The 72,089-nt window shown below is 40.5% G+C and overlaps 3 protein-coding genes across 4 annotated transcripts; 2 read left to right on the top strand and 1 right to left on the bottom strand.

Moving 5' to 3' along the window:
- Nucleotides 1-1,109: 1,109 nt before the first annotated feature.
- On the top strand, nucleotides 1,110-14,759 carry me2 (malic enzyme 2, NAD(+)-dependent, mitochondrial). 2 transcript variants are annotated; one of them, XM_054735465.2, is made up of 15 exons: nucleotides 1,110-1,250; nucleotides 2,923-3,079; nucleotides 5,285-5,418; nucleotides 5,486-5,635; nucleotides 9,064-9,139; nucleotides 9,392-9,553; nucleotides 9,646-9,859; nucleotides 11,096-11,193; nucleotides 11,314-11,427; nucleotides 11,664-11,775; nucleotides 11,896-12,038; nucleotides 12,126-12,228; nucleotides 12,317-12,387; nucleotides 14,103-14,201; nucleotides 14,291-14,759. In XM_054735465.2, the coding sequence occupies exons 1-15, from the start codon at nucleotides 1,237-1,239 to the stop codon at nucleotides 14,450-14,452; spliced, it is 1,809 nt and encodes a 602-aa protein (XP_054591440.1). In that variant the 5' UTR covers nucleotides 1,110-1,236; the 3' UTR covers nucleotides 14,453-14,759. The 2 variants fall into 2 exon arrangements, with proteins under 2 accessions (XP_054591440.1, XP_054591441.1); XM_054735466.2 differs by having other exon boundaries at nucleotides 1,139-1,295.
- Nucleotides 14,760-16,181: 1,422 nt separating this feature from the next.
- elac1 (elaC ribonuclease Z 1) lies at nucleotides 16,182-25,645 on the top strand. Its single transcript, XM_015972821.3, has 5 exons — nucleotides 16,182-16,529; nucleotides 19,386-19,592; nucleotides 19,671-19,729; nucleotides 24,654-24,864; nucleotides 24,941-25,645. The coding sequence occupies exons 1-5, from the start codon at nucleotides 16,373-16,375 to the stop codon at nucleotides 25,411-25,413; spliced, it is 1,107 nt and encodes a 368-aa protein (XP_015828307.1). The 5' UTR covers nucleotides 16,182-16,372; the 3' UTR covers nucleotides 25,414-25,645.
- A 2,223-nt stretch (nucleotides 25,646-27,868) lies between these two features.
- mier3b (mesoderm induction early response 1, family member 3 b) lies at nucleotides 27,869-36,179 on the bottom strand. The gene is made up of 13 exons (XM_015972820.3): nucleotides 36,103-36,179; nucleotides 35,017-35,041; nucleotides 34,696-34,841; nucleotides 34,354-34,476; nucleotides 34,139-34,262; nucleotides 33,353-33,426; nucleotides 31,090-31,162; nucleotides 30,829-30,977; nucleotides 30,593-30,674; nucleotides 29,125-29,219; nucleotides 28,899-29,026; nucleotides 28,649-28,803; nucleotides 27,869-28,560 (listed from the first exon to the last, which is right to left on the bottom strand). The coding sequence occupies exons 1-13, from the start codon at nucleotides 36,109-36,111 to the stop codon at nucleotides 28,088-28,090; spliced, it is 1,656 nt and encodes a 551-aa protein (XP_015828306.2). The 5' UTR covers nucleotides 36,112-36,179; the 3' UTR covers nucleotides 27,869-28,087.
- Between the last annotated feature and the right edge of the window lie 35,910 nt (nucleotides 36,180-72,089).

Below are 72,089 nucleotides of genomic sequence, written 5' to 3' on the forward strand. Positions count from 1 at the left end.
ATGGAAATGACAAAGTTACTGCAAAAGTTCTGTTCTGTTAATTTTCCTTTTATGTCACTGCAACACCACCATCCCTGTTTTCACCGTTTAAAATGTAAAATCCTGCAGTGAAATTGCCATGTTTCCTATGGCATACATGGAAACCCAGAGTTAGGATGCAGAAGTACAACTCTGAGACATATCCAAGCTCACTGCCACTAAATCTGTAAAATAAGAATCTTTTATAATCCTTTAGAATGTTTGGTTGCATATGCATGGTTATTGTACCATCTTACAGTCAAATGATTGTTAAAGACAAAGCCAGGTTATGCATGTGTTTATATTTTTGATGAAGCACAAGCACACTCACAAATGTGGGATTTCTTCCTTTCAGCTGGAACAAGAGTTTCTTCTGCCAACTGTAGACATCTTTGGAATAAACCATAACTGGATTGAACTGGATCATTCACAGAAATTGATGAATATGTCTATTTACAAAAATAGAGGAACGTTGAAGCAATTTGATTTATTAAAACATGAATTTAATTTGTTTTTCATAGTTGACAATTATATTTGCAGTGCAGTTTTCTCTGAAGTAAATCTAATCCAGCAATAACATCATTAACTACTATGGGATAAAAACATAATAAGTGGTCACAGAGCCAACGTAAAATCATCTTAATTCTGTAAAGCAATGTTGAAAAATGTGCCTCAATACACCTCAATGCTTCCAGCTTGCTGAATGTAACAAATGCCCTCTTTTCTGTATGGCTATATATTTTGCTTGAATATTGTCATTATTGATGTATTTCTACGTGAAATTGGCACATTTATGTGGCTCCTCTTTTCACTTGTAGCCTACTCATGCTTTCAATGAGACAGCTTTATATTTGAAAAATAATCTGTGCGCTTTTTGATCTTCAATATTGAATAATTGTATCACTTTTTGGAGTGTTGGCTTTTGCTGGAAAATAATAATAATAATAAAAAAAAAGAAATTTCAAACCAAAATCTTTCTTGACCATTTGTGACACATTTACCGTAATAACAGGATAAAAGCCTTGCGCCCTTCTTTTTGTGTTTACGGTAACCAGTAATGAAATCCCACCCTGTGATTGGATGAGCGGCCAACGTCTTCTGCAGCTCTTCTCTGATCGTCACTGACACTCCGTTGGCTGCATTTGTAGCGGCTGAAGCTGCTGTACCAGGACACTCCAGACCTCAAAAATATTTACACCGTGGACATTTTGAAGAAAAATGCTCACTAAACAGTAAGCTGTCCAACAGAACATCCGCTTTGTCACATTTTAAAGCAGGTAAATCGAGCCGGTATGTTACAAAACAGATCCGAGAAGTTCCTTCTTCTTCTTCTTCTTCTTTTTAGCGAGGTGGGGGATCCGCTTGATAAACAACACGAAGCAAAGCCCTCAGGATAAACTTTAGAGTTGGATTGCTCTTTGTTTATTTGTTACAAACATAGAAATCGCGGTCTTTTATGTTGCTGACACAAGGTGCAGCCTGGAGATGTTCAAATAACACTAGCGAGTTGTTAGCTTGTAGCACCTGTTAGCAACGTTTTTGCTTTAATGGTTGTATCTGTTAAGTTACTTTACTAATTTAACGACTCGGATGTTTAAAAAATGAACATTGTGTGCGCGAATTTCCTTGCTCTTTGCATTAAAAACATTCCCTTTACGCCTTTACTTGCAATTAGTAGGATGAGATGACGGTTAAGAAGCATTGTAGCCAATCATCTTGGTTTTATAAGTAACTAATCAAGCCATCGCGAGAAGATAAAACTTGAGAGAACAAAGGCTTTATGGTTCACGAATATTGGCAGGTTGTTGAATATCCAAGTTTCACAGACAGGTCACCTGGGAGAGACAACACGTGTCCTTAAAAACTAAATTATCAGTACAGTTCAGGTTTGTAGTGTGAAACTGGTAGCATAGTGAACTAGACCAAATTCTTGCTTTGCAAAGTTTATATATTCACACATATCGGATGGCTTGCCAGGCTATGAAACTGGAGCTTGTTGCTTGTCAGGTGCGTAAGATAAATCATTGTTAAAATTGTTTATCTGCCATCAGGGGGTGTTGAACTGAAATTGGCGATGAATGGTAATTTTAAAAAATAGTGAACCATTGCTAGTGCATTAAAAAAATCCATCAAATTCTAAATCTGAGCAAGAAGCACCAAATATCTTGAAGTGAGATTCACCAATTGCTGCTTTCACTTTTTAAAGCAGCAGCTACAGGGAGTGTTTTAAAAGCTGCTTGTGTTGACAAGTTTTGCAACATTGCTTGCAGCAGCATTTCATGGAGAGTGATGGTTGTTTGTGTCCATGAGTGTTTGTCTCTGACAAAGGTCTCACCTGCTTCATAGCCTATGACTTTTGCAACACTTTCGCATTGATCATCTGCTGATAAGATGGCGACTTATCAAGTTGGGTTTTACAATTTAGCTGGAGTTTAGTATTGACTGTCTTCTTTTGTGAAAGTGGGTTTTTGTCTATTTTTGACAGAGAGTCACTTTAACTGGCCTCTTTCTGCATTCAGCACTACATAATGCAATTTGGATTGGCTCACTGGTCACATGCATGACACAACTCTTACAATTATACTTGTCCAGGCAATATAAGTATGAGGTGACTCTTAAGGTTAGTAAGTAGTAGTTGTAATTTAGACATTTATTTATTTAGTTTGGGATCTTTGGTGTTCTTCGTGCATCTGGATTATGAGACTGGTTTTTAGTGTTTTGTTTTTCTTGGAACTATGAACTTGAAAACAGTCAATCTTGAATCTTTTCTGTGTTTTGTGTCTGACATCATAAACATTGTTGCTCTGTGATTCTCAATTAAAATGATGGTTATTCCAAAAGACAAATAATGAAACATTTTAAGCAGCTGATCACATGCCTTCTTTTTCTTCTTTTTTAATGCAGAAATCTTTCATCAGTAGAAGCTCCAGACCAGCAACAATCCACAATGTTATCCAAGTTAAGGACTGCCAGGTCCCTGGCTCCATGTGTGTCTGTTATCAGATTGGCTCACACTAAAGAAAAGGGGAAGCCACTCATGCTTAATCCTCACACTAACAAGGTAGGATGGCTGCTGATGATGCATCCATGTGTTGGTTATTAAAAACGGACATCAGAGTTTTGCTGTGTTGCATGCTTCATGGTTTAGAGTCTAGCCCTGTGATGCTTGAATTATGAAATCTTCAACCATGATTTTTTAAACAATTTTTTCATTCGTCTTTAGGTGTGAATGATACGAATTTCAACAAATATTTTTTGTAAAATTTTATAATTTACAAATAATTTATTACATGTCTACTTCAGTTGGCAGCGTGCATTCTGAACATGAAATATGTTGGCTTGGCTTACTGAAGTCCAAATGGAGGGGCTCAAATGCAATAAAGTCTTCAACAGCTGTGCTTAATAGCAAAAACAAATAAATAACAATTTTGAGTACCTGTCCACTGTAGTGACCATTATGCATCAAAGGGTTAAACTAACACTGATATGGTTTTGACCAGTTTGCAGTTTTTTGCATAACTTTGCAGAAAATGATTGCAAAGTTAAGCAAAAATAAATAAATAAATCAATGTTGTTTGACCACGGTGTTGAAAAGAAGAACTTCTAGTTAGAAACCAGATTAAATCAATAAGTCTGTTTAAAGTTTACCTTTTTTGTATTCAGCGCAGGTTCTTGTGGTGTGACTTTTGAGTTTGGATCTAACTTTAATGTGAACGCAGATTAAACATGTCTGCTTGCACCAGTAAACACCAAACTGTTTGCTAACTATACTCTGATGGAAAGTGTAGTTTTCAAACTGGAAGGAATTTTTACACTCGGTATTTGTAGCTTGAAGCTAAAACTGGTTGAGGTGACATGATCTTTCAACAGGCGTTAAGTTTAACCTATCCATAACTAAACTTGTTGTGGTAAATATAGACTAGACAACATGCATGTGAACTGGTCACGGGCCAGCCGCCAACTGGGTCTGTGTACATGGCAACCATCCGATTTTCCTTTGGTAATAAAAAAAAGGGGAAACGAGCCGTTTTGCCGATCACCAATCAAAAAAACGAAAGAATGTAAACGGAAGTCAACTCGTTTTTTGTTTTTCTATTTTCAACATAAAAAGGAAAACGGAAAACAAACTTTTTTTTGTTTTTCGATAGTGTATTTCAAGATGAAACGTTTAAAATCAGAATTTCTTTTTTTATTTCCAAAGGAAAATCGGTTGGCCGTCATGTACACGGACCCAACTGGTCCCATAGGCTTAACATCACCTATTGGTTTTCCTTGGAGTTTGAATCTGAACCGAGTTACTTGTAGTGGGACCTTTGTGCAGGACTGAGATGCAGCTTGATCACTAAAAACCTGTAAAGGTGATTAAGAGAAAATAGACGAATAAAGCATGAACCACTGTTAACATTTTCCTCCACTAAAGGTTTTGTTCTTAACATGGCATGTCAGTTTGAACCTGCATGAATGGATTTCAGATGTTTGCCCTAATGCTGAAGGGGGCTGAGTTGACTCAAATGCTGAATAAGCATGACTAAGCATTTTTTAGAGGAGCCCCAGCACACATCCCTTTTTTAAACAACATAATCAGCCCCTCCACCAGCCCCTCTCTCAATGGCTTACATATGTTATGCCCTTATTCAGACACGGCACTGTAACTCCTACATTTGTTTACACACACACACACACACACACACACACACACACACACACACACACACACACCCCTCCCCACTTTTAAGACTGTTCCTAAACACTGCTCGTCATTGGCTCCTTAAAACAACTCCTATTTTCAAGTATTTTATTGTTTTCCAACAGAATTCCTTTCATCTGGTTTCTCTCATTTCCCAGCTTTTGCTCAGTACTGTAAAGAATCACTAGGTTAACACTAATAAACCCACTTATACAGCAGCGCCCTCTAGTGACAAAGTGGAATACAAATGTTCAACAGGCATTAAGAATTTTTTTCTTTTTTAGAAAGCTTGAATGTTTTTTTTATATTTAGTTAATAAATCTGCAGCCAACGTGATGCAGAGGAATTAATTAAAACTGAAATATTCTGGTCTATAATCTGTTGGAGTTCAGTATTTTATTAATATTTGATGTAGTTTTTCCCTCTAGCATAGATGCTATTGGATAGATTTTAAAATTCTAGTGTGTGTGTGTGTGTGTGTGTGTGTGTGTGTGTGTGTGTGTGTGTGTGTGTGTGTGTGTGTGTGTGTGTGTGTGTGTGTGTGTGTGTGTGTGTGTGTGCGTGCGCGCTTCTTCATAGGGCATGGCCTTCACACTGCAGGAGCGACAGATTTTGGGCATACATGGTCTCTTGCCTCCTAAGGTAGAAACTCAGGACATTCAGGCCATGCGCTTTCAGAAGAACCTCAAGAAGATGACTGATCCCTTACAGAAGTAAGGATGTATTTCTGTTAAATCACCAGAACATTTGTCTATTGATTCCCGATGTTCGTTGCTACAGGTTCATATATTTGATGGGCATTCAGGAGAGGAATGAAAGACTTTTCTATCGAGTGTTGATGGAAGACATAGAAGAACTGATGCCGATCGTCTACACTCCAACTGTAGGCCTGGCCTGCACACAGTATGGACACATATTTAGGAGACCCAAGTAAGCATTTCAACAAATGATCTCATGATGAGTTATTGTAATTAGGGATGCAAAGATGCCACATTTTCCAAACCAATACGATACCGAAACTTGGATCTGAGTACTCGCCGATACCAGTTACCGATACCGATACTTCTACCACACAAAAAAATGCAATGATTTGGAATACATATTTTATTTTCTTCTCTGCTTTCAACAGGAAAAGACTGTGAGGTAGATAAAAAGTAAAATATATGAATAGAAATCATCACAAAACTAAAATATTAGGTGAACAGAAATGACAAGTTACAGTGAAGCCATTTTCAAGCAACTGCATTGGTATCGGTTAACTTTTACTGATACCAGTATCAGTATCGTATTGGTATCTGCACCTATACCAGTATCGGTATCGGTGCATCCCTAATTGTAATTTAATAATAATCAGTTTCTTGCTTCTCCGTCCTACTGGTTGAAAGTGGAATTACAACTGTTGTAAACAACCCTTCCACAGCCTGCTGTAGGTAGCGCAAACATGAGCCAACTAATACTAAAATAAACCGAGAAGTAAAAAGATCCACACTGTTGGACAACATATTATTACTTACAAGTTCAGTAGCAACAAAACCAATGACTTCATAGCCTCCTTTAGCTCCCTCAAATGAGTGTAGGCTGTGTTCAGTCTGGTGTTAGCTCTTTGCTTCACCTCCAAAGACATAACTCTTCCTTTTACTGTCAGGTTCCGCCATGATACCAACATAAAAGCAAACTTCTTTTTTTTGTGTGTTTTTTATTGATAGTCGGCAAACAGAAAAAGCTAACTGCTAGCCTTTATATTAGCTACCGTCAGAGTAAACAGTTAAGAGCCTTTGAACAAATAAAGAGCACCCCCTGAGACACCTACACACTCCAGAAAACTCTTAAAGAGGGACTGCACACCATCAGAAAACATAACTCCACCCCTAGTCAAGATTTGAAAAATGCCATGAAAGTGAGCGTTGTCAGCAGGCACAGAGTGGTATGGCCAAGTGTGGGGAATTTCCATCCCACAGGCAGAGTCTTGGGGCTAACAAAAGCCAACCCCAGCCCTCCGCCTTACACCCAGAGCAACTCCAGCAAAGGAGAGTGTCCAACCCCTCTCAAGGACTTGGGTTCCAGAGCCAATGCTATGTGTCGAGGTGACTCCGACTAAATCTAGCCGGTACCGCTCAACCTCTGCCACAAGCTCCTGCTCCTTCCCCGCCAGAGAGGTGACGTTCTATGTCCCAAAAACCAATTTTCTTGTCCGGGGATCGGACCGCCAAGGCTCCCGCCTCGGTCTGCCACCCAATCTACACTGCACCGGGCCCTTCATGTTACTCCTGCAGGTGGTGGGTCCACAGTTGGATGAGCCCATGTATCTGGTTAGGGCTGGGCCCGGCCGGGCCCCATGGGCGAAAGCCTGGCCACCAGGCGCTCGCTCACGGGCCCCAACCCCAGGCCTGGCTCCAGGGTGGGTTCCCGGTAACCCTCTGGGCCGGGTACTCCGACTCTTTGAATTTACTTCCATGAAAGATCCTGTGAACCGTTATTTGTCTCACCCTTCACCTAAGACCAATTTTTCATGGGAGACCCTACCAGGGGCACAAAGTGCCCCAGACAACATAGCTCCTAGAACAAGGGTCGGCAACCTGTTCCCATCAAAGAGCCATTATTGCCCGTTTCCCACAGTAAAGAAAACACTGGGAGCCACAACAGCTGCGGCGTTGTGGGCGGGGCCTACCCTCAGACATCTGAGAGCTGCTTTAACCAATCACAACAGGTGACAGCAGCCAGTACCGGTCGCTCGTGTACGTCAAAGTTATCTTTCATAAGACGATAATCAATAAAATGATTTATATAAAATGGATCCAGAAGTTGTAGCCCGTCTCTGCCGACAATATTTTGTTCAGAATACAAATCCAGGCTCTGTCACGTTTGATTGTTGTAATTAAACTTTGTAGGTGGGGAAGGTCAGAAAAGGATCCGATCAATTTGTTTTTCCCTCATTTACAGTGACGGAGATATGGCTCTGGTGTTAATCAAGTTAAATTATATCTCTTTGCAACAATTTACACTAGAAAACAGAACAGTTAAAAGCAGGGCTTGTGTTTTTTGACCGGATAGTTCCCGTATTTGACCGTTTATTTTGACGGAGAAAGAATAGAAAGAATTACCCCGACGCATGCAGACGAACTGACATTTTATTTGTTTCGCAAATCGCATATGTAGCTAAATCACTCAAGAAAACATTCCCATCTGAACATCTGAGCTGGACACTGCTCAGCGCAGCTCACCGTCAGCGCGTACGTACGGTGCACAGCAAGTGGAAGATGTGGAGAGGGGCTTGGAGCGCGTCGAAAAATCAGAACGCATTCAGGAAGATTCCTCCGACTGAAGCGAGACTTGTCACTTAGAAAATGTTCCCTGATGATGAAACTTTGACTGAATAGTGCTTGTTTCTGTCTCCAATGTGGCGTCTGAGGAGAGTCCCAGAATCTCACATCGTCTTCAGCTAATAAAGCGCCTATGATTACCACAAGCGTGACGCGTCAACCCGGTCTCACAGTCAGACCGGGTTGGACCTGTTCAGGTTTACACAGACAATCTTTACATTTAGAATTGGCATACAGATGTAAAATTAATGCAGTAAAATATAAAGCATTTTATTTAAATTTCCAGTCATTATTTTACAAACACAGAGAGCCGCATCAGATGGATGGAAGAGCCGCATGCAGCTCCAGAGCCGCGGGTTGCCGACCCCCGTCCTAGGATCATTAGGGCACTCAAACTCCTCCACCACGATAAGGTGACGGTTCAAGGAGGAGCTGTGCCCCGGCATTCTTCAAATATCCAAAAGATGCCCATACTTCCATCTTTGTCTTCTTTGAGACATAGTAAATGTCCTGAGCGCTGCCGTCTCCTCCTTTGGCCATTATTTCAGCTTTAGCTTCAAGAAAGTTTTGGTTGTAAACAACAAAGTGCGCATGTGCCGCCGGCAACTTTAGCAGATGATACGGTGGCTGGTAAGGGTCACCGCGCCTACACCGCAGCCACGTTAATCCACCGAGATATATTTTTTAAAAAACCAGACGGTTATTATTATTCTCAACTTTTTTTACCGGGGTTTACCGCTACACCGGTTACCATGACAACCCTAATTTGTAAAGACCCATTTATACAGTTTATAAGCAAAAATAAGTTATTTGGGGGTTTACTCCTTCTGGTCATCAGAGAGCTGCACAGTGCTGTCCAAGGTGAAGTCGGTAAAGTTTCTGCCTACACAATCATTGAAACCCACTTTTAAATGAATAGCTTAAAGTGTAAAAATACTGTTTAGTGTTACTTTAGTAAGCATTTTGATCACATTAAAAATATTTGGTGTAAAGGAGAGTCATTAAAACACAAAAATAACAAAAGTTACTTTGTTTCAGAGGATTATTCATCTCCATTCTGGACAGAGGACATATTCGCTCCATCCTGGACAACTGGCCAGAGACTAATGTTGCAGTAAGTTCATCAGAAAACATTATCACAGCAAGAAAGGTATTACATTTAGCAAATAAAATTGTATGAAAGATACAAAGAGAGGATTTAATCTTTTTTAAACTCCAAACAGGAATTTCTATCTATATAGAAAGTAACGTAATTAGAACTATTGCAGGAAGATGTTTTAATTGACTCATTTCCATCGACATTCCCATAGCAACAACAGATTATTGAGTTGATGTACTTCTTTTCTCTCGTTTTGTTTCCATAAAGGCAGTGGTGGTAACTGACGGAGAACGGATCTTAGGCTTAGGGGACCTGGGCTGTTATGGGATGGCGATACCTGTTGGAAAACTTTGCCTGTACACCGCCTGTGCCGGCATTAGGCCTGAGAAATGCCTGCCCGTGATGATAGATGTTGGTACAGACAATGAGGTAAGTCAGATGTGTACATTTGCTCCATTCTCTAAGTGTTCTGGTGAAAGAAGAGTACACAAGTTGACTGTCTGTGCTCTTTCTCCCATCAGACCCTCCTGAAGGACCCATTCTACATGGGCCTGTATCAGAAACGGGACCGCTCTCAGGCGTATGATGATCTGATTGATGAGTTTATGGAAGCTGTGGTCAAGAAGTATGGACAGGACACCCTGATTCAGTTTGAGGACTTTGGGAATCACAATGCTTTCCGCTTCCTTCGGAAGTACAGGGAGAAATACTGCACATTCAATGATGACATTCAAGGTTTTAAACATACCCTACTTTAAACCATTAACACGCTGGACTTCTACTTACCTCCTTCACCATTTACACGTTTTTTTTCCAGCCTTTAAATCACATTTCAGCTTATTCAGTTGCATCTTTTTTTGTAAACAAACCGTCAAAGGAATAATTTTTTAAGCAGACAAATCTTTTGTTTTTACTTTATCACAGCCAATATGAGCGAGGATGATGATATTTACAGGCAGTGCTGCAAGCTATATGTGCAAGCAAACACCATTGCACGGAAGTTCAGCTGTTGTTCCACACCTGTTAAAATTATTTAAAGCATACTGCACACCACTATATACTACACATCTGGTCATTCTATAAAAAGTCTAGCTTGCACAGGTTACAAGTGGCATACAATGATGCAATGAGAATCCTCAAAATTCCCAGGGGAGGCAGTGCTTGTCAAATGTTTGTTTCGGTGACAGTGTGCACATTTAATAGCCTAGTGAACTAGACCAAATTCTTGCTTTGCAAAGTTTGGTCTAGGCATGCTCCATTGGAACCTCAGCAGCTCCTACCAGGACTCTGGCTAGCCAATCACAGCTCTCTAGAGGGGTTTCAAACACATAAAGAGCTGTGATTGGTCCACAATGGTGGGCCAGTCATAGTGCTCTATCTGCTTAGTGAACAAATCACAGAGCTTTATCCGCTTTGTGGGCCAATCAGGGCACTCTATATGCCTGGTGGGTGGGATGATGCAACAGAGTGAAACAAGACTATGTCACATTCATTGTCCAGTGGAATGCGGAGATCATTTGAAAGACAACGGTAGAACCCGCCCCACAACCGAGAGCCGTCAATGGAGCATGGCCAGACTAAATAATACATTTAGGCTACACATTTAAGGCACTTCTAAGAAATTTAATGTTCAAGTTAATGAGACGGCTGGAAGAATCTTCCAATAGTTTTATAGTTGCACTCTCAAATCTCACTGTGAGCTGCTCTCGTTGTATGTCTAGGCTGAGAATGCACTGGTTAAAATGTTTGGGTGGATTTATCTCAACTAGTTTTGTTGTCCCTTACCCCCGCTGCAGTCAAATCCTGTGATTTTATATAGGCTTTTACTGGTGTTAATGTTAGTTGGTATCCTATCTTGTGTTTTTCTTGTATGTTTTTCTTTTATCTGTATGTTTCTTCTAAAATGGACTTTAAGTCTGGCAATGAATGTATCATTATTTTAACCTGATGTTTACCTCAACATGTTTCCAGGCACTGCATCTGTAGCACTTGCTGGTCTGTTAGCGGCTCAAAGAGCCACTGGTAAACCCATCACCGAACATCGTGTGCTTTTCCTGGGAGCTGGAGAGGTAAGCTGACACTTAATCCACTTAAAACTCGAGAGTCCTACTGCCCCCTATTGGCTGGAGCTGGATGAAGAAGTTTCACGTAAACAAAGCAAAAGTTTTTAGATACTCTTGTCTTTTTAGGCAGCTCTTGGAATCGCCAATCTGATTGTGATGGCCATGATGGAGTCTGGGACAACTCAAGCAGCCGCCAGAGAGAAGATCTGGATGTACGACGCCCACGGATTACTTGTAAAGGTGTGTGTGTGTGTGTGTGTGTGTGTGTGTGTGTGTGTGTGTGTGTGTGTGTGTGTGTGTGTGTGTGTGTGTGTGTGTGTGTGTGTGTGTGTGTGTGTGTGTGTGTGTGTGTGTGTGTGTGTGTGTGTGTGTGTGAGTGTGTGAGTGTGTGTGTGTGTGTGTGTGTGTGTCATAGGTACACTGCAAAAACTTATTTGTGCAGACGTTTTATTTACTTCCTTTTTCTGTAACTTTAGGGCAGAAAACAGGAAATGGACACCAACCAGGACGCATTTGTCCATGACAGTCCGGGGGATGTACAAAGCTTCTTAGATGCAGTCAACACCATCAAACCTACAGCTATTATTGGTGATGGAGATATGCATTTTTATATTTTATTCAGTCTTTTTTTATTATTATACATGTCCTAACAGCAATCCCTTACCAAACAGAAGCTGACAATCCAATTTGTTTCTTTTCTTCTTCAAGGTGTGGCTGGAGCTGGACGTCTCTTTACTCATGATGTCATCAAGGCCATGGGAGCTCAAAACGAGCGACCGATTATCTTTGCTCTGAGTAACCCAACAAATAAGGCAGAGTGCACAGCAGAGGACGCCTACACGCTAACTGATGTACACGTGCTTCTTCTGGTTTTTGACTAACTTTAGTTTTTTCTTGTTTTTAAACTCAATTTCAGTCTGTTTTGTCCTGTATGAAAGGGTCGGTGTCTGTTTGCCAGCGGTAGTCCATTTGGTCCTGTTACTCTTGGTGATGGGCGGGTTTTCAAACCAGGACAAGGGAACAATGCCTACGTATTTCCAGGTAAAATAAAAAAGAATAAACTGGAAACATTCCATGAACATACAACCTACATCCTCGCAAATGTGTTTATTATAGTTTTATGTTTCAGGTGTGGCCCTGGCTGTGATTCTGAGTGGAGTGAGACACATCAGTGATACCGTTTTCTTAGAGGCTGCTAAAGTATGATTTAGATCTCTGATGACTACTTCCCATATGCTAAAGCTCTTCTGTAACTCCTACTCATCCCATTTCCCTTTCTTTGCTCACTGCCTTGTGTTCCTATGCTAACCTTTTTTTTAACCTTTTCCTTCTCTGTAGATTCTGGCTTTATAGCTTTTAAATGAAGTCCTTTTAAAAGGCTGATCCATCTGTGCTCTCCCTTCTTTTGCTGAGCTACAGTTAAAGCTACAATGGCAAATCTGCAAAAAAAGCTAGCTTAAAACATATTTTCATGCCTCTTAACGCGTTAACTGCCAATGACGACTAAAGTCATCATTTGCATTTTTGCACTGGACGGACGTCGGACGAGCCCCCGCACCATGAGAACAAACATCTCAGCTCTAAAGTCGATCTTCATCCACGTACGTCACACGTCACGTGATCAGGAAGCAGAAAATCCATGTGTAAGGAGATCGTTTTGGGCCGCTGCTGTAAAATTAGTGAGGCGCGAACCGGAAAAGCCTCTGTCGATAACAATTTGACAACGGTTTTTGAAAGAACAGATGACGCTTGAAACGTGCGGATTCTTCTTGATGTAAGCGGATAGTCTACTCTTTGTTTTGGTAATTTTGGCGTTGACATCATAGAGCACCACGTTCTGTGACTCTTGAAAAAACAGTGAAAACGCTGGCAGCGAAGGGCTTTTCTCATCAGGAAACAGCTGGCAGTGAATAAGTTAACAGTGTTCTAACATATAGATATAGCTATGAATATTTGTGGAGATTTTAAAAAGACATAAAAATATAATTAAGTGGTTCTCTTGCATTTGTCTAAAAATCTCTTCCAATAACGCGGCTCAGTCCGAAACCAATGATTGGACCATTTGGTCGTATGTCTGTCTGAACCACCACACTTTCCTCGGTCCTGCCCTCGTTACACGCTCACGCATTTAGCAACAGAACACCACTGGTGTGAGAGGCTCTCCGCTCGATGATGACCTAACCCATAACAGCCGGCTGCTACCACTTTAACTTTAGGACAAACTACCAGAGTCCCAAAGGGAGAAACACTTTTTGAAGTCGTAGAAAACAAAATATGTTTGAATTTAGAAAATGGTGACTGGTGTTTAGCACTATCTCGCTTGCTGTGGGAATGCGAGTTCCATAATTGGGGGCGTGGCCTAAGGATGACAGCCGGTGGGAGGGGTAAGAGTTCTGTGACTGTGTTTGTGTTTAATAGCTAGCCTGTTTAGTAGATTTGCCGCTTTAAAGCAGCTTTAAAGAGCAAGTCACTCCAAATTAACATTTTTCTGCTGATAAACTATATAAATGAGTGTGTGTGATCGTGCTGTAGACACGTGTCGTCAACAATTCGGCATTTTAGTTCATCTTGGTTAAAATTTAAGTATTCGGCCTAAAACTGTAAGTGATGCACCGTCGTCAGGTAAAAACTCAGCACTGTATTTGAATTTAAATCTGCCATCGCTATTGGCTAAGAGGTACACTATGATGTTAGATGGTACATTATGATGTCACAATGTCGTGAGTGTGTGTATTTGTTAGCTGCTCCACCCTTTTGGTCTGCTGGGCAACAGTATTTTTTGCATTTTTCAAACAGGAAGTGGGAGTTGAGTAAGAATCTGGTCGGGGTGACTTGCTCTTTAACTCTGATCATGTTCAGTATTTAAAACTGCAACTTTATTGTTTTTTTTTTTAACTATTTTATTTTTCTTGCAGTCTCTTGCTGAGCAGCTGACCGATAATGAACTCAAAGAGGGCAGACTCTATCCTCCCCTCTCCAACATCAGAGAGGTCTCTCTTCAGATCGCTGTCAAGGTACGTCTACTACAGTCCTGTACTTTGTAGAAAAAACATTAAGGGTTTGAAACATTTGTCCATGCTGATACATTTCTTCTTCCCTGCAGGTGATGCAGTATGTTTATGCTAAAGGCATGGCGTTCCGCTACCCTGAGCCGATGGACAAGAATGGTTTTGTACGCGCTACTGTGTGGAACACTAACTACGAGTCCTTCCTGCCTGATACCTACGACTGGCCTGGTGTCAGCTTTAAGCCCAAAACCAGCTAAATGTGTCAAAATGGACCTCTGTTTCTTTTTGTTTTTCCACCCTTATTTTGATCACTGTGATCTCGGTGTAATTGTGCACCAAAGCACATTGAAAAGATCTCTGAAAATGAAGGGTGGAATGCAACACTTGAAAGAGAGGACCAGCGTGGTGACAATAGCCATTTTCTCCATGTTACTTTGCTTTTACGTTAGGAATAAGTAACAGATCTTGATTGCCCCATAGTGGTGCAGAAGGGCGATGTGGAAAACTGGTTTTAGTGGTGAGATGAGGTGATTTGGCACATTAAAACTAAAAAGAATACTACTCTATAATGCATTTGCAGTGTTTTATATAAGTACTTGTGTTGCAAGTTGGCATTATGAACACATGCTGTAACTGTTCTTTTCTCAGTGGATTTTACCTGATCTTTGTGTCATTTCATGGGATTTTTTTTTATTACACCCTTGATATCAGAACATATTACACACAAACCACATTTTTACTCCTCCAGCCTACCTAGAAGCTGCTCAACCTGACTAAGGCTTACTTGGATAGCGAAGAAATTTCTACATTGCCCTTTCTCACATCCCAGGGTTCCACTAATCTAACTGGTGTGGAACACAACACAGGGCAAAGTTTAAAAACTCGGTTTTTGTCTGCAAAGTAGAGGAAAATCATTTTGTGACTGATAGAATAAATAAAGCAAGGATCTTAATATGTACCTCATACTGAAAAAGGTTAGATTTGATAAAGGGAAGTGGAATAAAATAAATATTTAAAGAGTTTAAAGATAACTGCAGCTGTAATACTTGAATGTAAACTCCAACATATTTGTCAAATGCTCTTTTTACCTTATATTTATATATTTGAGATTATTTTGAGTCAACACTCCTTTAGTCAATTGAGAAACTAAACCCTTGTCTGTAGTAGTAGAATATATTTACCTTTATGAAAATTATATTTAGCAGAAAACAACTGGATAAATGTTTATTTGGTATTTGTTCACTTGTGTTCTTCCCTAATGTTCACTTTTTGAAATGTGCAGCACAAAAACAAAACTACAAACAAGGTTTTCTTTGTAACACTTTGAAATGCACAAATAAATCTCACAAATCTGCTTTGCAGTTGGTTGGTTAGAAAATTGTATGTCCTGAATGCAAACAGCTGTGCTGTCGAAGGCCAAACACGCTGTGACTTTCTGAATATGGTTTCACGCCAACTTTCCTTAAGTTTTAGGCACTATATAAGTTGTAAACTCACACACTTATATAGGTAATTGCCAGTTGAAAGCTGGAGACCTAGTATTTCATGTGTATACATGTCAGTGGCACCAGCAGCGTTGTGCGTTAGTCTTTAGATATCAGCTATATGTTAAAATTTGGTGTTGATGTCCCTTTATGTAGACCCTCAACATGCTGCCGATTGCTGAGAAATGACTCCGCTTTATGAAGAAAACTTCTTTTAAGTTAGTGTAAATCCAGTATTCACCGTGAACCATTTTTCTGTGATAAAGGCAAACATTTGTACTCGCATTCTCGTGTTTCTGTCTTTATTGTTGACTGTACTGGTCTTGTCTCAGTCTATTGTTTTGGGGACACTTTTCAGGGCAGAGTATATTTGTGCTATGATATTAAATGATGTATTAAAACTATTAAACCTGATATACATTGTTTTTGTTTGGTTTTGTCTTTTTAACAATTAATTTATCTAGACATAGTTATTGTAACCCGTAGTTTCAAAACAGAGTTATCTAACATTTTAACATTTAATTCAACTTTAACCATGGTTTTTAACTAGTTTTATCAAAGACATTTTTAGCTTATTAAAATTTGTTGTGGTTCGCTAAGCCATTCGTCCCTTTGCACCCACCGTAGTTCTTCTTACGTCATCAACATGAGACGTGGCAATGTTTTCACTTGACGTTTTCTTTTTCTGTGAGAATGTCCATGGACATTACGTTTCTCGGCACCGGTTCGGCGTATCCGTCTCCTCACCGCGGAGCCTCGGCTCTGGTTCTGCGGACTGACGGAGACTGCTGGTTGTTTGACTGCGGAGAGGGAACCCAGACCCAGCTGATGAAGAGCCAGCTCCGAGCCGGTGAGACGCCGCAGCTCCCGCACACCGCCCTTAGCAGTGAAGATTTATTTATTTAGTTAGTTTTTTTTTTCCCGTACGACTGAGCTCCATTCTGGGAAGGCACAAATGCTTTTTTTTTTCTTTTATTGCGTTTCCTGACACCACATGGCTTCACGTGCCTTTGTTTACGAGTTTCTTTCAAAATAAAATCACACACCCGGTTTGATTCTCTCTTAAATTGCTCACAAGATTAAAAGAAAGACTTCCTGTTCGCGCTTCATTCAAGAGAGAACGATGTTTATGAAAACAATTGCAAGTTCAAATGTATCTTGTTTAAATTAAAAATAATTAATACGATATCTTCTCCACAGACAATGAATGATACGCAGATAAGTGACTGTGTATGTTTAAATCAAAAGCGTGTTTTACAATACAGACATGACACATTTAGCATATTTTGGTGTTTTTCTAAATTAAAGCCTTACTAACAATCCACAGCAAATTCCCCCAACCCAATTTCCAAATTTCACAACCCAATTTCCCCACAAATGATCATATAGTGTAAAAGAAAATATCTGATTCCACCTCTAATCCCACTTCAGATTAAGGTCTCCTCCACTTAACACACATTTACAACCTGATCTGATGGGGGATTTCAAAATTAAAGTCTTCCAAACATGGTCATTTTAAAGCCACTATATTTAAACAAACAATGTGTAGATTTTAACATTCATTTCTGGAAATTTCCATCAAATTGTTGTTGAAAATTAATTAAATGATGCCCATATAACCATGAAAATCAGGTCTAAAATACATGGCAGCGGGTCTAAGGTCCAATCTCAATACTCGCACTGTGCCCTGCGTATTTCAGCAAAGTGCGCTTGGAGAAAGTGCGCTGTAAGGCTTCGAGTGTGTCGTACACAAATGGGCAAATAATTGCAGAATTGAGACAAGGAGGATTGCGTCATCGATCGCAGCGCATGCCAGGATGCTGGTCGCTGTGTTACTTTTTTCAAAAACCTTTATTAACCATTTTTAAACAAACAGCCAAACAGTTATTTGAAATAAATTTACATTTATTGCTGCTTTGTCTAAAAGTTTTAGAGCATCAACTAATTGTCCTAAAATGAACTAATATCATTAGAAAATACATATTTTCAGCAAGGGAACTTGAGAATTTTCTCCTGCAGCAATGACTTGTGAGTAATTCCCTTGCCTGAGGTCCGCACCGCTGCAGACTTGGGTGAAGTGCAGATTAAGAGTGCAATGGAGGCGTGGTTACCTTCCGCACTTGAGAATCGGGACACCCTACACACTCGCACACCTGGCCGGGAACGTGCAATTGAAGGGTGCAAGTACAAGTATTGGGATTAGGTCTAAGTCTCTGGGCGAAGCCATATTAGACACCATGTTTCCTTCTACGGAAGCCAATGAGGACAAAAAGCATTTACTGATTTGTAATAAACGGTTACAAAACTTTCTCCATTCTTAAATGTTGTTGTTTTACAAATTTACCTTTTCACTTGTTGCCAGTGATGAAATGAATTCTGATGTGCTTGTTATTTTTGCTGAAGTTCGCACTTCCCAGGGCTTTTTGACCCTAATGGGCATCCATTGGTAAGGCCTTACTTCAACACAAAAATACTGCTTGCTTGCAACAGTTTAGGTATCTACTGACCCCTATCGCCAGAAAAAATACACACTGTCACTTTAAGGCCAATGTCTGAATAAAACTCTGATCCTCTCCCAGGGGTGTGTGTGTGCTCTGTCATAGCTGTTGTATTAACTGACTTGTGGTGATAGACCACAACATTCTTTTCAAAAATAATATAAAATAAATATTAATAAGGTAAAACAATAATGCACTTTTGAAACTTTTGATTTGAACACTTATTGTTGCTTTAATGTCTTTAAAGGTGTTTTACTTCCAGGATTTACCATGATGCTAGCAAAAAAAGCAAACTTGTTCTTCAGTTTGTGCTTTTCAGTCTGTGAACTGAAAAAGCTAACTGCTAGCTTTTATATTAGCTACTGACACACTAAAAAAAGCTATTACCATGAAGCAGGTAGAGAGCTCTACTTCGTGCTCCTACCTGTGTGGTTTCTGGTAAGCAGAGGACTACAGAGTGCTGTCCAACGTACACGTGGCCTAGTTTCTGCTTCAACAGTCACTGAAAGCAATAGATTAAAGTGTTAAATAGTGATGAGTCGGTCCCGAACGAACCGGATCTAAGAGCTGGCTCTTTGAAGTGAACGACGGGAGCCGGCTCGTCATTGGGAGCCGTCCCCTCCCCCCTCCCCTCTTGCTTTGGTGAAAGCAACATGTGTAACTGCGTGTCCAGACTGTCCACACACAGAGCAGTAGGGGCGGGGAAGAGGGAGGATCAGACTCAGACACACAGCAGAGCACATGCGGGCGGAGGGAGACGAGAGGCAATGAGGAGGAGGAAAAAGGCGAGAGAGAGAGAGAGAGGAGAGTGCGACGAAGACGGTGAGAAAATGAGCGCCAGCAGTCGGAAAGTGGAGATTTCTTAAAGTGTTCAGTTATTAAATCCATTAAAATGATAAATATTTGATATATTGCATTTTTTTTACATTAGTAAATCGTTTTACATGTAGTTTTGCATTACTTTGGTTATAAATGTACTCTACGCAACAGAAAATCTGAGGAGCCACTTGGGAGCCGAAAGAGCCGGCTCTTTTTGGTGAGCTGAGCCAAAAGAACCGGCTCTCTAAAAAGAGCCAGAATTCCCATCATTAGTGTTAAAAACTCTTTAGTGTTGCTTTAATATGGCCAAAACTCTTTCCCAACCAAATATAAACTTTCCTGAATAATGTCAAATATAAATAATTACTCACATTATCTCCTACACACAGGCCGCATCACCAAGGTTTTCATCTCCCACTTGCATGGAGATCACTTGTTCGGTTTGCCAGGTCTCCTTTGCACTGTGAGTCTCAACACTAACGCGGACCCCCAGCAGAACCAAGCCTGCGTGGACATCTATGGGCCCGTGGGCCTCCGGAAGTTTCTCAGAGTGACACTTGGGCTCACAGGATCACAGCTGCTCTTCCCATATGCAGGTAAGTCATACACTTGACTAACATTGAGCTTTCTGTCTGCTTTTCTGACTTGTCTTGCTGTCCTGTTTGGCGCTGTAGTTCATGAGCTGGAGCCCACATTGGACCAGAGTCCTGAAGAGGGACAGCTCAGCATGGAGGTAGGTGGTTGTTTTAGATGTTTGTAACAGAAGATCCCACCAGACTGCATCAGTTCATCAGCAAATCATGTCATCAGCTTAATCACTGAGCAGACTTTGTGCTTTTCATTCATATATTCTTGATGTCTTTCAATTCAATTTTATTTATGTAGCACCAAATCACGACAAGAGTCGTCTCAAGGCACTTCACATAATAAACATTCCAATTCAGGTCAGTTCATTAAGCCAATCAGAAAAAATGTTTCCTATATAAGGAACCCAGCAAATTGCATCAAGTCACTGACTAGTGTCAGTGACTTTACAGCAATCCTCATACTAAGCAAGCACGCAGCGACAGTGGAGAGGAAAACTCCCTTTTAACAGGAAGAAACCTCCAGAGGATCCTGGCTCAGTATAAGCAGCCATCCTCCACGACTCACTGGGGATCGAGAAGACAGAAAACACACACACACACACACACACACACACACACACACCTTTTTTCCACCCACTACCTCCTTATATACATAAGTACAATATATATACCAAGTAGTGTTTCTATGGTTACATTGTGATTTCTTAGTAAATATTCTATTTGGTGAGAGATAAACTTTATTGTATTTATCCTAGTGAATCTATAATTAAACGGGTAAACTAGTAGTAGCACATCCAACGTCAAGGAAAGCAAAAAGTTATTATCAGGAGAGGGAGAATGTTTAAGTGGTTAGCAGCAGTGTGTTAGACGATAGCCCCCTCCATGAGGCCACCACAGCTCAGCAGAACGTCATTGTAGCTTCTTCTGGGGAGAAAAACAGAGAAAAAATAAAGTTAACAGCTGAAATTGCAGAAAATAATAGTTAAAGAGCAGATTGTAGAAGAAAGTAGTAGAGTGTGAAAAGTGGTCAGTGTATCCTCCAGCAGTCTAAGCCTATAGCAGCATAACTACAGAGATAACTCTGGATAACCTAGCCTTTTTAGATGGAGGCATGTTGGAGGCAGGGCAAGAGAGAGCCGTCTTTACCGACTGTACACTCCACCTCCCTCTACTCCCCCACTTGTCCAGATCTAGGCTAACATCAGATTTTAACCATAAGCCCTATCAAATAAAAATGTTTTAAGCCTAGTCTTGAGGTGTCTGCCTCACGGACTGAGGCTGGGATTTGGTTCAACAGGAGAGGAGCCTGATAACTAAAAGATCTGCCTCCCATCCTAATTTTAGATATTCTGGGAACCACCAGTAAACCAGCAGTCTGAGAGCGAAGTGCTCGGTTAGAAACGTATGGAACAATCAGATCACTGATGTATGATGGAGTTTGATTATTAAGAATTTTATATGTGAGAAGGAGGATCTTAAAATCTATTCTGAATTTAACAGGTAGCCAATGTAGGGAAGCTAAGACAGGAGAGATATGATTTCTCTTTTTAATTGTCATCAGAACTCTAGCTGCAGCATTTTGGACAAGCTGAAGACTTTTAACTACATTCTGTGGACTTCCTGAGAGTAATGAATTACAGTAATTCTAGTCTTGATGTAATAAATGCATGAACTAGTTTTTCAGCATCACTCCTGGAAAGGGTGCTTCTAATCTTATCAATATTCCAAAGGTGGAAAAAGGAAATCCTACAAACCTGTTTAACCTGGGATTGGAATGACATGTCCTGGTCAAAGATAACACCAAGGTTCCTTACTTTGTTCTCGGAGATTAATTTAATGCCATTCAGGTCAGGTGATTGACTAAGCAATTTCCTTTTCTGGATTTCTGGTCCAAAGATGAGAACTTCAGTCTTGTCTTGACTTAAAAGTAAAAAGTTTAGAGTCATCCAATTTTTTATGTCCTCAAGACAAGCCTGTAATCTACCCAACCGATTAGGTTTATCAGGGTTAATGGATAAATATAATTGAGTGTCATCAGCATAACTGTGAAAGTTTATCCCATGCTGTCTAATGATTTTACCAATTGTGAGCATATATATAGTAAAAAGAATTGGTCCAAGCACTGAACCCTGTGGTGCTCTACAAGTAACCCTGGAGTATGAAGATTTGTCATGTACATTTACAAAATGAAATCTATCAGACAGGTAGGATTTAAACCAGCCTAGCGCTGTTCCTTTTATCCCTACAACATGTTCAAGCCTTTCTACAAGAACATTGTGATCAACTGTGTCAAAGGCAGCACTGAGATCTAACAAGACTAGAACAGACACAAGATTCTTATCTGAGGCCATGAGACTATCATTTGTAACTCTCACTAATGCAGTTTCAGTGCTGTGATACTCTCTAAAACCAGACTGAAATTCCTCAAACAGATCATTAGTGTTTAAATACTGACATACTTGGATGGCCACTATTTTCTCCAGGACTTTGGATAAAAATGGAAGGTTAGATATTGGTATATAATTCATTGGGTCATCTGGATCCAGAGAAGGCTTCTTAAGTGAAGGTTTGATTACAGCAACCTTAAAATCTTGTGGTACATACCCATTTACTAAGGATAGATTGATTATATTTAGAATGGGGGCAGTAACCAAAGGAAATGCATCTTTAAATAATTTGGTTGGGATTGGATCTAAAATGCAAGTGGAAGGTTTAGATTAAGCTAATATTTCTGATAACTCTGAAAGCTCAACTGGATCAAAACGGTTCAAACACAGATGAGGTTCTACAGTTACCTCTGATGCTGCCTCACTTACTGAGGATGAAGAAATCACATTAGGGAGGATGCTAAAGATTTTGTTTCTAATAGAATTAATTTTACTTGTGAAAAATCCCATAAAGTCGTTACTGCTGAGGGCTAAGGGAATAGATGGTTCAGAGCTATAATTCTGTAGCCTAGCGAACTAGACCAAATTCTTGCTTTGCAAAGAATGGTCTAGGCATGCTCCATTGGAACCTCAGCAGCTCATAACAAGACTCTGGCTAGCCAATCACAGCTCTCTAGAGGGGTTTCAAACACATAAAGAGCTGTGATTGGTCCAGAATGGTGGGCCAATCTTAGTGCTCTATCTGCTTAGTGAACAAATCACAGAGCTTTATCTGCTTTGTGGGCCAATCAGGGCACTCTATATGCCTGGTGGGTGGGATGATGCAACAGAGTGAAACAAGAGTATGCCACATTCATTGTCCAGTGGAATGCGGAGATCATTTGAAAGACAACGGTAGAACCCGCCCCACAACCGAGAGCCGTCAATGGAGCATGGCCAGACTAAATAATACATTTATTTAGTCTGGCTTGCCAGGCTAATGATTCTGTGTAAGTTTGGCAATTGTACTGAAAAGAAATGTAGGATTATTCTTATTCTCCTCAATTAGCGCTGAGAAATAAACAGTTCTAGTTTGTCGAAGCTTATTTTTATAAAGCACAAGACTATTTTTCCAGGATAGGTAGGCCTCCTCATGGTGCGTAGAGCGCCATGCTCTCTCCAATTTTCTAGAGTTTTGTTTCAAAGCTCGTGAATGAGAATTAAACCAGGGAGCCAACTTCCTGTCCCTAATTACCTTCTTTTTTAAAGGGGCAACATCATCTAATGCCACACGTAAAGAGGAAGTAACATTATGAACTAAGGCATCAATTTGTGAGGGGCTAAAAATGAAAATATTGCCCTCTGCTATGTTCCTCTGAGATGCTGAGGACAGTAAAGATGGAACAGTTGATTTAAAAGATGCAACTGCGTTGTCAGATAGAGACCGACTATAGTGAAATTTACTTTCATGTCTCGAGAACTCAGTTATAAAAAACTCAAAGGTTATCAGAAAGTGGTCCGAGAGGACTGGATTATATGGAAAGATCGTTATTTCCTCACACTCTATGCCATAAGTCAGCACAAGGTCTAATGTATGATGGCAGGAGTGGGTGGAGCTATGTATTCTTTGAGGAAAACCAATTGAGTCTAAGATATTACTAAAGGCTTCACTGAGGCTATCATTTTCAATGTCCACATGAATGTTAAAATCCCCCACTACAATGACCTTATCAGTATTTAGCACCAAATCAGATAAAAAATCAGAGATCTGATCCAAAAACTCAGAGTAGGGGCCTGGTGGATGATCTAAAACTACAAACAAGAATGGTTTTACAGTTTAGCAATCTGGATTAGGAAACCTAAGAATAAGATATTCGAACGAACTGTAGCTATTAATTGGTAAGGGACTGATTAATAAGTCAGAATGAAAAATGGTTGCTTCTCCTCCTCCTCGCCCTGTACTTTGAGCAATATGGTGATTTAAATAATTAAAAGGAGTCGACTCGTTTAAGCTAACATAGTCCTCTTGCTGCAGCCAGGATTCTGTGAGAGAGCAAAGAAATCTGATTATCACAAATCAAGTCATTAACTAACAAAGTCTTAGAAAAAATTGATCTAATGTTCAACAACCCACATTTAATTTTTCTAGTTTTCTGCTCAGTTGAATTTGTTCTAATATTTATGAGATTTCCATGATTTGCTTTATTAAGCCTGATATTTAATCTGTGTGATTTTGGCCGTGGGCAGGACACTGTCTCTATGGGGCAGTGGGTGGGTAACAGTACAGAAGCTGCAGAGGGGTGTGTTAAACTACGACTCTGCTTCCTGGTCTGGACCCTGGGTAGTCATGAAGGACTAATAAAATTGGCCATGTTCCTAGAATGAAGAGCTGCTCCATCCAAAGAGGGATGGATGCAGTCTCTTCGCATCAGACCAGGTTTTCCCCAAAAAGTTTTCCAATTACCTATGTATCCCACGTTGTTTTCAGGACACCACCTAGACAGCCAGCGGTTGAAGGACAGCATGCGGCTAAACATGTCGTCACTGGTCCGATCAGGCAGGGGGCCAGAGAAAATTACGGAGTCCGACATTGTTTTGGCAAACTTACACACCGAAGCAACATTAATTTTAGTGACCTTCGATTGTTAGTTGTGTGTTCACATGCTTTGAATTTACCCACGTTCTAACACATCTGTTTCACCAGATGATAGCCGATGATGGGCCTCTCCATCCTCAGGAGCAGCCAGGCAGGACCATCTGTTTGGACGTTTCCACTGACTCCTATCTGCTTTTTGAAAATAAGAAGGTTGTTGCCAAAGCCTTCAGGTTGTTTCACCGCATCCCTTCCTTTGGATTTTGCATTCAGGAGCACGATCGACCTGGAAGACTGAAAACAGAGCTACTGAAAGAACTTGGTAAAAGCAAGTCAATTTGTTACCATCACCTTTAAGCATCATGTTAATAAAATTAACCTCATTTTTCACACCTCAGGCCTAAAACCTGGACCTCTTTATGGACGTCTCAAAGCTGGCGAGTCTATAATCCTTGAAAGTGGGCGTTTGGTTCATCCTAGTGAGGTGTTGGAAGAGACTATTCCAGGGAGGAAAGTCTGTGTTTTTGGGGACTGCAGCTCAGTGCTTGGAGATGGACCGCTGCGGTTGTGCAGCGGGGCGGATGTTCTGGTTCACGAGGCCACACTGGGGAACGAGCACAGAGAGAAAGCGGTGGATCACGGACACAGCACACCTGAGATGGCGGCAGCCGTGGCTCGGGCTTGCTGTGCACGAAAGCTGGTTCTGTACCACTTTAGTCAGCGGTACAAACCCAGCTCCTCACAGAAGGATGGAGATGACGACAATGTGTTGGAGCTGAAGAGGCAGGCTGAAGACGTTCTGCAGGATAGCAGCGTGGAGGTGATTCTGGCTGAAGATTTCATGAATTTACCCATCCTTCTCAGAAGATAATATTAGTGGATGGTCCGTTGGACTTGTTTTAAAACCTCATGTTATTCATCATCTTGAGATGTAATCAGGCATCAACTCCTTAAAATAGATTCTGGAAATAAACAAAAACTGAAGAAACTCAAAGTAAAAATAGGATTATGAGCTGAAACAGAGTTTGAACTAAAATGTGCTGGACACCGGCTCTCCAGGACCAGGATGGAGAACCACTGTTCCACATAAATAAAAACCCAAAGGAACCATCATGCACTCATCTCAGAACCTTTTCCAGAGTTTTATTTCTGGATCTGTACACAAGGTATTAAAGTACAACAGAAAATACAAAATAATGTTTAACAGAAGAAAAAGAAAACAGCAATGTTTATGTACAATTCATATAAACAATAAAGATAGCTTCTGAAACATTTCTCATAATGAAGTTTGATTGTCTATATTTCTGGATATACATTTAAGTTTTGTAGGTTTTTATTCACAAAGGTGTTTTGTTTTTCAAATGACTCGAGTTTTCTTTTTCAGAACCACGACTGCTATAAGTTTTTAAACTTCTAAACACAATACAAAATATAAAATAAAATTTGTTTAGTGCTTTCCTGCACACACAAGTCTCATACCAGAGATATCAATTAAATATCACATTTGAGTTCACAGGGTGGCGAGAACCTACTTGTACTACTTAATGGCCTTTACATTCTGACAGGGTTTCTTAATCTTTGTACAAACCACAGGTGAAATAAATATCACTGCACTGCTAAAGCTTAGAAGAGCTCAGAGGACCTACTGCATTATGCACATTGCATTAAAAGAGAAACTAGCTCTCCACACACTCAGAGCGGCAGCCTTCCCTTTACCACCAAGACAAATATAGACAACATGTAAAACGAGATTTCTTTTTTTCCCCGAGGAAAGAAAGACGGCCGTCTTTTACAACATGGCGGCAAGCCTCGAATGCAAAAAAAAATAAAATAAAAAGACATTGCAACAGTGAGTTAATAATACGTGTTCAGGTAAAGCGGTTTTCAGTGGCACACTTGAGACGGGCACAGCTGGCATGCGTGGTTTCAGCTCGTGTCACGTGTTTGGGTATCGCAACTAACCGAAAACTAAATGAAACTGAAACATTTGAGTGGAATGGGAAAACGCAAAATCCCCAAGTGTCTGTACATATCTACAAATCATTAACTTTCTGCCAAAGAATCAAATGAAAACCTTTGTATCGACACCAATTCACAAGTGTAAGAGGTCAGGTGATAGACTTTTTAAAGGCTATTTGCTAATTATTTACATGAAATGCAGAAGTTACGTTGCCTCTCTGATGCTGGCCGTGTAAACCCAGATGATGCACACAGGTAAAGGACTACGCCTATGGACACGGCAAACATGACGTACCCCCTGAAACCAATTAAATACTCAAAGCACAATGCATAGATAATTGAAGTAAACACTACTACCGCATCCAATAAACCCACACTGACCTGCTCGACACTTCTCCGTCACCAGAATTCAGTCTTTTCTGCTACTCAAGAAACTGGAGACCAGATTTCTAAAAGGCATCTTCCGTCAGTACAGGCCAAGCAGAGAATTATTCAAAAAAAAAAAACATAAGAGAGGCTTTAAATAAATATACTACTAGGAAGGTTAATAAATGCTTCCTAGTAGTCTTGGAAAAACTAAAAAAGGCTACTTGAGTCAGGAACAGATTTTCACAAGACAAATGAAGTTAATCTGCCTAAGAGCAGCACGAGAGAGAGAACTCAAAAAGATTAAATTGTCTCAAAATAAATAAATACTAAATTTAACCTGTCAGTGTTTCAATGGCTATTAACCCAACCTAAATCTTTGCATTGACTTATTGCGGTTAGTTTGCTCCTAGGAAGATTTTAAAACCGAGAGACCTCGAGTGACGTTGGTTTGTATTCTTCGGCACTTGTTTAACAGCATGATGGTAAAACCAACTAAAACCAGGATTTTTCTTAGAACCAACTAGTTTAGCTAAATTAAACTCAACTCTGAAAGAGCTTCTGTAGGGAAAAATAAATAAACAGCCTACGGGGCTGAAGCCATGACACTTCCTGACCTTTGAACTACTCTCCAAGCTAGTGTTGCTCATAAAACAGTACCCAGATATTTCTAAATATAACCATCAGCACCAATCTGGTAACTCAAAAAGTACCTGTAAACCAAACTTCATTGAAAGAGTATTAAATAAAAAAGTACCACGTCAAACAACAGGCAACTAACCGCTAACGCTAGAGGCAGAAACCAATTTGGCAGCTGAAAAGAATGGCAGGCTAACGAACGATAGCTCTGAAGGTAGGTGTGTGTGTGTGTGTGTGTGTGTGTGTGTGAGGGAGAAAAGATTCCCAACTCTCCTACTGCAGCTTCTGGGCCTGCTGTACATGGATGTTACACTTCTCGAGAACGCAAACAAAAATAAAATAAATGGCTATATAAACTCTTGAAAGAAATCAAGATTTTAGTTCTATATGATAGACATCACTGATGTCATAATACACAAAAATGAAAACAAAGTATATTCATATACATATATATATATCTATATAGATATACATACATATAATAGAATTTAAACAAATCCGATTTTCCAGTGAGATCAGTCTTATGTACAAGCAGGAAAAAGGTTTCAAAAGGGAAGAACGGAGGAAGAGGACAAGGAAGATCACTCGGACTGAAGTGCTGCAGTGTGCTGCGTGTGGTGCCGCGTGTGAGCGCTGAGAAACCCATTGGGCTCGCCGCTGCCAGCTAAGCTCCCAAAGTCTGTGACGGACACGGCCATCTTGGTGCCGGTGATTCTGTGATGCGTCGCTGTTCGCCGTGTTTCGAAGTCCACTCCGAGGTTGGCGACAGAAACATCGTTGATAAAGGAGTCGTGCAGTGTCATCTTAAGTCTCTTGGACGGCCGCTCGCAATCCTTACCGACACACTCTCCCCCAAACTGCCCCAGGTCCGAGTGGTAGAACCCGGCATCGAGCATGTTGAGGCAATCAGAGTTGGTGCCATTTGAAGTGAAGCCAAGGGATTCGTCGTGGTTCAGGGATCCACGGTGGAGACTTTCCAAGGGCGGAAAACTGTAGGAGTCCAAGCAGCTCACCTCAGCAGGTGTGCATACTGTGGCTACAGTGTTGCTCAGAGCTGAAACGAGATAAAACTCTGTTAGAGGGGAAAATGTCAAAAACTTCCAGAAGTGTCATTTGTGAGCAGAGCCGAGTCTCAGGCTGACCTGTGAGGTCGCTGGCAGTGATGGAGTTCAGCAGGCTGAGCTGCTGTTCTGTTGTGGTCTCCATCCTCCCTCCTCCACCTGCTCCTGAACATACAGAGGAGGAGCTGTCCACTGCCAGTCCCTCGGCTTCATCCACCAGCCTGTCCATCAGGTCACTGCAAACAAACATGTACGCGGGTTTGTTTTCATTTAAAACAGAGCAGATCATAATAAAACTAATACACAAGTGTGTGTGTATAATGACACGTACGTTACACCAGGATAGCTGCTGTACTTTTTCTTCCCGAACCGGGTCTGCTGCACAAACACGTCGAAGCGCTCCGACTTCTTCCACATGTAATAAAACGCTACGCATTCTGCTACTGTTCGTGTCGTGACCTGGGAGCACAAATCCGTTGTCGATTAAATGTAAACAATCCACTTCTGTGCAAATTTAAGTGAAAATGCTTTTGCACAGAATCACAATGAAGACTCACTTTGTGTTTCTGGATGAGGTGGAAATTCTTGTCGTACATCTGCAGAGCGTGCTCAAAGCTCTTGCATTCCTCCTCTGACCACGGAGGGGATTTTTCTACAATAAAACACGTGCAATTCAATTTTTATACAACAATGAATGAGTGAGTCATCTGCAAGACAAAGGTAGGCCAACTCAACTGAAAAAAGGTCAATCTATAAATTTCTATTGGCTGTATGCAACTTCAGAATGACAATAACCTTATGATGAACGATAAAATGATAAATACAATGAGATAAACAACTGAAGGCAAATTTGGGTTCAGGTAACCAAATGTAAACACCTACAATTCAATCTGAACGATTTTGCGCACAAGTCAAAATCATTTAGGCTCTTAACCAGATGCGGAGAAGCAAAAACAATCTGAAACACTAGGGACGAGCTGGATACTCGTTTCAGACGAGTATTTTTGACGAGTACGAGCATGAAACGAGTAAAACTCGTAAATATCTGTAATCGTGCTGAAGGAAAATCCTCATTGGGTAACTGACTGTCTTCACGCTCTGTGATTGGCCAATCAAACAGAGCGCCCGCCCCTCCCTACACACAAAATTCTGCAGCCAGGAGCTCACAGCTCAGTCCGCGTCCGGTCCATCCACGCGCGCGCGCGCGCGCGCACACACACACACACACACACACACACACACACACACACACACACACACACACACACACACACACACACACACAGTAACGGATCTCTCTGTGCTTGCTTCACTGTTCACGTTTCTTCAGAACTCCCTGTGTTTTCTTCAGTTTGCTTCTTTTTAAAGTTATTTAAAGTTACTTTTTTCGTAACGTACGTGGTGCCTTTGACAAGACAGAGCTGAAAACGGCTCGTGCTGCGTCAGTCACTGCCTCCGCTACGGTCGGGATATTTTTTTCTCCTCTCTCTCCTCTTCCTCAGGATCCACTCCCTCTTTCCTATTCACTCTCTCTTTCTTTACATTTTTAAATCACAATTGTCAATTTTTTGCTCATTTTAAATATATTTTAATCATTTTCTAAATTCTTTTTTCTATTTTACATGTTTTGTTTTTGTGAAGCGCCCCGTGATTTTTATCTTGAGAGGCGCTATAGAAAAGATCTTTTCTACTCTCTCTCTCTTAATTCATGCACTTAAATATTAATGTTCTGATGTTATTGAAAAACTTGTTCTGTAATAGTTCCTTTACTATTGTGATCAAAAACATTTAATCTCAACTCTGAGGCACCCACTTCCGGTTAAACTCCACCCACATCTGGGTTAGGCCACGCCCACTCAAGAGTACAGACAGATAATTTAGATGGTTGAACAGATACAGATAGTGGTGTACTCGCTCATCCCTATGAAACACCATCAACAAAACAGTTTTAATTGGACCAAATACATATCATAAATAAAATCTAACGAAGGAGTCCCTATCGGGGTGTTAATGCTGCCTGCTTACCTTTAGAGGACTTTACGTTGCTGCAGTATCGTTCTAGTGCTTCACGGGTGTTGTAGTTACATCTAACAAGTTCGTTCAAAGCCTAAAAGTAAAAAATAGACCGTTTACATGTTGGACATATTCTAAGACATCTGATGAAAGAAAATTAAGTGAAACAAATTTAAGTTATATCACCAAAATAAACATCCCATTTAAAACTAAATCACAGCAACAAAGGTTAGTAAAATCTAAATTACCTGCTCGTCGTCTCGAATATGCACCCCCGGTTTGTCGTATCCTTTCCTTCTTTCTGATGTCCGTGACGAGACTTCAGAGAGGAAACTCCTAACCTTGTTTTCTGATAAGACATCTGGGCTCCATAGTAACTCATCTTCATCTTCATAAACTGTTGGACACAATCCATCAATCAAGAGGAGATAAAACTTAAAGTAACAAAGAAAAGCATGAATAAAGAAGAGGATATATATGCTGAGTAGAAACTCAAGTGAAGCAGTCACCTTTCTCTCCATCTTTGTAGTGACAGATGCAAAAAGGAACATCTGCTTGGTACTCTGCTCCAACCATGATTTCCTATTTAGATTAGAGAAAAATACATGTTTACAACAAGAACTGAACAACGTTTGGATTAAATCTCAGTCCTTCCTAAAGTCATTCTGTCCTGCTCTGAACTTGAGACAGTTACCCCCAAATTCCACTACCTCCGCTCCGCTCCGACACGAACGCCGGAGCAAAATCGGTCCCGTTGTAGTCAATCAGAGCAATTCCACTGCTGCGGCCGTGCTCCGGCAGTGCGGCGCCGTGCGCCGGACGCCGGAGCACCTCCACAGTAAATGGCCAGAAATCACAACGGCCCAACAGGAAAAGGAGCAAGCACAATTTCCGTTTTTCACAATAAATCGATCAACAAAAGGCGTTTTTTGTTTCATATGCACAGATTTAACAACTTTTAACAACTATCAATGGCGGCTGAAGTTTAAATGCACAAAAGTAAGCCATAAATACAGTTTCTACTATCAAAGTAGTCACACTTTGTTGATCCAAACACTGCTGATCTCTCAACACAAATGATGGGCAGATTAAACAGTTCATTTCGATGCTTCTCCCACACAACGGGTGTTTGGATCTAACTTCCGCGTTTATTGCCCGGACTGTATCGCAAGATCTCGAAAATCCCGCGCATGCTTGTTTGCCCACCTCAGGTCTCCGCACCGGAGCGGAGCCGTTGTAGAGCGGGTACCAGTAAAAATTGAGTTCGGAAGCGAGCGGCTACGGAAGGCGGGGGCAGACCGGAAAGGAGGTAGTGGAATTTGGGGGTTATTCACGCCTTCATCTCCTCACCCTTAGACTACTGCAACTCACTTTTCACTTGTCGGAGCAAAACCTCCCTGAACCACTTAAACATCACTACTCTCTCCTTATTCTGCTCTTTCTACCAATTCCACCTTTTATGGGATCCACTAATTTTTCTTTCCCTTTCCCTACATTTCTTAGTCACATTCTGTTATTTTTATTAATCTTTCAATTTTTTTTTATTTTTGTTCTTGTGAAGCGCCTTGTGATTTTTATCTTGAGGCGCTTTATTAAAAAATCGTTTTTCTGATTTATATAGGTGGGACTTGAATCAAAAAATGTATCAAATTAATCAGAGATTTTGTAATTAATTAATCTTGATTAATCATATTTTAATTGTTCAAAACAATTTACCCCCAAGCAATTTTAAAATTTAAAAATAATGTTAGTGAGCTATAGGGATGGGATGAATTTGACCATCAACAATGGGCAGAGCAGTTACGATTGTTCTTGCAAGAAGCAATTTGTTTATTTGTTTGTTTGCCCGTGAGTATGTTCGTTACTGAGCATGCAAGTGTGCAGATATTTTACACGTTACGCACAGAGAACATCTCTAAGGTAACAATCGTGAAAACATTTCCATCAGTGCATCTGAGCATTATCTCACACCTTCTCTTCATCTCGCTGCTGAAGCGGTACGCTGAAGACGAGCTCGGAGAACGTCTGTGACACATTCGACATTGTTTACAAGCGCGCAATGTCAAGTGCGTCGGAAATGGAAACCCTTCTATCTTTCACAGTTTAGTAGACTTCTGGTGATTTCATTAGTAGAAATGTTTCCTTATTTTTAAACTTGGGCTGAAGTAGCGCTCATTTTTCAGCAACCGCTTCACATCCAGTATTATACAAATCGCTCATACCCTAGTGAGGCAGATGACATACCCACACTTTAATGAGAATATTTCACAAACCACGAGGAATTACATTTGATTACTTTGGTCTCATTATAATGGTAACCATTATGGGATTTGTTGGGATGTGTAAATATTAGTGTATGTGTTATTGATGAAGCTGTAATAAAGTTCATATGGATAAAGTTACTGCCAGTTTTCTACAAACTACAAAACAAAATGGTAAAAAGGTTGATCCCCCCCCCATTCTTTACTTCATTAAGAGCAATTTGGCCTATATTTGGATACATTATTCATCATGATTCATTTAATTGTAGTTTTAGTTGTGTTTGGAGCACATAAAAAAAAGGTTTGTATGGTCTTGTAGCTCAAGGTCTGCAGTTTTTCTAGAGGTGCAGTTTGATGATATTCATTGATAAACTCTGACTCTAAATTTTCGTCCCCTTATTGGGGGACACGCGGACTTGGGCGAAAATTTTTTTGAAGTTTTTTTTTTTTTCTTCTAACTAATGAGTTAAATTCCTACCCCTCGTAATTTATATGAACAAGTTTAAATTACTTTTCTGGAGTCCTCTGGGCTGGGGCCAAGTTCATCACACTCTGACTCTTTATCACCATCAGAGACAGCATTGGCTGAAAAAGATGAGAAAAAGAGAATACACCTTATTACCATCACATAGCACCTCCATAGTAAAGGAAATAAAGATCAATGTTTAAACATGTTAGTTTTAAAAATAACAGGTTGAATTACTTAATCTAAACAATTGTTTTTAGTGGTGCTGTACATCACTCTTAGATCTAAAACATAAGTCAGTATGAGATAATATTTAGTATTTCCCATACAACTTTTCATATCTGTTCAAATATTAAAAAACTTTAACATTTACATTCTTTGTTTATAAAAATGAAACGCACACTAAGCTGCTTATCTGAAACACCTGAATCTTTGACTGTATTTAAAAAAATGCAGTCATTTCAAATCAGATGTCTAAATATTATTGCAAAGATGAGCAAAATCTGTCACTTTTTTATGATTATATTCATTTAAAATAACTTATGAACGGCTACAGACACATTTAGGCAGTCCTGTCCCCTAAAAACACTGAAACCCTGTTCTTTTTTATTGAAATAAGCTTCTTGTCTCTTTAGGACCTGATGCTATATTTATTTAAATCACCGTCTATAGCTGTTGGTGCAAAAGAAATTATAATGAACACAGTGGCGTTTTTCTAGCATTTTTCCACTTTTTATCCAAAGACATAAAATTTTACGACAAACTCAGCGCAGATGTTTTGTTTTTTGAACGAATAAAAAGCCAACGTGTACTCTTGGATTCTCAACTCACATCGAAGTGTTCTTGGAAAAAAGTCTGTGGCCTCATGGGAGGTAACTGATGGGGTCAGATCATCAGCAGAGGACTGAGTCTCCTCCTCATAATCCCCAGACAACAGGTCTTTAGCAATTTCCTCCTGGAAAAGGATACAATTGTATAAATGTTGTGGCAGATCAATGGTTGTCAACGTGTTTTATATAAAACAACATCTATTTAGCAACACTTACCTTATCTAATGTCATATCTGGCAACTCATCAGTCAGGTCTCCTGAGGAGCTGTCTATGCTGGATCCTGCTGAGGCCTCGTAGCGATAGATAGCCAAAAGTTCCTCCAATGGCATGTTCCCTTCCTAAAAATCATAAAAATAAAAAAAATCAAGTTTTTGTGTAATTCAAATCCCTGGAATGTGTCTGGGACAGGATATCCTAAATATAGATTTTTTTTGTTTTTGTTCATACAAGAGTTAAGACATGCTGAAAAATGTCTTTACAAATGAAAATCTATTGCTTTGATCCCTTTGTAATCAACATAATGTAAATCCAATTGAAAGTATAATGTATAATTTTACCTTCTCCAGATCGGCAAGTTCAGATCTGAAGTTCGTTCCACCATCCAAAGACTCTTCGTCTTCCAGAGTCCTCTCATCATCGTATTCATGAACTAACATTTCTGCAGTTGGATCGAAATCATGATCCTCTGATGATAAAGAGCCAACTGAATGACGAATAAAATATACATCAGTGTTGGTTTTTGTTTATTTGAAAAAAGTGAACACTAGTATTATTTTCTTTCAATATCTACGCTTTAATACAAATGCAAACCAAACATTCTTCATTAATCAAAATACTGATTTTAAAGAGTAGATAAGGACACTGCCAAACATTCTTACCTGGACTTGAACTTCCTAGAGAAGCCTGGAAAATGAATAGAGATATAAAATGTTACAGTAACAAATGAACAAAAGTTAGGAAAGTATTCATTTATCTAGATAAATAAAACAAACACAGCTCAGAGGTATAGAGATGACAAAAGATGCCAAGAGCTTTAACAACTATACTAAAGACACAAGTGAATGTGAACATGTGTAGCACCTAATAATACAGAATCAAACATAGCGTGACATTGCCTAATCAAATGTTAATGGTGTTTTTATACAGGTAACAATATCGTTCAATCGAATATAACACTTCAAATAAAACGTTAAATACATATTATCTATAACGGCAAAAACAACAAGTTATTTGAAAGCAGCGATCAAAGAAACAAAGCTAAAATATTTTCACAAGGTTTTAAAAAATCGTCTACGGATCAGAATCCGGTGTTACCGCTAACCCCTGCTATTTGATGCGCCACGAACCGAGCGAGACCGATGGAATTTGAAGGCTCAAATTGATTTTTTATTTTATTTATTTTTTTAGTTTTCCTCACCCGGCTACATCCAAATATAAAACCAGAATTGAATATGAAAAGGAATAGCAGGATATTTTTCTGCCCCGGCTCCTGGGCCAGCTTGTTAGCCAACTAGCTAACCCAAAAGCCGAACATTTTACCGCTGTGCTTCGGCAAAATGTAAACACCAATTTCGCCCACAACTCGCTGTAACCAATGGAACAAGGATGTTCTTTTGGATTAACACGCCGTATAGTCTGCCCAATTAAGGCAAATAAAATTCAACTCAATATGAATAAGAAATAATCAGTTATTTCCTTAAAGCAGCGAGCTAACGTTAAATTTACGTATCAGTTTACACAGTGAAGCAGCTGAGAGCGCAGAGAGGCCTCGTAGTGAAGGATCAGCCAAGACATTTAGGCACATTATAGCCAAATAGAAACGACATTTGTGGAAGCAAACACGCTACGCACAAGGCAAAAACATTCATTTCTCCAATCGCTAACATAACATAGAAAAATAAAACACACAGACGCAATAAATATCGATTAAAAATCGATAGCTTCTCCCCTGTTTTCCCTCTTACCTCCGCCATATTGGTACCTTTAGCTAATGAGCCCGTTCTCGCGCAGTACCCGGATGAGAGCTCTGAGCCAATCAGGAGTCCAGGTGACGGCTGTAGTCGTGACACCACTCAAACCAACCACTGATCAGACTAGCGGCAATAAATCATAAATATTAAATATACCAACAAAAAATAAATTAACAAATACTTCTTCAGACACGACACAAATCAATGAAACTGATTCTGGTAGCACCTTGGACAGGAAATCCTAAAGAGATTTATTTTTGTTTGTTCTTGAATATTCTTAGAATGTTTTTTGAACACATCAACTGATATCCTACGGATAAAAACTTGTAAATTGTGTCCCATTTTCATTTATCTTTGGCAAGTTTATGTTTTGGCAATTTCTCATCTAAAAAGCCAAATTTACTAAATATAAGAAGGCACAACCAGAAAACGATTAGTAAATTTAGGTGATTTTCTTATAATTTCACAACTACAAGCAATAATTTGACATATTTACATGTAGGCCTAAATGTCTATTAATTTGCGTTGTTTCAATAAATACAATAGAGTAAAACTAATCAAATGTTATGAAACAGTCTTCCATGACACACGCAGCATTAATAGTAATTGTTTTATGCTGATTACTATTTTTGCAGAAATGTGATTGCACACCAAGATGTTGACATTTGTGTGAACAAATAGAAAAAAAATAAGTATGCTGTGATGATAACAGCTTTTAAGTAAAATTTGTTATGTTTGAGCAATTCTCAAAGAAATTCATTAAAATAAATTGTATATGTCTTAAATTATACTTGCTGCTGGTCAATGTCAAGCTAAAACATCAGTTTGGAACACTGATTTGATTTTAGTTAGAACATTAAAATCAACTTCTTCAATAACTAACACAAAAAATGCTAAATTGAACAAAGTTTATTAAATGACAAAGGAAAGACAGAATAAACAGCACATTTTCAATCACATATCTAAAAAAGAAAACAAATAATTCAGTCTCCCTTTCTCTTTTTATTTGACTTTATTATTTGCACACACTTGATGGATTTCAAGCTTGTGTTTCAGTAAATTTTACACCTAAATTAAAAAGAAAACACCCAGTGGAAGTCAGAAACACTTACCTTGTGAAAATTATTTCTATATAGCTCTTTATGAATTCATCAGTTTCAATATTCCTTGTGCTTGTCCACGCTTTAACACCTTGTAGTGCTGACCCTCCTAATCTAATAGTAAATTCCACCTTTCCTGTCACCGAAAACCTTTTGGCTGTAACATTATTTGCAGGGTAATTATTACAAGGGTATTTTTGCGAGAAAAAACACAGATATGTCATTTAAGGATAAAGATTTCTTTCCTTGTTTTCTAACGTACCGGCCAGTAGGGGGCGAAAGAACTCCGCAAATCAGGCTAAAATCATTTCACATGAAAATGCAAACGATTAATTAGGGTCAAGTAGCACAATAGTTGGTGCAAATTCAGGTTCAGGAAGCAGAAAACAGTTATCTAAAGACTTAACTCTATTTTATAGACAATCAGCTGATTGTCAGATAATATATTGTCACAACTGTGCACTTAAAACAAGATGATTTATTCACAAACTTTTTTTTTGCACATTTACATTGCAATACTCATATTAGAAAATAATCTTCAGTACTTAATTACACTTTAATAACTTGTAGACAAGTGTTGCAAACATCTTCTGTCCTTAAAGTTGGAGGTGAAGGAGTATTAGTAGTAGTACTTTTACACATGCTCATCAAAAACCTGCAATGTTCAGTCATTCACGTGTCTTCTGCCCTCTTGTACAGGCATCCCTGTACAATCATTGTGACAGTGACAGAGAAGGAAGACAGTGACTTGTAGAACCGGGAGGCAGCAGGACGGGTGTCTTGTTGGATATGGATCAGATGAGAGGAAGTGAGCTGGAAGCCAGGAAGGGACAATAGAGACGACGGAGTTAAGTGCACGTCTTGTAGCCAGAGGGTTGCAGGATCGAGTTTGGCTCAGTTTATCGTAGTTGTTGTGTCCTTGGGCAAGACACTTAACCCACATTGCCTGTTGGTGGTCAGAGGGACCAGGGGTGCCTCCAGAAATTTTTGAATGGGGTGGCCAGACGAGGCCAAAGAAATTTTTGGGGTGGCACACCAAATTGGTCCTTGTGGTAACTCTGGGAGACTTTAGCCTGTGGCAATGTAATGCATTGCTCCTTTATTCATTTTTATTATAAATAAATAAATAAACGTATCCAAAACATTTTACTTCAATCTTACAAACACAAAAAATTCTGAAATATAAATTTCAGTTATTTAAATGTTATTTCAAATTTTATTTTAAAATGTATTTTTTCAGTTAAGTCACCTGTTCCTGTTTTCTCAAAAAACTATAGAGATTTAAACTTTTTTTTAAATGATGAGCAGCAGAAGCATACGTATTTCGTTAAATTTTCATTATTTCTTTACTCATTAATTGTATTATTTTAATTTTGTTTTACAATTATGTCTTGAATAAATAAGATCAATTTATGGTTTGAGTGAACATTAATATGATTTACTAACACTGGCTTTTGCTGGGGGGAGGACAGCAATTTTCCACGGGGGGCCATGGCCACCTGTGGACACCATGATGTCTCTGTTAGGGACTACCAATCAAAGCAGATCACCATGACATGTGGGGTCCCCCAAGGCACAATTCTAGGACCACTACTCTTTAATCTCTATATACTCCATCATACTTAATAACGACATCTCCTATCATAGCTATGCTGATGACACCCAGATCTACCTAGCCTTATCACCTAGTGACTGTCGTCCACTGGACTCAGTCTGTCAGTGCCTAGTGCAGGTGAACGACTGGATGCAGTCATCCCTCCTTCAAATAAACAAAGAAAAGACTGAAGTTATTGTCTTTGGCAACAAGAGGGATAGAATGAATGTTATTGCTCAGCTAGAATCCAGAGGAATAAAGACAAAGACCCAGAAATCTTGCTGTTATCATTGACTCCGACATGAACATGAACGAGATCGGAGCACACCACTCCTGTTCTTAGTTCTCTACACTGGTTGTCAATAAACTACAGAATATATTTCTAAGTGCTCCTACTAGTTTATAAATCACTCAGTGGCATGGGACCAAAATACATGTCTGATCTCATTCCTGTAAATACACACCCAATAGGGCTCATTGGAAACAATCAGCTGGTAGAACCACGGGTCAGAAAAAAACATGGTGGAGATGCATTTAGTTAATATGCTGCTCACATATGGAATCAGCTTTCCCATGACCTCAGATCTGCCCCAACCCTAGTGTTGTTTAAAACAAAACTAAAAACCCTTATGTACTCATCAGCCTTTAAATGAATTGTTTCTTATCTCCACTGTAATCTGCGCTGCAACTTTGTCTTCTCCTTTAGCTCTAAACTGTAATTCCATTTGTGTGTATTGCAATTTGTGTTTTTAAGTGTTTTTATGTCATGTCCTGATAATTGTAAAGCACACTGAATTGCCTCTGTGGCAGAAATGTGCTCTATAAATAAAGCTGCCTTGCCTTGCCTTGCCATTGAAAGGGACCGGTGGCACCAGTGCTCGGCAGCCTTGCTTCCATCAGTGCATCCCAGGGCGGCCGTGGTTATGCTGTAGCACATTGCCACAAATAGCTGGATGCTTGGTAATGTGCCTTAGGGGGCTGTGGAACTCTAGAATGCCCTACACAAACACAAGCCCTTTACCATTAACTAAGATGGGAAGTGATTTGGCAACCACTGCCGAACCACCATCAGGGTCGAAACACCCAATGACCGATGGCAACTACCTGAAGACATTGACCCCTCATTGGCCAAGGCTACATTCACTTAAGATGAACATGAAACAAGAATCACCTGAGGATTTGTATGTTAAGTTCTAAAAACTTAAGGCTTTGTGGGCCAATTCTGGCTCTAAATTGGTGGCAACTTATTCCTGATGTAAAATCAAAGTAAATTAAATGAAGTCCAACTTATTTATAATTTGTCATTCAGGTGGAGAAATTCCTTGGAGTTGTTCTAAAAGTTTGAAATGAAAAACCGCTAAAACGAAACGAATCTTCCTGGTCAAATTGAGAAGGCACTAGTGATGGGAATTCTGGCTCTTTTTGGAGAACCGGTTCTTTTGGCTCAGCTCACCAAAAAGAGCCGGCTCTTTCGGCTCCCAAGTGGCTCCTCTGATTTTCTGTTGCGTAGAGTACATTTAAAACCAAAATAATGCAAACCTATATGTAAAATGATTTACTAATGTAAATAAATGCAATATATCAAATATTTATCATTTATATGGATTTAATAACTGAACACTTTAAGAAATCTCCACTTTCCGACTGCTGGCGCTCATTTTCTCATCGTCTTTGTCGCACTCTCCTCTCTCTCGCTCGCCTTTTTACTCCTCCTCATTCCCTCTCGTCTCCCTCCAACCGCATGTGCTCTGCTGTGTGTCTGAATCTTATCCTCCCTCTTCCCCGCCCCTACTGCTCTGTGTGTGGACAGTCTGGACACGCAGTTACACATGTTGACCAATCGCCTGTAGCTTTCATCAAAGAAAGAGGGGAGGGGGGAGGGGACGGCTCCCAATGACGAGCCGGCTCCCGTCGTTCACTTCAAAGAGCCGGCTCTTAGAGCCGGTTCGTTCGTGACCAACACATCACTAAAAGGCACCGCTCTAGACGCCACAGGTTGTAGACACCTAGCCTGCGTCATTAGAAAATGTAATTAGCTGTCTACTAGGTGGTTGATTATTCTAATGCATTTTGTTGGTTTCATTAATCATTTCTAACATGTTTAAGCTGTTGCTGAAAGCGAATGCCTTTATGTCAGAAAAATAGAAACCCTGGTGCAGGATAAGCACTGTGGGCTGTGTTAGATGACTCTCCAAACATATGAGTCACTAGTTTAGACAGTTCAGAAGCACATTTCTCTACAGGAAACTGAGCAAACATGGACAAAATCATGGATTTTCCATTATATTAGTTCATAATTCAGCTTCTTGACTGTAATCAGCCTTTAGTGTCACGCTGAGCAGGAGGTTTGGACAGAAAAACGCAGAACACACGAGACAGGAGCAGATGTAAATAAGTAAATCCTTTATTTAAAAGGAGGAGGAGGCTTGACCCAGTGGTCCAAAAACAAACCAGAAGCTCACAACTGAGCACAGACTTGGGCAAAACTCGGGAGGGAACAGAACAACGTAGACACAATGATGGACCGACAAACACCGAAGGACAAGACAGGGTTTTTAAACACAGAGGGAGGTGATCAGGGGAACAGGTGACAGGCGTGAGGAGTGAGATCTGGAGGGAAGGCAGGTGCATACAATAACCTAAATGAGGGGAAAGAAACAAGCAGGATGGCAGATAAACCTTAACCTATAAAACACGGAAAAAACTTAGGCCCTGTCCACACGTAGCCGGGGATCTGCCAAAACGTAGATATTTTTCTACGTTTTGGCCTGTCATCCACACGAAAACGGAGTTTTTTTCACAAGAAAACGGATCTTTTTAAAAACTCCGGCCAAAGTGAAGATCTGCGTTTTCTCCGTTTTGGGTGTCTGCGTGTGGACAGACAAAACCAGAGTTTTAAGGTCCGCAACGTCACTTTCCGCGACAAAAAATGCTGAAATCACATGTGCGACCTGTGTTTACACTAGCCGACAGCATGGATGCCCTCAGAGCTGCTATCAATTGTCCAAGCGCTTTTTGCTTGTTTGTTTTTGCAAGCGGAGTTACTGCTCCCTGCGGAAGACCACAGACGAAGGACGAGGTTAAGAACGGGGGAAGTACTGCCGCCTACAGGTCTGGCATGTCCTTAACAACGTATTTATCCGGGTACGTGTGGACAGTTTTTTTTAAACGAGGTGGTGTGGATGCAAGTTTTTGGAGGGGCGGATATTCGTTTTAAAAAAAAACCCGGCTACGTGTGGACTAGGCCTAAACCTAAAGACTGAGGGCAAAAATAAACAACTAATAACTAGATGGATGAGGAGGACAAAATAAGACTGACTAGCAATTATCAGGAAGTGATTAGGAGGACACCTGAGGTAAGTCTAGAGAGGGCTGGGGATAATAATGGGACACAAGAGGAGAACCTGGAGTGAGAACAGGAGGAGGCTGAGGACAGAGGGACACAGAACATGACATTTAGACCATAACATCAACCGACAGCAGTATAATGTACACGTTACCCTGAAACTGACAAGCTTATATTTTTTCTCTTACATGCATCTTTTACAAAAACAGAACCAATAAAGTTAAATGATTTCGTATTCATTGTTCATTTTCATGAGTTTAATTTATGAATAATGACTCTAAGCTCAGCTTATTGCCCACTTTTGCAGAATAATGTAGCCAGGAAGGTGTGGGCCCTTACGCTGAATGAGAGAATCTGTCAGGTCAACAAGTTATCCTCTGACGTAGGTTGCAGAGAGGCGAGTTACAAAGGGTCACAATCCATTGTTATGGTGCAAAACGGAAGCTGCTGATTAACACCGGCCCACACCTACACTGGCTTTGCAGCTAGCTACCCACTCAGCTGCTGCACCATACAATGCATTCTAATCCTAATAATTTAATAATGTTAAGTTATTTTCTGGCTAAATGGACACATCCGCTGCATATTAATGAAGGCTAATTTCACAGAAGACTGAAGTCACACTGAGTGAATTGTGACGAAGGCAAGGCTTTCAAAATGAAGCGATAATCAACTCAGGATTCGTGCACGAGTAATGAACTGAAAATGTAATCAGATTGGAAAGCGTTTACTGTGGGGAAATATTCTCATTAGATGAAGGAAAGGGTTGAACTTATTGCAAAATGAACCAATTTCTATAAATCCACTGAAAGTTATCGTGTACATCCGGGTGACTGCGCACATCCACACAAGCTGGAGCGCAAGAACCCCGTCTCCAATCCAGAGCTGTATCGCTGTGATTTAAGCTAACAAAATAAAACCGAAGGATTTAGAGATTATAACTTTAGATCACCTTACACGGTGTTTCCCAGTCCTGGTCCTCAAGGCACACTGCCTTAAGCTTGGTTTATGCTTGATGCGTCCGCGAAGTCCGCGTGGCAAAATTGCGTCATTTTAACAACCACGCCCCTCCATTGCTGTGATCATAAGACACGTAAACGGCAGCACGCAGAAATCACGAGGCAACGTTTTACGTGACGTTTACTTGTTGCTATGAGTAATAAGACAGAAAAAGCCACGCCAAAATAAGTTTAGGAAGCCCACTAAGAATCGTAATAAAAGCATTTAAAATAAATACCATACACAGTTGAGGAAACGTTGGTTTAAGTACCTGATAAGAAGCGGTCGCTGCATAAGCGAAAACCTTTACTCTCGGGATCCCACAGCTTCATTTCAGCCTGGTCACTAGCGCGTTTTATTACAATGATCCAACGTTTGCGGCATTCTGGATCTTGGGGAATCCTGTAGATGGCTCATTCCTTATGTCGTCCGCGTCTGTTCTGCATTCTGGGGCACAACAGAAATCTACCATATTTCCCGCTTGATTGAGTTTTCTGTCAATAACAAATAGTCCAGCTGCGGGCTTCTGCCTGCCAAGATGGCGCCGTTTCGATTTGAACTGTTGCATGCCGGGAGAAGTGACGTCAACTCCCGGAGCTCTATACAACTACAAATATACTAAATTGTGTATTTTTTAAATCCTAACCAGCACCATAACACATGCATTTTACATAACTGAACACCTTCAGAAAGTACACTCCACCAGGTGGCGGTCTGTGAAAGCTTTGAGCTGCTCATGACTCAGCTCTTGCATTATCCATTTTCTCAGTTATCAAACAGCATCCTCAGGCTGCATCAGGGAACACCGGGTTCATGTTGTTGTTGATTATTCCTGTGTGAGTCAGGGAAAACTCCAAGATGCACGATGACACGAGTTTATGTATTCCCAAGTCCATTATTTAGACCTCGGATAAACAGTCAGCAGCTGCAGAGCAGCTCTTGCAGCATCAACTGACCTCTCTGGAGGACTTTTATCACTTTGAACTTCATATTGTTTATCAGAACTGTAAACAAGCTGATACGCTTTCTTTTGAAGAACACAATTTCTAAGAAATACGGAAAAGTCACTGGACACAACTGTATTTGTAGAACATGAATTGGCCATAGATGGGTGTGAACAGTTAATAAAGATGGAAAGTGAAGAGGAAAAAGTGACATTTGCTTGTGAAAATTAAACTTGTTTAAATGAAGAGTTCACTCGGTACAAAAAAAGCTTCTGCAATAAATTATTTCTGATAATACCACTAAATTATATTGATTTCACACATTTTAAATACATTAAAGAAGAACAAACACGGTTCCTTAGATCCTTGGTTGGTTGTTTCATCTTCAAGACCCTAAAAAATTAAAAATATTAGTCTTTCTTTGATCATCGTCACTATTTCTGACAAAAACAGCATGAAAGTGGGTTAGTCTGTGCAGAAAAGAGGGAAATCATTAGTGATTTTCTAAAAGATGAAATTGTCTCATTCAAAATGCACTCATCCAGTCTCTGAAGAGGTTTATCCCTCCCCTTTTATTCTAAGAGTGCATTAGTGGACATATTATACACTGAAACTGTTAGAGTTGCAGCTGCAGAGTCATTTTGTGTGATTTAAAAAGAAAAAAGATTCTGAAGAGCACATCGTAATGAATGAGTGTTAGTAGAATGGAGATTATTTAACAGCGGCTACCGGAGGACAAACGAGTGCCCACTGCTGGGGACAAGGTCATATCAACTCAGACCAAACAAAAAGAAGCCCTGCAGATGTTTTTGAATGCTGTTAGAGTCTAAAATTGTAACACACGAATCTTCAGCTCATGTTGTTTTGTTTCTTTTCCAATTTTACTTAATTTCTTTCCTCGTGTTGTTAAAGGAGTGGGCCACTCATTTAAACAATACATTTACATTGGTCTCTAGTAGGAAAGAATGCCTTGTAAGTCGTTCTGGGGGTGGGGTGGGTGGTGTGGGTGTGTGTGTGTGTGTGTGGGGGGGGGGGGGGGGGGGGGTATACCGGTGCACCATTTCTCTGACCTACGAGTTACCCACTTCAGAGCTGAGTTCCAGATGGCAGGTTTTTGAGTGTTATTATTAGTATAACTTGATAAAAAAAACTTTTATGGGGTTAAAAACTCATACTTATCCCTACTCCTTTTCAAATAAGTTGTCAACTAATTTTTTTTCTTTAGCTGTTCTTTTATAAAATATTTCATGGTTGACATTATTGTGTTTTTTTCTTATTCTTTCTCTCTTTTTTAAAAACAAAACTTGAAATAAATTAGTTCAATTCAGTTATTTCCTGATATTTGAACATCTCACCTCTGATTGGATAACAGCAATGTGACTAACACTGACTTGCAACGTTCATGTTTTATCTCCACAAATAACACAAGCCTGGGGGAGCTTCTGCTGTGTGGTGGAGTTGCTAATGCCAATGGTTGGCACAACGGTGGACGACCCATGGGTCGAAATTCTCACAAAGTAGAAGGCTTCACCAAGCACATTAATGCCGTGGACAAGAAGATCAAGTTCACCAGGGAGGGTGTCCACAACAACCAACTGCCCTTCTTGAACCGTGCTGTGCTAATTGAACAAGATGGAAATCTCAGCATTGAAGTCTACAGGAAACCAACTCACACAGACCAGTACTTGCATTTCTACTCTCATCACCCACTAGAGCACAAAATGTCAGTTATCAGGACTTTACACCATCGGGCTGAGAACATTCCCACAAAGACTGAAGGAAAACAAAAGGAAGAAAAACACATCAAGAAAGCTCTCCAGAATTGCAGATACCCTAACTGGGCCTTTGTGAAAATCCAGAAGAGGCCAACAGATGCAAAGGAACCATCATCCCATATATGGCAGGAGTCTGAGAGAAACTTAGAAGAATCTTCTCCAAACACTAAAGCTGTTGTTATCAAGGGCAACATGCCAATTATCACTTGTAAGTCGCTTTGGACAAAAGCGTCTGCTAAATACATAAACATAAAAATAATAAGCGCCTTGGGCTTCCTGACAGGGTTGCAGAAGGCGCTTTATAAATAAAGCTTTGATTGATTGATTAATAAATGTCTTCATTGTCCTTTTTATACATTGTAGTCAATTTACATCACCCAAATCAGAACAACATTATCTAAGACAGTTTCAGTGCGAAAATCTAATAAAGTTGCATCTTTTGAAGACATTGAAAAAAAAATACTAACAAGTAAATCCTTATTGTATTACGGTGTTTGCACACTGGCACGTCTATTGCTTCTTTTATAGGTTTGCTGAGCAAATTTCACCAATACCTCCTTAATTAGCTACTCATTGAGCTTAGCCTTTGCCAAATTAACCATAATGTTGTTATTTATCAACCTTTACTGCTATAATTGTTTTATTTAGCCTGTTTCTAGAAGGGCTGTAAGGACTGATTTGACATTAGAATCACTAAACCTAAGAAAAACTTCTCTACCTGGAGTTTTCCAAAGATTTTCAAACACATTCTGAAACATAACAGTGTTTTTTATGATTGCAGATTACCTCCACAGGTTGAAGGCTGAGCTAAACATCAACCCTCAAGATATGCTCTTGACTATTTTGCTTTAACAAATGTTTAAACCCATAAACCACTGATGGTTTGAGGACATCAGCAGATTTCATTCCCCGCTAAGAAGTGGAGGTGGTTGAGGAATACAAATACCTTGGAGTTCACCTGGACAACAGACTGGACTGGAGAAAGAACAGCCAAGCCGTTTACAAGAAGGGACACAGCAGACTGCACTTCTTGAGGACGCTTAGGCCCTTCAATGTCTGTAGCAAGATGCTGCAGATCTTCTACAAGCCTGTTGTTGAGAGTGTAATCTCTTCAGCCATCGTCTGTTGGGGTAGTAGCATCAGAAGCAGGGACCTGAAAAGGCTCAACAGCCTAATAAAAAAGGCTGGTTCTGTTCTGGGGACGACTGTGGAACCACTGGAGGAGATAATGCAAAGAAGGATTCTCCAGAGAATCAAGAAAATGATGGACAACCCTGAGCATTCTCTTCACAAGACTGTCCGACAACGGAAGAGTGTCTTCAGTCAGAGGCTTCTTCAGTTTCGCTGCAACACTGACCGCTACTGGAGATCCTTCCTGCCAACAGCCATTGTAATATACAACAACTCTTTGATGACTTGATTGTTATTATTATTCTGAGCTACTACAGCAATCAATTTCCCTCTGGGATTAATAAAGTATTTTTGAATTGAATTGAATTGAAGTGTACCAGCCTGTGTGAGAGAGGTTTCATTAATTCAGCTTTAACAGAACACATCAACTTTAGTTTAATTCAGCCTCTAGGAGATGATGCATGAACTTCACCAATCTGTGGGGCATCCGTTATCTCTCCTCCACTGATGCAGTTTGAGGCAGGAGTCTGGGAATTAGCAGTGATCGGCCCCTCGCTGAGTCCTACTGCACAGCACAGCTGTGTCCATTCGTCAGCGGTCGGCTTTCTGTGACACATGCTAAATTTAATTATCATTTATATATTTATTCTGCACCAGCTTACAAAGATTTGCTGCCTCAAAGCACTTTAAGTAAAGATGCAGAGGGATTCCAGGTTAGCAAGCACTGACCATGGGAAGAAAACGACTTCTAACAGGATGGCAGCTCCTGCAAGACTCAGGGAGCATGGTTGAGAGAGTTATTTACAAAACACCAAGGCTTGGCTCACACAGCTAGTGAATCCTCCTAATATTTAACCCGATTCTTCACTTTCAACAATTTTAAGGACACATCAGATTACTGTAATGTCTCTGCCATGTGTGGTGTGTTAGGAGTAGTCGGGTGCCCTCGGAAGCACATCAGGACCACTTTGATCATAAATCGAGGACATACAACATGCTTGATTGTCTTGGCCTGATATTGAGGAAAAAACTATGTGCTTCATTTTCAAAGTGAATTGATTCTTCATCCGATAAGACCTGCAGCTCACTCTGTTCTTTCTCTGCTGTCCAATTTCATCTTGTGCATCCCAATCAGATGTTGATTGTAAATATCTCAAACCTGCTGCTCTAGCATATAATTACTGTAGTTTACTTTGAGCAGCAGACAAGGAGAAGATTGCAGATAAAGGTATAATTTGTGCTTGAGCTGCACAATGTGAATTTGCCTGTGAAATGGAAGGTCAGGCGAATAATCCAAAATAAGATTCACAGTATTCCTTCAGACGAGTCTGTTACAGGTAAGGGTAAAACACACAAACTAAAAGCTAAAAAAATGCACAATTACATGCAGAGATGAGGAGAAATGAGAAAGTACTCAGCACTTTGGGCTGATTTCATCACAATTAATCAAGCAAAATTGAGACTTTAATCAAAAATGAAAGTCTAGTATTTAAATAAGACATGTTGTGACTTTTTTGAGTTGTAAAAGTTCTATGGTCAATTTCAAACATGTTTATGAATTTCTTTGCACAAAATCCCTTTTGCATGAAGCAATTTCATCAGTTTTATTCTCGACATTTTCAGTACCTTCCAGAATGAGCAGTTTCAAGGCTCTGTCACTTTAAGAAAACAAATGGGAGCTGGCCACGCCCACCCACCCCAGGCTCAAGCTGCTATAAGCTGAGAAGCTTTGAGGTGCTCGAAGTTGTCGCTGCTCCTCCAGCAGCAGCTTTCCCTTGCACATGACAGGTGGTTCTACCCTAATTTCCCCATGTGTGATGTCACAAATGGGGAGTGTTTGAAACACCTTGTTTTAGGCACACAAGTCCTAAAACCAATTACTGACAGAAAAATAATGGACTTTCTTTTTTTCCACATTTGGAGGGTTTAGATGCAGGTGAGACCTAGATGGCTGCACAAAAGGATTCAAAAGGTAAGTTGTGCATAATGTTTCCTCTTTAAGCTTGGACGAAGAAATACCATCTATTAATCTATTAAAAAAGATTTTTTTGTTGAAGAGGAAATGCACCGTGGCTGTACGAGTGTTGTCTGTAAAGATAACCCTTCCTTGCTGTGCATTCGTTGTCAGAGTAAAAAATCTTTTACTCTAAAATCCTGGCAGGTTGGCTGGGTGCTCCGATCCTTTCTGTAAATATTTGCAACACTTCATGGTGGAGTAACAGTGAGTGAGCAATGCATTTCCTTTTTCTCTGTAGTTAGACGTAGTATCTGCTTGTGTAGGTGTTTCTATATATATTAATAATCAGAATCTGCGTCACTCTGCTCACGTTTCACATGAGATTGCTTCTTGAATGAATCGTTCACACAGCAGCTGCGGAAGTGCCCATATTTGGGAAGATGATGATGTAATGCATAGACAGAGTCACTGAAGACTTTCTGATCCCCTGAAACAAACTAGAAAATAATCTGAACGGAGAAAGTTGTGTCCAAATTTTTTTAAAATTAATCCAGAGGTGTAGGTTGAGCCACTGATGAATCAAATCACGTTTCTTTTCACCACATAAATGCTCCCTATTCACAGTATTCCTTCAGACGAGGCTGTTAACATGTTGGTGCGTGGCTGAAAAATGCCTCCACCTGCGACGGTTCAAAGAAGCAGTAGTCACGGCGATAACGGCTGAAGGTCTTCAACAGTTTGGGCCGGATGCTCAGCTCCAAAGCTCTTTTGATTTGCGTCTTCTGAAGAATATGCAAAGTGATGAGCAATGCACCGAATGCGAAGGAAAAGATGAAACAGCTGTGTTGTCATGGCTAAGATGCTCCTCATGACGAGACACGTGGGTGATTCAGTCTTCATGGCAACCACAGGAACGGTTTGTGAAGAGAACAGAGGATGCAGCGAGTGGCAATAAAAGAAATAGATTTTTTCTTCCTTTTTAAAAAAAAATATTCTTTTGAGTACAAATAAATTATAACCGTGTACATCAACCTCCCATTCATGCAAAGGCATTCTCACAGTTGCCAAAATACAAAAGGGTAGCGATGGCTCTCAGCCACCTACACACTGGCTTCAAAAGCTATTAAATAAAAACGACTTCTTACAATGAGGAAATATTAGACAGGCACACTGCCACTTGTATGAGAAGACAAGAAGTGAAATTGTTTGAATTACGATGAATGGAACAATTTAAACTATATTTAAATGATAAAAAAGATGAAAAGTTAATTTCCATAAACAGGTGTTTAGTAAATAAAAATGCATATTCATATCATTTACAGGTGATATCAGTGAAAATAAAGTTTAGAGATTTTGATAAAAAATGGCTTTTGTCTGGCCTAGAAATCTACCAGAGCAGAGTAAAGAGATACTGAAGGTCGGTGTAGCCACACTCCACTGTAGCCTCAGCAAGCCCATCATTGGCTCGAACAGTTTTGTGCTCTGCCAATCACAGCGCTCTAAGTCTTTCGGGAGGGCTAAGCACCAGGGGTCTTATTTAGGAAGCTTGCTTACGCACAAAACGGGGTCGGAAAACTGCGTGAGCAACTTTCCACGCAAACTTTGGGATTTTCATCTTTTATTTTCTTGTCAGTTCTTTAAGTGTTCCTGAAATTTCAGTCAGGACATCACATATTCTGTGCAGTTCTTCTCGCACTTCGTTCACCGCACTAATCATGTCCCGATGTGCCTGCAGGAAAGCATCAGCTCGCACCCGGCCACTTCCAGGTGTGCCATGCGCCCGAGGCGCACTGGTGGGACAGGCCGAACTTGCAGCCACACCTTCAGTCGCCACCCGGGATGCCTCGTTGGACACTTCGTCCAGAGTCACTGGGGGAACACAACGAGATTTGGTTTTGTTTTATATTTTAATCACAGACACATTTGATCTGTATTAATAAAAGGCTTAAACGTAACCAGTCTCGTCTGCATGGTCAGTGTCTCCCTCATTCTCCAGCACAATGCCACGCATGCTTGCCGGTCAGAGTTCTGCTGAGATCCGAATGGCGAGCGGTGGGGGATCAGAGGTGCCAGGGCCTCCACCAGTGGCAGGCACACTCTGTCGATGGCAAGTCATCTTTTTTTTTGCCTCCACCTCCAGATAAGACCATTTTTTAATATCCGCCACAGATCTCTCTGAAGAACTCAGCATTGACGGCTTCAGCAGCGCTGTGCCACTCAGTGGATTTTCTCTTATTTGTTTTACAAAAACACTTCCTTTCGTTTTTCCACCTCACCCACAAGTACTTTAATTTCTGTTTTGGTGAAATTGCGCTTTTTTGATCTGTGGTCGTGATCGTTAATGGTGAAATGCTGCAACAAGCCGGCTTATGTATATGCATGAGATCCACAAGGCACTTTGCATTGGCTATTTATGGCAGTAAGTGGGCGTGGTGAGGGCGGGATGTGACTAAAATGCAGCTGAGAAACATTTGTAGGGTCTCTAATATCAAACATTGCGTAGAATCCTTACTAAAACCGTACTTAAGCTCAGCAAAAATAAATGTACTTATGCCAAGTAGGTTTGTGACCTATCAAACATGGAGTACGCACAGCTGCACGCGATCTCTGCTTTATGAATCAGAAACTATCTACAAATGTTTCTCAGCTGCATTTTAGTCACATCCCGCCCTCACCACGCCCACTTACTGCCATAAATAGCCAATGCAAAGTGCCTTGTGGATCTCATGCATACACATAAACTGGCTTTTTGCAGCATTTTGATCACGACCGCAGATCATGGAAGCGCTATTTCACAAGCAGAAATTCAGGTACTTGAGGGTGAGCTGGAGAAATGAAAGGAAGTGCTTTTGCAAAACAAATAAGAGAAAATCCACGGAGTGGCACATCGCTGCTGAGGCCGTCAATGCTGAGTTCTTCAGAGATCTGTGGCGGATATCTAAAAAAAAAAAGATCCTATCAGGATTAGATCCCCAGACTCCCAGGTGAAAGTCATGCATGCTAACCAGTCAGCCAAACAGGGAACTCCATCACTCAAGCAGCCAGGGCGCATGATCATTCGGCTCACAGTGACAGGACACACACTGTCACAGACGCATGACATTCTGTCTCAATCTGTCCCCATGCTGATGTTCTGCATTCCGTATTCTGCGCTTCAGCCTGTATGTGTGTGTGTGTGTGTGTGTGTGTGCGTGCGTCTGTGAGTGTGCGCGCATGTGTGTGCGTGTGGGGGGGTCTTGTTCTGTGTGAAAACAAAGCAGTACAAGTGATAATGCTGCAGGATTTCATAACTGTATCTTCTCAGCAGCAGCACTGCAGGTGCTCTCCATGTCCAACATGTGCGTAAGCCAGGTCCTTAGTCAACTTAAAGACGCGCACATTTTTCCGCTATAAGTTTTCTTTCATAAATCCCAAAGTTTGCATGGAAAGTTGCTTATGCAGTTTTCTGACCCCGTTTCGTGCGTAAGCAAGCTTGATAAATTCTGATTCATGCTCAGATTAATGGCGTATGATGTACAAATGAAATCCTGTGGTCGATTTTGGATGCTGCAGCCTATTTCCAAAACACACAAGGGACTATCTCACCCTTGTTCTAGTTCTTTCTCACTCTCCATCCTCTGAGCTTTTTAAGTCAGGAGATATCACACGTCTATATTTGAAGGCATTATCAGCAGAGTGTAGGTGGTTAGACTGGAAAAGGAGAAAAGCAAACAGAACTCTCTGGTGGAGCGCTCAGTTCTGCATTACATAATAACTCAGTTTTCCACACCGTGTACCTGCCATGTTACTTGACCCACAATTTGCTATTGTCCAAAAATCTGTTGCTCTACTCCTTCTGACTGCAGGACTGGAAATTATTCTTTTCCAGTTTAGGTTTATGTGGATTAAAATGAGTTTGTGGACAAAGAGGACAGATATTCCTTTATTCACGGGAGGAAGGCAGATCCAAACCAGCTAAATATAGTCCCAGTGACACATCCTGACAACAAAACCACAGCTGTAAACTTCCATCCTCCGCGCTATTCTGATCAGTTCAGAAACGTGAGAATGCTCATGACAAAGGTCGCTTCTGGCACCGAGCCCAAATTCTCTGAGACACAATCATGCAGTGAAAGAAATAAACTGGGGAACAAAATGTATGCTTGCATTTAATTTTCTCCTGGAAAACATCCAGAATATCTGGATCTTCCCCAGTCGGTCAGATTTGTGATTTTTCTTTTTGACAATACACGTTCTTAGCAAACATTTTTGATGCTTTTATTACTTCCTGCAAACGTTTAAGACACGGAAATGTAATAAAGTCGCTTTGGAAAGGAAAACTTGCCTTTAAAATTAGTTTGAAATGTAACAACTTTGAACCTGAAGCCAAAGCAAAGAAGGTGTTTCAGCATGCAGTTATGAAGTAATAATGGGACGTGCTTCATTCACCTCTCCTCTCTATGATTCACAAGCCCCTCGCTCCCTGACCTGGGTGGTGGCCGACTTTCACAGCATTGTTTCTGGCCTCCCGCATTCAGCCATCTTGTTTCCTCTGCAGGTCAGGAAGTCCTGCCTGCAGCTGTTCCCAGGACCGTGAACCACAGCACTAGTGTGCAAGAGCGCGCGCAAGCACACACACACACACACACACACACACACACACACACACACACACACACACACACACACACACACACACACACACACACACACACACACACACACACACACACACACACGCTTTCCTTTTTGCTTCTCCTCAGTTTGAGTGCAGGATGCCCCCTCGCTGATGTGAAGATGACCCCCAAGGATGATGGGAAGAGGCCTAAACTTTTCTTTTCAAGACAAGGCTTGTGCTATTACGTAAGCGTGACGCGTGCACAGCGAAACTGAGGAGATGTTGCAACATGCTAGAAATTTGGTAGAAATTCAAACATGAGAACAAACACAACTGAGCGGGTGCAGCTCTATAGACAACACTTTTCAGGATTGGGAATTTTTTGTGTACCTACACGAAAACTCCAGAACCGTGTCCTTGAGAGAATTGCAAGTTTTACATTCCAAACCAACGTCCAAAGCAACTCACTCTTGATGAAAAATTGATGCATTTAAATCTACAATACATAATTTGACCTTGGTGGACAGGAAGAAACAGCCTGTCAATATGTCTGTGGTGCGGGGCGACGGTGGCACAGGAGTTAAGCGCTCGCCCCGTAATCAGAAGGTTGCAGGTTCGAGCCCCCGCTCAGTCTGTCGTTGTGTCCTTGGGCAAGACACTTAAACCACGTTGCCTGCTGGTGGTGGTCGGAGGGACCGGTGGCGCCAGTGCTCGGCAGCCTCGCCTCTGTCAGTGCGCCCGAGGGCAGCTGTGGCTACATCGTAGCTCATCCCCACCAGTGTGTGAATGGGTGAATGACTGGTTGTAATGTAAAGCGCCTTGGGGGGTTCCAGGACTCTAGAAGGCGCTATATCAAATACAGGCCATTTACCATTTATTTAGGGGGGAAAGCCACTTGAAGATTTCAAAGGCGAATCTTTCAAATCAACACAGACTGTAACTGGGAGCCACTTTAGAAAGAAAGGCCGTGAGGAAATGTTTCTCTGCCCTTGGCTGCTGCATGAAGGACCAATTGGAGGTGATGTAGGAGCCGACGCATGCACAGCTCTCACATTTATAACTGCATGCTCACTTTTTGAGTCAGAAAGTTTTCAGCAGGAGTCAGTGTAAGCTGAATCACTTCATTTCTACCATAACAGAAATGACAAGTGTGACAAATACTTAAGTTTTTATTAAAAACGCAGGACTAGCTTCAGTGCACATCACAAGTAGCTGCAGTCCATGTGTGAATCCGCTGGGTGGGAGGCAGGAAAACACCCCACATGTTGGTAATGCGTCAGATTTAATAAAACCCTCATTTACCTGTGGGCAGTTCAGACAGCAGTCCTGATTTATTGTGTGGGAAGAGGAAAAGGGATTTAGAGGAAACCCTCAATGCATTAACACCATGCAGCGTCTTTGATAATACCGGGACATAAGAAGCAGATCTAGAAATTACATTTCATATCGTTCCTTTTTTTCTTTTTCCTGATTTGACTAATTGATGTCTTGTTACTTCGTGGGACACGAGATATTTTTGTAACACCTTACTGCCTACATAAACATTAAAAAGATATAAACGTCCTATTAGATATAAACTATCACGACGTGGAAAGAAAAACTAATCTTTCCTTCCAGTTTAAGTAAAGAAATGACTGCAAAGGTTACGTAATCTTACTGATGAGCGCAATGCTTCGGTTCAAATTAACCAGCCTGCAGTGGAAATACTAAACGAAGAGCAGCATGACTCATCTCATCAAGGCTCTTAAAGTGCTTTTTGGTGAGGTATTTTTTTTTAGTTTGTAAGTAAAAGCATGCCTTGAAGTATGTATTACTCATGGACTCAAAATAGCAACTCAAAGTAATCTAAACTATTTTATAAAATAGATTTTCAGATATTAACTGGTTGAAACCATGTACAAAAACATTTCCACATTCTTAAATTAATTAGACTTCCTGTCCACATCCCTTTGTTTTAGCCAGACGAGATGCAGGTTTCCTCTTGAAAATCATCCATATGTTTCCTCAGACGAAGGATGCCCCCTCACGCCTCCGTCCAACCCGAGGCTCCACCTTTTCCTCTCCGCAGACCTTTGGCCCTAACAAGCCCGGACTGGGTGTGAAGAATTTACACTTTAAGCCTTGATCCCATCTAGTGTGCCAAGGATCACGATGATCGTTAAGGGTGTGTGCATGTACATTTTTCATGTGTGCATGAGTACATCGTGTGCAATGTGAGCAGGAAGCTAAAAGATGCTATTTGCTGTTTAGATTCTCTTAAAATTCCAACAATCATGATGTAAACAAAAGAAAACTCTAACCTCACACTCTAGATGATTTATGTGAAGCATAAATGAGGACATTGTGGGGGAGGTTTTTTTCCATAAATCATATGTAAAGATGGCTGGATGGGCCCCATAGTTGTGTGGGGGCACCATCTGCCCACACGGGCCATCTATATGTGCGGCTCTGATTGCGACTCAGAGTTTCAAAGGAACGGCTCTCTGACTGCGGTGAGAGGAGGAGGAGTGTGAAGCGTTGCTGGGATCAGGCGAAGCGAGAAGAGGATGTGTTTCTCTAGACCGAGGAAGCTGAATGAATCATCACTGGAATTCCGTGAGCAAACGCAGCAGCGACGCCTCCCCCTCAACAGCTCAGGAGGAAGTGTCACCCACAAGGTGAACAGGCGAGAGCCAGGGAACGTCCTCCTGCAAGGGGGGACTTTCAAAGCAGAAGAAAATTGGGGTTAGTCCAGGTGAACTCCATCACAATCCTTATTTATCACGCATCACCTCAGGTCTCTGTTAGAGGTATAGAAGCTTAATGCAAGGAGCTTTGTGAGCTTGTTTCAGTGAAACAATCGCCGGTTCGGCCTTCAGGCAAAGACGAATTTCAACAAAAAAATTTCCTGCAATTCTCAAAGCTACACAACATTTCTGGCATGTTTTAACGAGTGCAGCATGTCTTTGGATCATTATCTAAGATAAATATGATTATCTTCATATTTGTGCGGGAATGTCCCTGCAAACGTAGTTTTGTGCTTGTGTGTGTAGCTTGGTAGCCGAGAATATTAGAAGAAATTGTTCATAAAATCACAAATGTACGCAAAATTAATTACTCATGAGAAATCAGCTGGAAACAAAAAAAAACTTCCTTTTCTGCAATTATTCTTTCTAAAGTATCACCAGCAGTGATGCAGGTGGGGTGTTGTGACTAAATGGCCATTTATGCCCAAAATACCTTTTTGAGACAATCAGGTTGATGCTTTTTCAATCACTCACTCAATCAATCAATCAATCAATCAATCAATCAATCAATCAATCAATCAATCAATCAATCAATCAATCAATCAATCAATCAATCAATCAATCAATCAAATTTTATTTGTATAGCACCTTCTACAACATTATCGGAAGCCCAAGGTGCTGAACAACATCATTAAAGGAAAAACATTCCCAGTACATGGGCATAAAAGCAGGATAAAAACATAAAATCATGAAATATCAAGCAAACACTATTACAGATAAAGAGAGATATCGGAATAAGACTAATCGATAAAAATCGATAAAGCAAAGTAATAGCCCAGAAGTAATTATGAAATAGCATTTGCACTGCGTGAGAATTATTTTGCAAATGTTCATTTTTATGCAACAAAACAGTAGAAATACAAATACATTTCTATTTAAAACATTGTTTTAAATTTTCTTTGCTAAAAAACAAAATCAACCAAAAACTTGTCAACTACAATTAACTCTTATCAGTAAGATAAGAGTTATTTTTATTATTAAAAAGAGTTATTATTATCAGTAAGATAAGAGTTAATGTGGATCACACTGACAGTAAATACATGAAGCATATAAAGGTGTTGAGCATTTGTTTATGGATACATTCACAGTGGTCTCTGGTAGGAATAAATGCCTTGGAAGTCGAACTCGGGAGAAAAAAATAAACCAGAAGCGCCCGAATCGGCATGGAGAAATCAGCTGGAGGCTAAAGTAGCTTCAGACAATGATGTCTGTGGAATAAAAGCTCTGGCGCTCCTGTTTCAGGAAGTAGAAGTGAGCCAGAGCAGAGGTGAGCAGAAGACGGCTTCATTTGGAGTCCCATTTCCTATTTGGACCACCTGCCTCTGATTAGCTTACAGCAGTTCTACCACTGACTGTTCACTTTGCAAAATTGATGTTTTATTTCCACAAATAGCACGGGCCTGGAGGAGTTCTGCCGTGTTGTGGAGCTACTAATGCTAACTGTTAGCTTCTGCTAGCAGATAAGTTCTCTGCTGTTTCCTGGACGCTAAACCAACAACAGCCGTCCCTGTCATGAGTCAAGATGGGTGAGTCCATGAATGTTAGGTGACAGTGTGACGTAGATCTGTCAGGCTTTTCTAACCCTGGAGTGACTGATTATGATCAGAAATAATGATGTGGCAGTGTGAGCGTCCTGTCACAGTGTCCCGATTGATCATGCGCCCTGGCTACTTGGCTAAGGGGACGTCCCTTTGAATGACTGGTTAGTGCGTATGACTCTCGCTCGGGAGTCTGGGGATCGAATCCTGCCCAGGCCCTCGTTTCTCCACCTTGCCACAATAAAAAAAAAAAGTTCCACACCTTTAAGCCCCCAGGGGGGAAATATCTTAGTTTAACTTTACAATCTACTATTTAGTAACGTCTTCTGTAATCGGAGTCACTGTTATCTAGGAAGACCTTGTTTCACAACACAGAACCAGGCTGGATGCTGGTCTGCTATGGGTATTTGTTGTTTTCAGAGGAATTGTGGGAAGTGAGCTATTCTTAGCCATCAAAGACCATCGGATTAGATATCAGTTTCATCCTGCCACGCAGACGGATCTGGGATGTAATTAGATAGGCTCAAAGCATCAGTTAGGTGGATTCAAGAGGGGAATTCTCACAACAGCTCCGGAGTTTTCTGTTTCACTATGTTACCCATAAACCACATTCTATTTTTGGTTGAGACCCACGTGAACTGCAAACAGTAATTAAAAAAAAAATTCATCAAAAAGAAAAAGAAACTTTTTCGAAAACCTATTTCAAGCATGACATACTTAAATTTTGCTGCAGTGGTTTAGCAGGACCCATTGTACTGTAAAGTTAGCAGGCTAAGGATATTTGCTCATTTTTTTGTTTACATACTTTTCAGCATCCTTTGATCTTCAAACTGAGATTGATTTTCCATCTCATCATCATCATCATCATGGAGCACTTTTGCTGTCCATTTTGATACAATTACGAGAATTGATTTAACCTTAAAATCTGCAAATAAACAAAGAGATCAGTGTTTTTGCACACAAGTGAGCGGCAGAAGACGTGGCTCACATGATGAATTGAAGGATGATGCATCTCTTAGATCTTTGCTGCTTTTTATCCTGTTTCAGGAGACAATTCCTTTTAGAAACTGCTGGACTGAGTGTTTTCTATCTGCTGCCTCTTCTTTTGTCCTTCACCTCTATGTTATTTATTTCAATGCCTCTTTAATTTACCCATATCAAACAGTGTTGTTTGTGTAAATGCAGAAAACAATGAAGACAAATAATGCGTTATTATCTGCAATAAAGCAGGAGGATAAAACACATCGTCATTTTGGGTCATAATTCTCATAAAAATCCTTTAAATTCCCCCAAATTTCCAAATTTCTGTTTTCGACTCCAAAGTCCCTCACACGTACTCGACTTTTTCTGTTTTCACAAAGTCGGCGGTGTCCATAGCTCCAGAGTGTTATTCCCAGGTAGAAGACGTGCTGAGAACCAGTGTAGTGTTTCTTTGAAACAACAATACAGTTTTTTTTTCTTTTGCTGCTGTTTACAAAAGCACAGACTTTAGTGGAGGTCATCTAGTGTGTACAGAGACAATAGATGAGGTAACGCTTTGGGGCAAATGTTTTCTAGGGTTGATCTAAATTCAAAAGGAAGTCAGCTGGGAAAAAAAAACGAAGGGAGAGAGAGGAGATGAAGGGGAGGTTCCTTGATGTCCCCTGCTCCCACTGTGTGCAGCTGCAGAAAACAACAAAAATGACACAAACAGAAAGATAGTTGTAGTCACCTCCTCTGGAAAAGCACTGGCAGTAATTTGGGGATAGCAGCAGGCTCTGATTGAGCTCGAGTACCGGCTGAAACTGTCACAACATCACAAACCACAAACGCCAATGTCAGTGCAGATGAAACGAGAAAGTGGGGCTTCTTTAGTGATGCTCTGCAGAGACATTAACTCATCTATGTTGACTTTTAGTCATTTAACAGAGACAATACATCAATAACTATTTTTGCTGCAGGTTAGCATTCATTACCTTTCTCAGCGGCCTAGTGGTAGAGTGTCCGCCCTGAGACTGGGAGATCAGGGGTTCGATTCCTGGTCGGGTCATACCAAAGACTTTGAAAACATGGGACCCAATGCTAGGGATGCACCGATGGATCGGCATTTGATCGTAATCGGCCGATAGCGCCCCTATCGGTTTTGATGGGAATTTTCAAAATAGATCAAAGCAAACCAATCAGGTAGGGTTTCCACGGTAACCAGTGTAGCGGTAAACCCCGGTAAAAAAAAAAAGTTGACAATAATAATAACCGTCTTGTTTTTTAAAAAACTATATTATCTTGGTGGGTTTACCGTGGCTGCGGTGTAGGCGCCGTGACCCTTACCAGCCACCGTATCATCGGCTGAAGTTGCCGGCGGCACGTGCACGCTTTGTTGTTTACAACAAAAACTTTCTTGAAGCTAAAGCTGAAATAATGGTCAAAGGAGGATACGGCAGCGCTCAGGAGGACATTTATTATCCCTCAAAGAAGACAAAGTCGGAAGTACGGGCATCTTTTAGATATTTGAAGAATGCCGAGGGAGTTTATAGAAGACGGACGGCTATCCTGTTTGCAGCACGAGCAGAAAAAGTGTCTGTGAAAGGCAGCAACGCTTCAAATCTCATGACACATCTGCGTGACCATCACCCACAACTCTACAGTCAACGCAAGGCAAGCTAACGTTAGCGTTTTAGCTAAAATGCGTGATCCGAGGATTTGGGTTGAGGGAGAATGCAACGAGTCGCTATATAAAGCAGCCGCAGCGCCGCTACCTGCATATAAACAGTGTCGCGGACACCCCCCATGTTGAAATGACGCTATGCATTACGGGGCTCCCAGGGGCAGATAAGAGTTGGTCTCTCTCCGAGAATAATTATGAATTTAACAATGATTACTGCCTGATGACATTTTCCCACATCTGCAAAGCTTACTGGAAGGACACAAACCGAGGACAACATTCTCCTGATATAGGGTTTATTACTCAAGTAAGGGTAAAAAAGTATCTGATTAGAAGGCTACTTGAGTACTGAGTATTATCTGATCTAATACTTTTAAATGATGACATCAAACAGACACAAAATAAGAAGTTATGGGCAAATATTGGTATTTTAAAGGCTAAAGGGGAAAAATGTAACAAATAAACAACATAATTACAAAATAACACATTTTAGGCTAAATTTAGACACAAACTGAGGACAATATTTCCTGACCTACAGGGTTTATTTAATTGTGTGAAAATGTAGCACGTTTAAAAAAAATACCGCGATAATACCGAAAACCGTGGTAATTTTGGTCACAATAACCGTGAGGTTAAATTTTCACACCGTGACAACCCTAATACAGACCATTTTAGATTAGGTTACATTTCCTTTATTCCCAGATTGTGTAGTATGTAGCACTCATTATAATGTTGTAGAAAATTTCTGGCCAATCCACGTGATCGGTATCGGTGATCAGCATTCTTTGATATCGGTATCGGTGATCGGCAGCAAAAAACCTGATCGGTGCATCCCTACCCAATGCCTCCCTGCTTGACACTCAGCATTAAGGGGTTGGATTGGGGGGTTAAACCACCAAATAGTACCCGAGCGCGGCTGTGTCTGCAGCTCACCGCTCCCCCAGGGGATGGGTCAAATGCGGAGAACAAATTTCGCACAAACACACCTGTGTGTGTGACAACTAATGGGACTTTAACTTTAACTTTAAAAGTGAAACGTACACGGTTGGTCTTTTGGAAGGCTTCGGAAGAATATGAGGAAGGGCTAAAGTACAGTTGCATTCTTCATTAGCTATTTTATGCAGAGCATAGTTTTGTTTATTCACCAACCATCAGACAGAAAAGTGTTAGCAACTGTGCCACCTGTTCTGCTCTTTCTTTAAGGCGATGGTCTGGTGAATATTTAACTAAAGCTAACATTCCTCACGGAGTCGTTGTATATATTTGCATATTTGCGGTTTTAGGCATTTTCACAGGAAGTATGTTTTGGCACTTGTTTAAGAGGAAGAGAAAACTTTAGCTTCATCAGGATTTTTTTAGATTTTGGAGGCTGCACGCATGCACCTTAAAGGGGATGTATGACTCTTTTCTTAAGTTATAATAGTTTTACGGTTGATACCAAACATACTCATGCAATTATTTGCACTAATTTCCTCTAACATAAAACAATTGTAACTTTTTTGTTCTTCACATTTTCAGTACCATTTAAATTTTTGTCACTTCAAAAAAACAAAACAAAAAAAAAAGCTGGAGCTGACCATGCACACCCATTCCTTGATTGGCTACTATAGGCTGAGAAGCTCTGATATTCGATATCCGGGAGGGGTTTGGATTACAGCTGCTACATCTCCAGCAGCAGTTTCTCTCCTCTATGGTGAAAGGTGGTTCATTTTTACTTTCTCCAATTGTGACATCACAAACAGGGACTTTTTGGAACAGCTCGTTTTAGGCAGTAAATTCCTAAAACCAAAAGATAACCGACAACAGATTAACAATTTATTTTTTGTTTGAGTGTTTATAGAAGGTAATTAGGGAAGGTAATAAGGGACAGGAAGTTGGCTCCCTGGTTTAATTCTCATTTACGAACATTAAAACAAAACTCTAGAAAATTGGAGACAACATGGTGCTCTACACACCAGGAGTCCTACCTATCCTGGAAAAATAGTCTTGTGCTTTATAAAAATAAGCTTCAACAAGCTAGAACTGCTTATTTTTCATCGCTAATTGAAGCGAATAAGAATAATCCAAAAATTATTTTCAGTACAGTTGCCAAACTTACACAGAATCACAGCTCTGAACCATCTATTCCCTTAGCCCTCAGAAGCAACGACTTCATGGGATTTTTCACAAGTATGATTAATTCTATTAGAAACAAAGTCATTAGCATCCTCCCTAATGCGATTTCTTCTTCCTCAGTAAGTGAGGCAGCATCTGAGGTAACTGTAGAACCTCATCTGTGTTTGAACCATTTTGATCCAGTTGAGCTTTCAGAGTTATCAAAAGTATTAACTTCATCTAAACCTTCCACTTGCATTTTAGATCCAATCCCAACCAAATTATTTAAAGATGCATTTCCTTTGGTTACTACCCCCATTCAGGATATAATCAGTCTATCCTTAGTAAATGGATACGTACCACAGGATTTTAAGGTTGCTGTAATCAAACCTTTACTTAACTCATTTACTGCCATTGGTGACTAAAGTCGTCATTTTAGATCCAACCGTTCACTGCCAATGACGACTAAAGTCGTCATTTGCATTTTTTTACTGTTTGAGCATCAGAACGAGCCCCCGCGCTGAGAACAAACATCTCAGCCATGAAGCCGCTCTTCATCCGCATATGTCACACGTCACGCGATCAGGAAGCAGAACATCTATGTGTTAGGAGATCGTTTTTGGCCGTTCCTGTAAAAAAAAGTGAGCCGCGAACCGGAAAAGCGTCTACCGATCACAATTCGACAACGGATTATGAAAGAACGAATAAAGCTTGAAACACGCGGATTCTTCCTGATGTAAGAGGTGAGTCTCCTCTTTGTTTTGGTTGTTCTGGCGTTGACATCATCCTAGCGTGTAACGTTCTGTGACTCTTAAAAAAAACAGTAAAAACGGCGAGAAACGCTGGCAGCGAAGGCCGTTAGCGATCAGGAAACAGCTGGCAGTGAATGAGTTAAGAAGCCTTCTCTGGATCCAGATGACCCAATGAATTATAGACCAATATCTAACCTTCCATTTTTATCCAAAGTTCTTGAGAAAATAGTGGCCATCCAAGTATGTGAGCATTTAAACATTAATTATCTGTTAGAGGAATTTCAGTCTGATTTTAGAGAGTATCACAGCACTGAAACTGCATTAGTGAGAGTTACAAATGATATTCTCATGGCCTCAGATAAGAATCTTGTGTCTGTTCTAGTCTTGTTAAGCCTGGTTTATGCTTCTCCGTCAGCTCCGCAAGGGACAGACACGCACAGATTGACGGAACCGTTTTGCTTTCATACTTGTCCGTCCCCAGGGGAGTGTTGCAAAGCAATTGCCCAGCAGGACAACAGAGGGCGTAGCGCTGTTCTGTGGTATCCTGTCATGTATCGGTCCAAGATCGTGTGTTTATATTTTGTTTTTTGTGTATATAAGAGACTTTTAACACGGACATATTTGTCTCTCATTCTCCCACCTCTTCATGCGCTCCCCACCTCTAAACCCACGTTTCCTGTCATTTCCGTTCACAAATAAAATGCTTGCTGCGCATCTTTTCACTCCTCCAGTCACGGGAGAATTAAACGTTCAGGTTTTTAGAGTTTTTTCGCAAGGTATTCTTCAAGCTTCTCCGTGTCTGCCGCTAGTTATCCTCAGCTCTCTTTGCAATGGCGGCGCTGTAAACAACAGCTGCGTCCTGACCAATCACAAGCTTGCGTAATCCGTCTCGTTCGACGGATGTTTAAAAAAGTGGGCTCGACTCCGTACGTACTTGCGTGCCTGCCGGAGCCCTACGCAAGGACGGATAATGGCGTTGCGTGTCTCCGCACTGACGCAGACGGAGAAGCATAAATCAGGCTTAAGATCTCAGTGCTGCTTTCGACACAGTAGATCACAAAGTTCTTTCAGAAAGGCCTGAACATGTTGTAGGGATCAAAGGAACAGTGCTAGGCTGGTTTAAATCCTATCTGTCTGACAGATTTCATGTACATGACAAATCTTCTTCATACTCCAGGGTTACTTGTGGAGTACCACAGGGTTCAGTGCTTGGACCAATTGTTTTTACTATATATGCTCCCAATTGGTAAAATCATTAGACAGCATGGAATAAACTTCCACTGTTATGCTGACGATACTAAGTTATATCTATCCATTAACCCTGATGAACCTAACCGGTTACTTAGATTACAAGCTTGTCTTGAAGACATAAAAAAATTGTATGACTCAAAACTTTTTGCTTTTAAATCAAGACAAGACTGAAGTTCTCATCTTTGGACCTGAAATTCAGGGAAGGAAATTGCTTAGTCAGTCACCTGACCTGAATGGCATCTGTAGCGAAGAAATTCCTACATTTAATTAGAAACCATGAAATGTGAAATATCACCTTAATGGATCTTTGAGTAAATTTAATCAGAAGATTGGATCTTTTTATTGCAGGGATTGAGCAACACTCCGTATTAACATCAAGAAAAGATAGTGAGTCAAGTTTTAAAAGTTTAAAGATTTATTATTAAACAAATTAAAACTAGACTAACTTCAACACTAGGTGTATGGTGTAACTAAGGCGAGGTAAGACTGAGAATGGTGTATGTGTGAATATTTCAGAACCAGCAAATCAGGAGAAACGATTAGTTCTGGTGGGAGTGAAGGTGATGTCTTCACGCTAAGCTTTGATTCGGAGACTTATAACACACATTAAGACGCCATTCTGTCGGCCTACATACCCTTTCGGAAGTCCCCGTTAGATCAGGAATGTCGAGGTCAAGCTTGACCCTCTCTGGAACTGAAGCCGGTAGGAAAAGCAGCGGTTGCCGACCAGACCAATCTTTGAGATACTTCCGGGACACGACAATTTATCGGCATCTAGCAAGACCATAAACGGGGTCATGATGGTTCAGCTTTTATTCTGAAAGGAACCATTGCAACAGTTGGAACAGCAACAGATTTTATCCAGCTTGTCGTTGGTTCTTTCGGCTGAAGAGGAAAGTTACAGATTGGCCACTCCGACAACTTCTCTAGAAAGCTTTGAACTGGCGTTAAAGATGACGTAGGCATAGTTTTATAGTTCGGATGTTTTGTTTTATGGTCAAATGAAAAGATGACAGATTTACCAAGCACCACCAAAACCACGCCTCCGCCAGGTCTGGAAGATTCTGATTGGATCAGTAAAAGCAATGTGTTGTTTCTTAACGCTACGTGTGATCAGTCTCTAGTGGAAACATTTAAAGTTATATTACTTATTATATTCTATAGGATTATAATAAAGTAATTAATATTTTCATTTTGCAAATTGGTTCACATTTTATTACTGGCTAACCTTGATTAGCTTATTAAAAACAGAGTTCTTTGATTTATTAAAAAGAAAGTCCTTTGTCATCATTCTTCTCTTGCGCTGCAAAGGAAAACAGTTTAGAAGCAAATGCATGAGACCTTGAACAATATCTCATGCAGATTAGTTGTTGCTGAGGAGAGGGGGGAAATGACTTTTAGGTGGAAAACAGTCATTTCATTCTGTTACACATTAAATTAGTCTCCGAGAACAAAGTAGGGAACCTTGGTGTTATCTTTGACCAGGACATGTAATTCAAATCCCACATTAAATAGGTTTGTAGGATTTCCTTTTTCTCCCTTCGGAATATTGCTAAGATTAGATGCATCCTTTCCAGGAGTGATGCTGAAAAACTAGTTCATGCATTTATTACATCAAGACTGGATTACTGTAATTCATTACTCTCAGGAAGTCCACAGAATGTAGTTAAAAGTCTTCAGCTTGTCCAAAATGCTGCAGCTAGAGTTCTGATGAGAATTAAAAAGAGAGATCATATCTCTCCTGTCTTAGTTTCCCTACATTGGCTACCTGTTAAATTCAGAATAGATTTTAAGATCCCTCTTCTCACATATAAAGCTCTTAATAATCAAGCTCCATCATACATCAGTGATCTGATTGTTCCATACGTTCCTAACCGAGCACTTAGCTCTCAGACTGCAGGTTTACTGGTGGTTCACAGACTATCTAAAATAGGATGGGAGGCAGATCTTTTAGTTATCAGGCTCCTCTCTTGTGGAACCAACTCCCAGCTTTAGTCCATGAATGCTGCCAGTCACAGCATTGTTTGCTGACAGAGATGCATTTCAGGAACTTTTGCATTGTCTACTTTTAAGACTAGGCTTAAAACATTTTTATTTGATATGGCCTACGGTTAAAATCTGTTGACTTTATTTTTTCTCCATGTGTTTTTGTCCCCAGAAGAAGCTTCAATGATGTTCTGCTGAGCTGTGGTAGCCTCATGGAGGGGGCCATCGTCTTGAACACTTTTGCTAACCATTTAATCATTCTCTCTCTCCTATTAATAACACTTTACTTTCCTTGACATTGAATGTGCTACTACTAGTTTACCCATTTAATTATAGATTCACTAGGATAAATACAATAAAGTTTATCTCTCACCAAACAGAATGTTAACTAAGAAATCACAATGTAACCATGGAAACACTACTTGGTGTGTGTGTTGTGTGTGTGCGTGCGTGCGTGTGTGTGTGTGTGTGTGTGTGTGTGTGTGTGTGTGTGCTTTGTCTTCTCGATCCCCAGTGAGTCGTGGCGGATGGCTGCCAGGATTCTCTGGAGTTTTCTTCCTGTTAAAAGGGAGTTTTCCTCTCCACTGTCGCTAAATGCTTGCTAAGTATGAGGATTGCTGTAAAGTCACTGACACTAGTGAGTGACTCGATGTGATGCTGGGTTCCTTATATAGGAAACTTTTTTCAGATTGGCTTAATGAACTGACCTGTATTGGAATGTTTACTATGTGATGTGCCTTGAGACGATGCTTGTCGTGATTTGGCGCTATATAAATAAACTTGAATTGAATTGAACTGAATTGAATTAGAGGCAGTGGAGACCCAGATGACAGCACAAAAGGATGCAAAAGGTTGGTTTTGCATATGTCCCTTTAAAGAATCAGATCATTCTGAATTTTCTTGCCATTCTGTAAAAAGACCAATAAATGTCGACAATGTTGGGTTTCAATTTCAAACTGTAACCAGTACTGTAAATATACATGTTACATTTTTAATTAGCTGTGGAAAATAGCAGAAATGACTCTGGACACCTCAAAAAAAGGCTGGTCTTAAACAGGAAGTCTATTTTATTGTGTCAAATGAAAATAAAACAAAACAATATATATTACTTGCACATCTACAAGTTTCTTTGGAATACTTCTGCTGCTGCAAAAATGTGAAATAATAGTAACAGTAATAATAATAATTGCATCAAACTATCCAATTTGAATGGGCCTTTCCAAGCATTTCTCAGACCCTCGAGCTACCAGCTATACATTTCACGTTTCAGTGAAATCACCAGCAGCTGAAGTAAAGCTCATTAGGAGTCATTGTTCTCATTATTATCCGTCAGGATCGCGTCAGGCTGCTGGTGCACTCTGAGTCATCAAGGATAAGTGTGGAAGAAGAAAATTAGAGGGCAGATGAGGGGGTTGCTGCATCCAAAAACACAAAAGGAGTTACGTTCACTGTTCTACCTTCTGTTCCTCTTCTGATGGTTTGCAAAAGTACCTGCTTTTGTTGTTGACAGATTTTAATATGGGTTGCAGTGTTATTCCCTAACATGCATAGAAATAAATTTTTCTATCAAACATTGCAAAAAACAAAAAGTGTTCAGAAGAAATTTGATCTGATTCTGCAAAAACTCTATAAACGTTTGGTAAAATATATCAAGCTTTAAAAGTTTTTGCAAAATTTCCTGCAGAATAAACAAAACACAGAATATTTGCGACAAATGATCGGAAACAATTGTCTTCAGCTCATCCTTGTAAATATTTGTCCTCGTATCCTTTATGCAGTAGTGGGACCTTCTTCACTTCCTGTTTGCTTATGCACTTGAGTTTGAGCTGCCTCTAACCTCAAACCACCATTCGTCTCCCACCTCTGTTTACGGAGCTACACATGTCCTAATTAAAATGTATTGTACATCTGGCCTAACGACTAATGAAGGCTTGCTGTCCTGAACTCTGTGGTTAGTGGAGAAAAGGTCACATGAAAGAAGTCCTTGTTCACATTACCTGCCTGCCAGTCACAGCACTGTTTGCTGACAGATGTGTGCAAAGATGCATTTCAGGAACTTTTGCATCTGCTGAAGCAGAAACTACCGTTGTTAAAAGAAATGTGTTTAACTTTGAAAATGTGGGCGCAATTTTACTTGTCAAAAACTCCAGCGAACCATTAGTTCATTTTGCTCAAATAGAAATTGAGGCCTGCCTCTAATTCTGGTCCTCCTTCCAATAAAGGCCTGGAGCTTGAGTCGTTATGAGTTGAGTCGTAAATCCTCTAATACAGGCCTGGGCCTGTATTAGAGGATTTACGGTATGTAGAAAGAGCTCTGCAGACAGCTGTGCATTAAAGGAAAGAGACAAAAGAGAACAAAATGTATGACCTTTAGCGGACAAAATGTAGCCTGCAAAAGTGCAGCACAGCCTCCTCAAGTTCTTTGAAGACTCAGAGAGGATTCTGGGTGCTTAGCTCACTGTAATTATATGTTAGTCCTTCAGGATGAGGGGACAGGGCATAGCAGACTGTAAGTGTGTATGCAAAATACTAAAGCGTACAGTTAAATTTTCAGATGAATGTCCTCTTCGAGTGCAGTGTAAATGCTAAATTGTTAAAGTGTTCATGCTTATTTTAAAATCAACGTTTCGTTGCCCTCTTTTTTCTCTCTTATTATTTCATTCAAAATAAAAACAAATAAAACATATAAACAATAAGAAATACATAACAAAACAATCAAATTTGAACGAAAAGGAGCAGAATGAAGAAAAACATCTTATAATTTCTGCCCCCTTTTCCAGAAGAAACAATCAATTTATATATAATTACCATTTGTCAGACACACATACAGATTCATTTTAAACTTTTTCCTGTTCTAAATTCCAGTGCGATCACGATCATTGATTTAATTTACATTTTCATAATTATTTACTACACTCAATTTGGTACATTTTTTGAAAATACTAACTGCAGCCAAGTGAAACTCTATGTTAACATTGTGATTTGCATTTGCTTTAATCTCTCATCATGTCCGTTTAATTTAAACAAATGAAAAGCAACCATTGCAATAATAATCTTAAAACACATAAAGGCCAAAATCCAATCCGTCCTTTCTGTGTTCGAGTGGATGGAAAGGAGACAGAGCGAGGGAAAAGACCGTAGATGCATGAGCATGTGTGTGGGTTGGTGTGTGTGTGTGCGTGCACGTGCTGCATGCGTCTGTGAACTAGCGTTGTGTTTGAGCATGTGTGAATGCCACCGTACATCTGTGCTTGTGTGTTTGTACGTCAACCAAAAAGTGTTAACGGCCACATGGGGTAAGGGTGGTTAGTGTTGCTTGGTGGCAGGACATGATGATTCTTGACAAAGTGTCTTAATGTGTGTGTGTGTGTGTGTGTGTGTGTGTGTGTGTGCGTGCGCACGCATGTGAGTGCAGCTGAAGGGCTTGATAATGCCAGCATCTCAATCTGAAATTCATCCCCAGCATTCATTTTGACTTCTTCAGCATCAAGAAAGCACACGAATAAGCATTGATTTCATTCTCCTGACACATCCGTCTCTGTCTGCATCGTGTTCACCGTATTCATTACGACAATTACTTCTCCATTTAAGACAATTAAAAGTGCTCCTCGTCTGAGCAGCCGTCATCTGTAAATCATACTGTTGCTGTAATATTTGCCAAGCAGACATAGCAGGCTGTTTTGGATTTGAGTGTGAAATGCTGCAGTGCAGACAGTGACTCATCATGGCAAGAGGAACCTTTGGTTGACGGGGCTGAACTTAAGAATAATAAACGACTCCTCGGTACATCTTCTGTGTATGTCACCATGGATACCACAACAGGATTACGGGTACTTTAAGCAATGGCAGTCTGAAACAAAACACAGAGATGGGACTGAGAGGACTGACTAGGAGTGTAACATTACAACGATCTACACTGATTCTATGGTCATTGATCCAAAAGGCAAAAACTTATAGAATAACTTTTTATCTAATGTAATTTTATTTTGAAGTTCCATTTACATGCATTGTTCTACCTGTTCTGGTCAAGAGTACCTAAATGGACAAGATGGCAGACAGACCTCAATTCAATTCTGGAAGACAATTAACTCTATTCCAGATGTCCGACATCTGTTCCATTAGTCAAGTGACTTAGCTGCTAAGGGTAAGGGTTAGGGTGGTTGGAGGGACCAGTGGCGCCAGTGTTGGACAGCCTCGCCTCTGTCAGTGCACCCCAGGGAAGCTGTGGCTTCATTATAGCTCATCTCCACCAGCGTGTGAATGTGTGTGTGTGAATGGGTGAATGACTGATTGTGTAAAGCGCCTTGGGGGGTTGCAGAATCCTAGAAGGTGCTATGTAAATGCAGACCGTTTACCATTTTCTGTCTGTCATGTCCCACAAACAAAAAATACACTTGAACAAGAGAGCGCCGGCTGTATTCCTGCAACATGAAGAAAAACAACTTCCGCTTGTGAGGTCAAGTGGCCTGGATTTGAGTTGAGGTCTGTCCGCCATCTTTTCCACGTTAGGGTTCCTGCACAACTGTGTTAAATGAAGAAGCTAGTGGCATCGTCTAAGCTAGGGCTATTCAATTCCGGGCCTCGGGAGGCCTGTATCCAGCACGTTTAAGCTTTAACCCTGCTCCAACACACCTGATTTCAATCAGCAGGTGATTAACTGGCTTCTGCTGAGTCTGATGAGCTGCTGCTGCTGAGTCAACCACTGAATCTAGTGTGTTGGTCAGAGAAACCACAAAACATGCTGGAAACTGGCCCTCGAAGCCTGGAATTGAATAACCCTGGTCTAAGCTTTGGGAAATTATTTTGTTCGTTTCATTACGATCCTAAACCAAATCAAATAGTGATGGTCTTGAGATCAAATGAGATGTTGATTAGCACTGAATCACTGTATTGATATAAAATTGAGATTTACCCTCTTAATATTGACATTGTTTGAGTTTCATTAAAGCCTAGTCCACACGTAGCCGGGTTTTTTAAAAAAAAAACGAATATCCGCCCCTCCAAAAACTTGCATCCACACCACCTCGTTTTAAAAAAATAACTCTGTCCACACGTACCCGGATAAATACGTTGTTAAGGACATGCCAGACCTGTAGGCGGCAGTACTTCCCCCGTTCTTAACCTCGTCCTTCGTCTGTGGTCTTCCGCAAGGAGCAGTAACTCCGCTTGCAAAAACCAACAAGCAAAAAGCGCTTGGACAATTGATAAAGTGAGTGCAGCTCTGAGGGCATCCATGCTGTCGGCTAGTGTAAACACAGGTCGCACACGTGATGTCAGCATTTTTTGTCGCGGAAAGTGACGTTGCGGACCTTAAAACTCCGGCTTTGTCCGTCCACACGCAGACACCCAAAATGGAGAAAACGCAGATCTTCACTTTGGCCGGAGTTTTTAAAAAGATCCGTTTTCGTGTGAAAAAACTCAGTTTTTGTGTGGATGACAGGCCAGGATCCCCGGCTACGTGTGGACAGGGCCTGAGTTTTGCATGGATGC

The sequence above is a fragment of the Nothobranchius furzeri genome, chromosome 17, assembly GCF_043380555.1.
Source record: "Nothobranchius furzeri strain GRZ-AD chromosome 17, NfurGRZ-RIMD1, whole genome shotgun sequence".
NCBI classification, from domain to species: Eukaryota; Metazoa; Chordata; class Actinopteri; order Cyprinodontiformes; family Nothobranchiidae; genus Nothobranchius; species Nothobranchius furzeri.

Bases quoted from the DNA above. Each gene is read 5' to 3' on its own strand.
- me2 (XM_054735465.2), top strand. The intron at 12,039-12,125 runs GTACACGTGCTT...CCTGTATGAAAG, and splicing joins ACGCCTACACGCTAACTGAT to GGTCGGTGTCTGTTTGCCAG. The intron at 12,229-12,316 runs GTAAAATAAAAA...TTTATGTTTCAG, and splicing joins CAATGCCTACGTATTTCCAG to GTGTGGCCCTGGCTGTGATT.
- elac1 (XM_015972821.3), top strand. From the start codon at position 16,373: ATGTCCATGGACATTACGTTTCTCGGCACCGGTTCGGCGTATCCGTCT. The intron at 19,730-24,653 runs GTAGGTGGTTGT...CTGTTTCACCAG, and splicing joins AGGGACAGCTCAGCATGGAG to ATGATAGCCGATGATGGGCC. The intron at 24,865-24,940 runs GTAAAAGCAAGT...TTCACACCTCAG, and splicing joins AGAGCTACTGAAAGAACTTG to GCCTAAAACCTGGACCTCTT.
- mier3b (XM_015972820.3), bottom strand. The intron at 33,427-34,138 runs GTGAGTTGAGAA...CATCTTTTTCAG, and splicing joins TTTTCCAAGAACACTTCGAT to CCAATGCTGTCTCTGATGGT. The intron at 28,804-28,898 runs GTACGTGTCATT...GTTTGTTTGCAG, and splicing joins AGCAGCTATCCTGGTGTAAC to TGACCTGATGGACAGGCTGG.